Source organism: Arachis hypogaea, chromosome 3, assembly GCF_003086295.3.
Source record: "Arachis hypogaea cultivar Tifrunner chromosome 3, arahy.Tifrunner.gnm2.J5K5, whole genome shotgun sequence".
Taxonomy (NCBI): Eukaryota; Viridiplantae; Streptophyta; class Magnoliopsida; order Fabales; family Fabaceae; genus Arachis; species Arachis hypogaea.
The window spans coordinates 103,408,371-103,470,368 of record NC_092038.1 but is presented as its reverse complement, the minus strand read 5'-3'; the positions used below and the strand labels follow the sequence as shown (position 1 = coordinate 103,470,368).

General features: G+C 37.9%; 1 protein-coding gene and 1 non-coding gene across 2 annotated transcripts; one reads left to right on the top strand and one right to left on the bottom strand.

Annotated features, from left to right (window-relative positions):
- Nucleotides 1–3,434: 3,434 nt before the first annotated feature.
- LOC112790831 (uncharacterized) lies at nt 3,435–37,966 on the bottom strand. Its single transcript, XM_072231982.1, has 7 exons — nt 37,873–37,966; nt 6,234–6,415; nt 5,793–5,843; nt 5,585–5,688; nt 4,169–5,177; nt 3,958–4,029; nt 3,435–3,719 (listed from the first exon to the last, which is right to left on the bottom strand). The coding sequence occupies exons 1-5, from the start codon at nt 37,964–37,966 to the stop codon at nt 5,123–5,125; spliced, it is 486 nt and encodes a 161-aa protein (XP_072088083.1). The 3' UTR covers nt 3,435–3,719; nt 3,958–4,029; nt 4,169–5,122.
- LOC112793261 (small nucleolar RNA R71) lies at nt 10,788–10,895 on the top strand. The gene has a single exon (XR_003197963.1). It is a non-coding gene; the product is annotated as a small nucleolar RNA R71 (small nucleolar RNA).
- Nucleotides 37,967–61,998: the final 24,032 nt, after the last annotated feature.

Here is a 61,998-nt window from a genome sequence, read left to right as displayed (position 1 = left end):
CCAACATACTACCTTCCGAATGCGACGTCATCTTCGCCGAGGTTTGTTCGCTATAGGAACATTATCATTTGCAAATGACCCACCATTAGTATTAAAAACTTTGTCTTCCAAATGTACAATTCTTCCACTTCTAAGTTGCATACACTAGATCATTACAAAAACCTTTTGACATACTTGATTTCCAAAACTGTCCCACCGGGCGTGTTAATTTGTTATGAAGATTTTTTGCTAATCTAGTTTGGTTTGATATCTAATGATCTGGGAGTGAAACTTACTCATTTTGTTGGTACCGGTTTTTGAAAATGCATCAAAGGTAGTTATCTTTCTTTACATTTCAGATTTTCTTTTGTCATTTTAACCAAGTAAAAAGATCTTTGATGCACTTTTGAAAACTGGTACCGACAAGAGGAATAGGTTTCGTTCCCTGATCACTAGATATCGAACTAAACTAGATTTGTGAAAAATCTACATAACAAATTGACACGCTCGGTGGGACAGTTTTAAAAATGGCTGAAAACAAAAGAAGTGACTTTTGAATTAAAAAAAAAACAATAAACTACCTTTGACAAGATTGAAGGACTTTGAATTCAAATACAAAGTTTAGAAACTCTAAAGAAAATGAAAAGAACAACTTTGCTGAAAATATAAATTTGCAAAAAGAAAAAAATTACAAGAAATTTAAAAAAAAGTAAAAGACATGGAAGGAATTCTATAGAAAAGAAAGCTCTTGGCAGACTCAGAAATTTGCTGGAACGTGAGTGTGCGAGAGTATTTTTTAAAAACTGAATTCCAACCCTTTGTTCCTTCAAATCTTCAACTATTTATAAGACTCCTTAACCAATCAAATCCTAATGTATTTTTCATGTGCGTTAGTTCTTAGATAACCGTTCCCGCACTTTAGATTATGTTAATAACTGCCATCAATTGTCTTCACTTGTTGATTTTCACCCCTTTTTGATAACCTCTCTTCTTTCGATAAATTTTGTCGATCGAACCAATATCTCTCATCGATAAGTCCTTTTTTATGAGCCCTATGTCCTTCGAAGATACTAGTCAAGCTCTGGCCACAATACCTCAAAGCTTATTTTATTTTTATTAATAATTATGCTTTTTTCTATGTTTATATTAGTATTATTTACCTTGTTGTTTGGAGTAATAGGAATCTTTTTTAGCCAAGAAAGAACAAATTTGGATATATTATCCAAGTTGTTAATCCCTTCTATAAATCTGTTGCATCAAAATTTTTTAAATTTTTTCGATTAGTTTGAATTTTTAACAAATGCAACATTTTCGGTGAGTCTGTCTTTTCTCAAAATATTTATAGCATCTTTTATCTATAAGCCTGTTTATTTGGTTTTAGAAAATTTGAACTTAAAAAATATATTTAAAAAAATGTTCATAAAAAAAATTTTACAAAAAATAATCAATGCTATATATAATTGGTCATCTAATCGTGGTTATCTAGATGATTTTTATGGAAGTTTTTTCATTACAAATAAAAAAGAATTAGCTAAAATAAATCATTATATTGATAGACAAGTAATTGATGCTTTGGAATTGGTATCTTTAAGTTTTTTTTTTTTGTGGGAGAGTCTATAAAATATATTGGGAATGGAAGAATTTCTTCATATACATATATTATTATCTTTTTTATTCATTCTTTTAGTAATTTACTCTTTTTTTATTTGTTTACTAATCTAACTAATATGAAACTTGGTAAGACAAGGAGATTAAATAATTGAAAAATAAGATTAATAAAAAATATTCTTTAAATGCTACGTTTATGTATTGAATTCTTTTTCTTTTCCTCATAATTCAAAAAGTTTTTTTTATTATTGCCAAAGAAATGAAATAAAACATAGGATAGAGGTATGACAGTTATAATCATCTATGACAATTATCCATTTTATGATTCAAAATTAATAAATTTTTTGAGAAACTCGTAAGTTGAGTAAAATAATTCAAAAAAATTTAAATTATTTTTTTATTTCTAGTTTTTAAATATTTCTATTTTTTCGTTCTATTCTAAAATAGAATATTTATTTATTTCTATTTCAAAATATTTAATAATTTAAAAGAAAGAAATAAAAAATATTAATAAAATAATCAAAATTATAATAATAAAAAAGAACTTTGTTTTTTAATTTGATTCTTGAATTTTTATAAAATAAAATTAAAAAAATGGGTCTCCTTCTTTATTGTATGTAATTTGTTCGATTTTTTTTTTATTGAAGCAATAGAACTGAGAATTTATGAGATAATAATAATAATAATAATAATAATAATAATAATAATAATAATAATAATAATAATAATAATAATAATAATAATAATAATAATAATAATAATAATAATAATAATAATAATAATAATAATAACTGCTAGATTTTAGATAAAAAAAAGTAGTGCATGGCATAATAACTATGTGTATATACACGCGTAGAAATTATGTTTGACATACAAGAATATAAATTGTTTACTATATAAAATTTGTTGCATGAATAATATCATTCTAAAAAGTATAATTTTAAGAAAATTCAACTTGACAAAAAATAGTCATAAGTTTATATCTTATAATTTAAATATCACCAAACTATAATGAAAAAATAAAATATTAATTTTAAAATATATAAAATATAATAAAATAAAAAAATTTAGATAACATATTGTTTTCTTTCTTTAAGAAATAGTTTAGTTCTACACTTCTACTCTTATTTTTTCTATTTATAAAATATATATTCTTATTTTTATCTCTATTATTTACTTTTTTTTTTTGAATTCGAATGCAAAATTAACTTCTTAAGGTTCATAATGAAATTCATTTCTCTTTAACAAAATATATATAACGATTGTTTATAATTTAAAATTTAAAAATACACTACAACAAAACAGCATTTTGGCAACAGTTTTTTTCTAATGCTTGGCGACAGTTTTAACTGTCACTAATGATTTTGCGACGGTTAAAAAAAGCGTCACAGATTTGAGCGTTGCCAGCTGACATAGTGATGATTTTGGACCACCATTGGTAAGAAGTGTCGCTAAATTGTTTGTGACGGTTTTTGAAGTATAAAACCGTCACTAATTTGCAACACTTGTAAAGGTGTTTTTTATGATGTATTTTTGCGACGTTTTGAAACTGTCGTTAAATTACTAATTCGTGTGATAGTTTTTCTTATATTTCATAACTATTTTAAACCGTCACTAAATTACTATTTCTTATGACAGTTTTTAGGTATATTTAGTTATTATTTAAACTATCACAATATTTTTAGTGGCGGTTTTTTTTATTTAAAACCGTAACTAAATTACTAGTTTCTGTGACAGTTTTTTCCTTTATTTAGTGACTGTTTTAAACTGTCATAATCTCTCCAGCATCAATGCTTTCTTTTATTAATTATTGCAAAAATTATTTCTATTATAAATAATAATTTATATGTCTACCAACAAAATAATAGATGGCATTATATTTCAACAAATTTAAACTCAATCACACAAGTTTTACAAATTAGAAATAATATATTTTAAAAGTTGAATTCTACAAGTTTTACATAGTCGTACTCCATAAAATCTAAATTCAAAAAATCCTAACTTAATCCAAACATATAAAGCTAACAATTGTACTTGTAACTTAATCCTCAACTTTTCTCTGCAATTTCGTTTTACCTTCAACCTTAATAGTATCCAGCTTCAACAATTGCTTCACAAACAACTCTTGTCCTCTGCAAATGAGATAATGCAATGATTAGAATGCATTTGGAGAATATTGCTAATAACAATTTTATAAGAAATCATGAAATGCAGTAAATAAACATGCTAATAAAGATGAAATTAAACCATGCTAGAATACATTAGTTAAGAAGAATGATCAACATCAAAGCCCCTGGATCATTACTGACAGTGACAATAACAATTAATATTTAAAATCCTACTATGATCAGCATCTATAAAGAAAAACACCTTTCCAGTAGACATGGATAATTCTCCCAACTGCTTCCATTTAGACTCAATCTGTACTTCCGTGGCAATTCTCTGATCAAAGAGGAGAAAAAAGGATAAGCAGTTCTCATAATCTAAAGTGAAACAAGAAAGTAATCAGTAAGTTACATTATAAAACTTTTATAAGTCAAAGGCTATCTTATTTCAGGCACATGAAAATTTTTTAACTTACCTTTGCAACCTCTAATCTCCCAGGCTGCATGGCTAGATCGAACCTATAGTCAGGGTCAGTAGCTACTTCCATTATTCCATGAAAAAAGGAACGCGAAAACTCACTATTCCCAAACAACTGCAGTTGATTTGCTTCATTGGTTTGATACTAAAATCGAGCCTCATCCAAGACATTTTTGCGCCCCAACATTATCCTTGGAAAAGCACTTGTGTATCTCGAACTATGTAGCTTTAGAAGAATGATATGGAGCTAGTAACAAATATCCACATGTAAGAAAAAAGATCAATTAACATCAAAGTTGCAAAATATGCAAAGCTAACATGATGAAACACACCATCATCAATAAAAGAAAAAGCATGGGCAATTAGTTTTAAATAAACCAACAAAAAACACGAAATAACTTGTAAAATTCAACTAGAAAAACAAACGACAACTTTTAAAAATTGACGATATTATTTCTTTAGAACAGAGTGGTAGTACAAATAAACCACTTTAAGAATGGCCACATTGGTAGTGGATTCACATTGGTAGTGGATTCGCATATTCTTAGCAAGGTTTAATTCACTATACAGTATTGAGCATGCACATAATTCTGTTGAAAAGAGTTAAAGCAATCTTACTAGTGGATAAAGATAGGTTATGACCAATAGAACGTGCAATTTGTCCCAATTTTTCTTTCAAGCTTTGAAAATTGAAAGATTCTAATTATTAGGCAATAAGTGGCACCTGTGGCTACTTAATTCAATTTGGATAACAATTTTGAATACAAGAGCAACAAGAACGTTACCTCAAATTCTACATTGCTTATAGCCTTGCAAGGAAGGTCAAATTCTTCCATGATGGCCCGATGTGCACTTATAAGCAATGTAAATGATAAGTAAATACCATACTTGAAATATAAAACCATGACGTGTAGGTAGATACTACCTGAGCTTCAGCAGTTTGATTACAAAATCAGTGGTGAAAGAGTGCAGATTCCAAAGAAAGAAACCATTTCCTCAATTCCTCCCTAGACATACAGGCAACAATTTAGTAATTTAGTTTACATGGAATTTTTTTGAACAAAAAAGAGGCACTTAGGATTTTATGTAAGTAGAAGGTTTTTATTTCTAATTTTAAACCCACTACTTTGATCTCAGTAAATCAACATTCAGGATCAATAATATGAGTTTGAAATACTGGGATGAGTAGTCAACTTCATTCTCCATAGACCAAATTCAAGAGTGTTAATGGTTTGTGCCTCATTTTACCAATTTATCCAATTCTAGCAATTTCCAATCAGTATTGGTAAAATGTTATTTATAGTATGATTCATTATTATTATGGTTAGCATCAAAGAAAAAGTGGAATGCATTTAAATGGCATGCAGGAAACAACAGTAAAAAAATGCAGAAAAGAGAGATAGAGAACTCCTACATTCTGCAATACACAAGACAGGGAACAAAATGATATATAATATCTTTGTTCAGAACCTGAGACGAATCTTGATGTCTCATATTTGTTTTCCACAGCTTATTTACCTGCACAAAAGAGTTTTACTTTCAAATAAAAATGCTCCAAATACTAAATGACATAATCAAATCAAATAGTAACCGATTAACGACGATTTACCCACTGTTTTTACCAATTTTTCCATTTTGTCCAGTTTCTTTCCCCTTGACAAGCCATCAGAGATCTATAACCAGCAACAAAAGCAAATTGAAACACTTCAAAAGCATGACAATGACGCAGTAACAGAAACTCAGTACAACTACACACAAATTTGATGCTAATCTAATACTTTAAAAAGAAAATAAAATAAACAATACAAGATTTCAGATCTTTAGTTGAACACAACACTCAAAGTAACTCAAACCTAGACAACCAGATCTTGCTCTCTTTTCTTTTTCTGTTTGCCTATAGTTTCTTATGTACGTCAGATTATCCAAACCCTAGGTAACAGAAGAGTAGGCGTTTTGAAACATTAATTGAACATGCACAGATCTTTCGAAATGGAAGAAGAGTAATAGAGGAAAGATTGACCTCGGAGCGATGGCAAAAGATTCGAAATCTTCTAGCCACTAACCTTCGGTGGAGACACGAACGGCGACCGGCGACCGGCGACACGGTGGCAAGCTACTCCAACCTCGAACAGAGAAGCCAGGGAGAACGGGGACAGCGGGAAGGAGGACGCCGAGCTACAAGAGAGGGCCTGGGCTACAAGAGAGGACACGGAGGCGTCGACAGCACGGACGGGGGCGGCACTGTCTCAGAATCGTTGCAGGGAGAACCTAGGGTTTTGGTTTAGTGATTTTGAACTTTGCTTGAGTTCAGAGATAGTGATTCACGAACAGTGCCGTTTAACAAGCACCGATTCAATTTCATTTTGAAAAATAGAAATGGTTCTCAGAAATAGAAAATAAAAAAGAAAAAAAAGTGAAAAACGAATAAATTGCTATGTTTCTTATTACTAGAACACTTAAATTTTTAGTGACGCTAAAAAAATTATATAAATAAGTGTCACTATTTTATTTAATAACGATTATTTAAATAAGAGTCATAAAATAAGTGTGCTATTCATTTAATTTAGTGTAGTGATAAATCTTAAACTATATCATAATAAAATTTTCGGTGATATTATATGATTAAATTATTTTAGTAATAATCAAGTTCAACTAATTAAGTTGATCCAACAATTTAAGGATTAATAATTAAAAATTTTAGCTAAAGAAAGAGAAAGAAAAAAGACGCATAAAAAAACCTAAATAAATTTAGTTACAAAAATAATTTGTTCACTACTCAATATTTCTCTAAAACTTTATTGGCTTTTGTATGCTTGGTATAAAGGTCATGAAGTAATAAAAGCCCATTTATTTTTTAACTTAAATAAAACTACATCTTTTATTTAAAAAAAAAACAATATATCTTTTATTTTAAATATAAAAATAACTAAACAGATACGGATAATAAAACTTAAACTTAAACTCAACACCATTGATTAAAAAAGCAAAGCGCTTATCATCTTGGTGATCTTATAGTATAGTTTTTTAAAAATAAAATCAAGACATTATTTAAATTTGTCTGAACATTTTAGAAAGAATATATGATTGACGAAAATAATATTAATTTAATATCAACTGAATTTCTTTTGTGAATTAATTTAGTTTCAAATTATACTATAATATGCACTAATTGATGAATGGATTTTTGCGTGATCTAAAAATTTACAATAAATTCTCGTTGTAAGTATAGTTTTTAAACCAAGAATAATTCTTTCATACAAAAATTTAGTTATCACAAGTAACAAACCCCTAAAAATATAAACCGAAGTATTCAAACCTTGGGTCATTCTCCTTAGGAATTGCAATAAAATGTTCTTGTTAATGGTTATGAAGTATGTTTGGGGTTTTTGAGATAATAGACAAGAATTATAAATGGCAAAGGAAATAGACTAACAACTAACAAAGCTCTTGGCAAGGTATGAGAACTAGAAGTTCTATCCTAGCTATCCTTATCAATTGTGATGAGAATTCTTCATTGCTACCACTTGGTTAACCTCTAACCATTGAGAAAAGTCAAGTGGATGAATTAACTTGATTCCCCAAGTCCTAGCCAATTCCTAAGGAAAGACTTGTTTAGTGGCATTCAAGTAAATTAGCAATCTCTAATTATCAATCAACAAGAGAGTTTGATAACTCAAGTGTCATCAATTACTTTACTTAAGCCAAGATGAGAAAATTATATTCTAACATCTTTTCAAGCATTTAATCAAACACTTGGAAGGTATCAAAGGAAAGCAAGATAAAATTGGAAGAAAAGTAAATCTATAATTACTAATAGCAAGAAATTAACAATCAACAAATCAAATCAACAATAAAGGAACATAAATCATAAATTGCATTAAAAGAGAAATAGAAGAAACAAGAGTGCATCAACATAAAAGTAAAGAATTACAAGGAGTAAAGTATAAAATTAGAGAGAGGAGAAGTAGAGGAACAAGAAATTGTAAAGAAAAAGTAAATCAAAGCATGAATTAAACCTAGATCTAGAGAAGAATTAAACCTAATCCTAATCCTAATTCTAGAGAGAAGAGAGAACTTCTCTCACTAGAAACTAACTAAAGCCTAATAAAACTCAACTAAAACTAACTATCTAACTAATTGCCTCATCTCTCTTCAATTCTCAGGTTAAATAGCATCAGAAATGAGTTAGATTGGGCCCAAAATGTTTCAGAAATCACTGGCCACGAGTTGCCTTTAGTGAGTCATATTCGAGCATCGATGTGTATGCGTACATCACGTGTACGCATCCTTAAATGCCAGGAAACAATAACAAATCTTATATCTTTTCAAAGCCCCAAATGTTAGCTTTCCAACGCAACTAGAACCGCTTTATTTGGACTTATGTAGCTGAAGTTATGATCGATTAAGTGTGAAGAGGTGTTGAGGTGATTGGTGAATGAATGAAAAAGAGAGAGAGTGGTGGGGTAGGTGGGGATGCTGTGGGGTCCACAGATCCTGAGGTGTCAAAGAAAATTCATCCATGCACCAAGTGGCGAGCAAAAATGCTCCTTCTGCCAATTCTGGCGTTAAACGTCGGGCTGGTGCCCATTTCTGGCATTTAACGCCAGCTTCTTGCCCCTTCCTGGCGTTTAACGCCAGTCTGGTGCCCCTTTCTGGCGTTAAACGCCCAGAATGGTGCCAGACTGGGCGTTAAACGCCCATTTGCTGCCCTTACTGGCGTTTAAACGCCAGCAAGTTTTTCCTCCAGGGTGTGCTATTTTTCTTTCTGTTTTTCATGCTGTTTTTTCTTTTTCAATTGATTTTGTTACTTCCCATGATCATCAACCTATATAAAATAACAAAGGAAAATAGATAAATATAACATTGGGTTGCCTCCCAACAAGCGCTTCTTTAATGTTAGTAGCTTGATAGTTGGCTCTCATGGAGCCTCACAGATACTCAGAGCAATGTTGGAACCTCCCAACCCCAAACTTAGAGTTTGAATGTGGGGGTTCAACACCAAACTTAGAATTTGGTTGTGGCCTCCCAACACCAAACTTATAGTTTGACTGTGGGGGCTCTGTTTGACTCTGTTTTGAGAGAAGTTTTTCATGCTTCCTCTCCATGGTTACAGAGGGATATCCTCGAGCCTTAAACACAAGGGATTCTTCATTCACTTGAATGATCAATTCTCCTCTGTCAACATCAATCACAGCCTTTGCTGTGACTAGAAAGGGTCTACCAAGGATGATGGATTCATCCATGCACTTCCCAGTCTCTAGGACTATGAAATCAGCAGGGATGTAATGGTCTTCAACCTTTACCAGAACATCCTCTACAAGTCCATAAGCTTGTTTTCTTGAATTGTCTGCCATCTCTAGTGAGATTCTTGCAGCTTGCACCTCAAAGATCCCTAACTTCTCCATTACAGAGAGAGGCATGAGGTTTATGCTTGACCCTAGGTCACACAGAGCCTTCTTGAAGGTCATGGTGCCTACTGTACAAGGTATTGAGAACTTCCCAGGGTCCTGTCTCTTTTGAGGTAATTCCTGCCTAGTCAAGTTATCTAGTTCTTTGGTTAGAAAAGGGGGTTCATCCTCCCAAGTCTCATTACCAAATAACTTGTCATTTAGCTTCATGATTGCTCCATGGTATTTAGCAACTTGCTCTTTAGTGACATCTTCATCCTCTTCAGAGGAAGAATACTCATCAGAGCTCATGAATGGCAGAAGTAAATCCAATGGAATCTCTATGGTCTCAGTGTGAGCCTCAGATTCCCATGGTTCCTCATTAGGGAACTCATTAGAGCCCAGTGGATGTCCATTGAAGTCTTCCTCAGTGGCACTCACTGCCTCTTTCTCCTCTCCAAATTTGGCCATGTTGATGGCCTTGCACTCTCCTTTTGGATTCTCTTCTGTATTGCTTGGAAGAGTACTAGGAGGGAGTTCATTAACTTTCTTACTCAGCTGACCCACTTGTGCCTCCAAGTTTCTAATGGAGGACCTTGTTTCAGTCATGAAACTTTGAGTGGTTTTGATTAGATCAGAGACCATGGTTGCTAAGTCAGAGTGGCTCTGCTTAGAATTCTCTGTCTGTTGCTGAGAAGATGATGGAAAAGGCTTGCCATTGCTAAACCTGTTTCTTCCACCATTATTGTTGTTGAAACCTTGTTGAGGTCTCTGTTGATCCTTCTATGAGAGATTTGGGTGATTTCTCCATGAAGGATTATAGGTGTTTTCATAGGGTTCTCCCATGTAATTCACCTCTTCCATTGAAGGGTTCTCAGGATCATAAGCTTCTTCTTCAGATGAAGCATCCTTAGTACTGCCTGGTACAGCTTGCATTCCTGACAGACTTTGAGAAATCATATTGACTTGCTGAGTCAATATTTTGTTCTGAGCCAATATGGCATTCAGAATATCAATCTTAAGAACTCCCTTCTTCTGATTCGTCCCATTGTTCACAGGATTCCTTTCAGAAGTGTACATGAATTGGTTATTTGCAACCATTTCAATGAGTTCTTGAGCATCTGAAGACGTCTTCTTCAGATGAAGAGATCCTCCAGCAGAGCTTTCCAATAACATCTTGGACAGTTCAGACAGACCATCATAGAAGATACCTATGATGCTCCATTCAGAAAGCATGTCAGAGGGACACTTTCTGATCAATTGTTTGTATCTTTCCCAAGCTTCATAGAGGGATTCACCATCCTTTTGTCTGAAGGTTTGGACTTCCACTCTAAGCTTACTCAATTTTTGAGGTGGAAAGAACTTTGCCAAGAAGGCATTGACTAGCTTTTCCCAAGAGTTCAGGCTTTCTTTAGGTTGTGAGTCCAACCAGATCCGAGCTCTGTCTCTTACAGCAAAAGGGAATAGCATAAGTCTGTAGACCTCAGGGTCAACCCCATTAGTCTTGACAGTATCACAGATTTGCAAGAACTCAGCTAAAAACTGATGAGGATCTTCCAATGAAAGTCTATGGAACTTGCAATTCGGTTGCATTAGAGAAACTAATTGAGGCTTAAGCTCAAAGTTGATTGCTCCAATGGCAGGGATAGAGATGCTTCTCCCATAGAAGTCGGGAGTAGGTGTAGTAAAGTCACCCAGCACCTTCCTTGCATTGTTGGCATTGTTGTTGTTTTCGGCTGCCATGTCTTCTTCTTGTTTGAAGATTTCTGTTAGGTCCTCTACAGAGAGTTGTGCTTTAGCTTCTCTTAGCTTTTGCTTCAAGGTCCTTTCAGGTTTAGGGTCAGCCTCAACAAGAATGCTTTTGTCTTTGCTCCTGCTCATATGAAAGAGAAGAGAACAAGAAAATATGGAATCCTCTATGTCATAGTATAGAGATTCCTTGAGGTGTCAGAGGAAAAGAATAATAGAAGGAAGAGGTAGAAGAATTTGAACTTAGAAAGATAGAGTTCGAATTGTGCATTGAGGAGAAGTGTTAGTCCATAAATAGAAGGATGTGAGAAGAGGGGAAGAAATTTTCGAAAATTAAAGTGAATTAATTAAAAGAAATTTTGAAAAAAATGGTAATTGATTTTCGAATACTAAGATTTGAGAAAGAAATAAAGTGATTTTGAAAAAGATTTTGAAATTGGAAATCAAAGAGATATGATTGAAAACTATTTTGAAAAAGATGTGATTAAAAAGATATGATTGAAAAGTTATGGTTTTAAAGAGATATGATTGAAAAGATATGATTGAAAAACAATTAAAAAAAAGATTTGATTTTTAAAATTAATGACTTGGCTAACAAGAAAAGATATGATTCAAATATTAAACCTTTCTCAACAGAAAAGGCAACACACTTGAAATGTTGAATCAAATCATTAATTGTTAGCAAGTATTTTTGAAAATAGAAAGAAATTGATTTTGAAAATATATGATTGAAAATATATGATTTGAAAAAGATTTGATTTTGAAAAATTTTGAAAACTTGAAAAAAAATTTGAATTAAAAAAACAAAATCTTCCCTCTTGTGCCATCCTGGCGTTAAATGCCCAGAATGGTATCCATTATGGCGTTTAACACCCAAAATGCTACCCTTTTGGGCATTAAAGGCCCAGCCAGGCTGGCGTTTAAACGCCAGTTTTCCTTCTTCACTGGGCATTTTGAACGCCCAGCTTTTTCTGTGTAATTCCTCTGCTGTATGTTCTGAATCTTCAATTCTCTGTATTATTGACTTGAAAAGACACAAATTAAAATTTTTTTTTGGATTTTTAATGACGAGGAATAATGAAAATGCAACTAAAATCAAATAAACAATGCATGCAATACACAAAACTTAGAAGTTTGTATACTACTGACACTAACAAATTGAGAATGCATATGAGAAACAACAAAACACTCAGGACAAGAGAATTTAAAGATCAGAGCAATGAAATCATCAAGAACAACTTGAAGATCAATGAAGACACATGTTTGAATTCAAAGAATGCATGCAATTGACACCAAACTTAAAATGAGACACTAGACTCAATAAGAAACATAAAATATTTTTTTTGATTTTTATGACTTTGTAATTTTTTGGATTTTTCAAAAATTATATGGAGAAGAAAATAAAAAGATTCAAAATTTTTAATAAGAATTCCAGGAATCATGCAATGTTAGTCTAAAGCTTTAGTCTAAAGGAATTAGACATGGCTAGCCAAGCTTCAGCAGGACATTGCATTCAAGAGCCAAATTGATGAGAATCAATCAGCTTTAGTGATGATGAAAACATCACCTTGAAACACTAGAATTCATTCTTAAAAATTCTTAAAAATACCTAATCTAAGCAACAAGATGAACCGTCAGTTGTCCAAACTCAAACAATCCCCGGCAACGGCGCCAAAAACTTGGTGCACGAAATTGTGATCATCAATGGCGCCATCAACATGGTACGCTCAATTGCAATCTCAACTCTTTATCACAACTTCGCACAACTAACCAGCAAGTGCACTGGGTCGTCCAAGTAATAAACCTTACGCGAGTAAGGATCGATCCCATGGAGATTGTTGGTATGAAGCAAGCTATGGTCATCTTGTAAATCTCAGTCAGGCAGATTCAAATTGTTATAGATGATTTATGAATAAAAGATAAATAAAACATAAAGTAAAGATAGAGATACTTATGCAATTCATTGGTGAGAATTTCAGATAAGCGTGTGGAGATGCTTTGTCCCTTCCGTTTCTCTGCTTTCCTACTGTCTTCATCCAATCCTTCTTACTCCTTTCCATGGCAAGCTGTATGTTGGGCATCACTGTTGTCAATGGCTACAGTCTCATCCTCTCAGTGAAAATGTTCAACGCGCTCTATCATAGCACGACTATTCAGCTGTGGGTTCTCGATCATGTCGGAATAGAATCCAGTGATTCTTTTGCGTCTGTCACTAACGCCCCACAATCGCGAGTTTGAAGCTCGTCACAGTCATTCAATCCTTGAATCCTACTCAGAATACCACAGACAAGGTTTAGACCTTCCGGATTCTCTTGAATGCCGCCATCAATTCTATCTTATACCACGAAGATTCCGATTAAGGGATCCAAGAGATATCCACTCAATCTAAGGTAGAACGGAGGTGGTTGTCAGGCACACGTTCATAGGTGAGAATGATGATGAGTGTCACGGATCATCACATTCATCAAGTTGAGGAACAAGTGATATCTTAGAACAAGAATAAGCTGAATTGAATAGAAGAACAATAGTAATTACATTAATACTTGAGGTACAGCAGAGCTCCACACCTTAATCTATGGTGTGTAGAACTCCACCGTTGAAAATACATAAGAACAAGGTCTAGGCATGGCTGAATGGCCAGCCTCCCATAATCTAAGAACTAGACATCCAAAGATGATCTAGAGATCTAAAGTGATCAAAAGATCCCCCCCAAAATACAATAGCAAAAGGTCCAATTTATAGAGAACTAGTAGCTTAGGGTTTACAAAGATGAGTAAATGACATAAAAATCCACTTCCGGGTCCACTTGGTGTGTGCTTGGGCTGAGCATTGAAGCATTTTCGTGTAGAGACTTTTCTTGGAGTTAAACGCTAGCTTTTGTGCCAGTTTGGGCGTTTAACTCCCATTCTTGTGCCAGTTCCGGCGTTTTACGCCAGAATTCTTGAGTTGACTTGGAACGCCTGTTTGGGCCATCAAAGCTCAGGCAAAGTTTGGACTATTATACATTGCTGGAAAGTCCAGGATGTATATTTTCCAACTCAATTAAGAGCGTGCCAATTGAGCTTTTGTAGCTCCACAAAATCCACTTCGAGTGCAGGGAGGTCAGAATCCAACAGCATCTGCAGTCCTTTTCAGCCTCTGAATCGGATTTTTGCTCAGGTCCCTCAATTTTAGCCAGAAAATACCTGAAATCACAGAAAAACATACAAACTCATAGTAAAGTCTAGAAAACTGAATTTTAACTAAAAACTAATAAAAATATAATAAAAACTAACTAAAACATACTAAAAACATACTAAAAATAATGTCAAAAAGTGTATAAATTATCCGCTCATCACATACGTTCATCATGAGGTCTTTCATTTAGGTTTTAATGGGGTTAGGGTCAAGGTAGGATCATTTATGGTTAAGTGGACTAAAGTTTAGATCTTTGATTAGCATAGACATTCCCACCTAACCTATATAATGACCTATATGAGTTCAAACTATTCTAACTACCCATTCTTCACTTTTTCTTACATATTCACGCATTCTATTCCTTGATTCATAATACTTATGCATTGATTCCCTTTTATTGTGCTTCACTTCGGGGCGTTTTGTCCCCTTTGGTTGCTTTCTTTTCATTTTCTTCTTTCTTTTTCTTCTCTTTTTTTTCTATATTTCTTTTTTTCTTTCATTTTATTTTTTCTCTTCTTTTTTTTTCTTTTTTTTTATACTTTGTACAGGGATATCAATTGCATAAGGTCTTATACATTCAATCAATACATGAATATATTCCCAATTCCTAAATATGAAAGTGTACTACCCCTTTTTTATCCCATCCAATGTTCCCAAGCCTTACCAACTTTGAATAATAAACACACTCACTAGCCTAGGCTAATTAAAGATCCAAGCAAGAGACTTTCATTGGTTTTCCGCCTTGGGCTGTAATGTGCTAAAATGAGAACAAGTTAGTTAAGCATTGGCTCAAAATTGGCTAACAATGGAGAGTAAAAGGTAGGCTATTTGGGTACGTGGGCTAATGAAATAATGGCCTCAATCATACAAATGCATGAATACAAGAAATAAATGAACATATAGAATCAAGCAAATCAAGGATCACAATCATAAAAAGAGAACAATTGCACACAAGAATGGAAAATAAGTGGTTATAAGATGTAACCACATCAATAGGCTCAAATCTCACAAGCTTGTGTTCTTAGCTCAATACATGCTTCATAAAGTATGAATTCAAGCAAGTTACAAAATTTTTTTTCAATCAATTGGGTTGTGCTCTCTAGATGGGTTCTGTTCCGAGGGTTACTGGTGCGCGAAATTGTGAACTATACTTTTTCACAACTCTCATAATCCCCGGTAATGGCTCCAAGAACTTGGTGGCTCAATACCATGGCATTACACAACTTCGCACAACTAACCAGCAAGTGCACTGGGTCGTCCAAGTAATAAACCTTACGCGAGTAAGGGTCGATCCCACGGAGATTGTTAGTATTGAAGCAAGCTATGGTCATCTTGTACATCTTAGTCAGGCAAACTCAAATGGTAATGATGGTGATAAACGAAAATAACATAAAGGTAAAGATAGAGATACTTATGTAATTCATTGGTAGGAACTTCAGATAAGCGTATGAAGATGCCTTCCCTTCCGTCTCTCTGCTTTCCTACTGCCTTCATCCAATTCTTCTTACTCCTTTCCATGGCAAGCTCGTGTAGGGTTTCACTGTTGTCAGCAGCTACCTCCCATCCTCGCAGTGAAAGCTAATGCACACACTCTGTCACAGTGCTGCCAATCACCGGTGTGGTTCCCTCCCCTACCGGAATAGAATCCAGTGATTCTTTTGCGTCTGTCACTAACGCCCGGTAGGTTACAGGTTTGAAGCACGTCACAGTCATTCAGTCATTGAATCCTACTCAGAATACCACAGACAAGGTTTAGACCTTCCGGATTCTCTTGAATGCCGCCATCAGGTCCTGCCTATACCACGAAGACTCTGATCTCACGGAATGGTTGGCTCGTTTGTCAGGCGAGCACTCGGTTGTCAGGCGATCAACCATGCATCGTGCAATCAGGAATCCAAGAGATATTCACTAAGCCTCAAATGCTTGTAGAACAAGAGTGGTTGTCAGTCACTTTGTTCATGGGTGAGAATAGTGATGGGCGTCAATCATCACCTTCATCAAGTTGAAGAACAAGTGATATCTTGGAACAAGAACAAGAGGAATTGAATGGAAGAACAATAGTAATTGCATTAATACTCGAGGTACAGCAGAGCTCCACACCTTAATCTATGGTGTGTAGAAGCTCCACCGTTGAAAATACATAAGCATAAGGTCTAGGCATGGCTGAATGGCCAGCCTCCCAATGATCTAAGATCTAAAGTGATCAAAAGATATATAGATCCAAAGACTCTTAATACAATAGTCAAAGGTCCTACTTATAGAAAACTAGTAACCTAAGGTGTACAGAAATGAGTAAATGACATAAAAATCCACTTCCGGGCCCACTTGGTGTGTGCTTGGGCTGAGAAATGAAGCAAATTTCGTGCAGAGACTCCTCTTGGAGTTAAACGCCAGCTTTAGTGCCAGTTTGGGCGTTTAACTCCCATTTGGGTGCCAGTTCCAGCGTTTAACGCTGGGATTTCCTGAGGTGACTTTGAACGCCGGTTTGGGCCATCAAATCTTGGGCAAAGTATGGACTATCATATATTGCTGGAAAGCCCAGGATGTCTACTTTCCAAAGCCGTTGAGAGCGCGCCAATTGGGCTTCTGTAGCTCCAGAAAATCCACTTTGAGTGCAGGGAGGTCAGAATCCAACAGCATCTGCAGTCCTTTTTGGTCTCAGAATCAGATTTTTGCTCAGGTCCCTCAATTTTAGCCAGAAAATACCTGAAATCACAGAAAAACACACAAACTCATAGTAAAGTCCAGAAAAGTGAATTTTAACTAAAAACTAATAAAAATATACCAAAACCTAACTATATCATATCAAAAACATACTAAAAACAATGCCAAAAAGTATACAAATTATCCGCTCATCACAACACCAAACTTAAATTGTTGCTTGTCCCCAAGCAACTGAAAATCAAATAAGATAAAAAGAAGAGAATATGCAATGAATTCCAAAAACATCTATGAAGATCAGTATTAATTAGATGAGCGGGGCTTTTAACTTTTTGCCTCTGAACAGTTTTGGCATCTCACTCTCTCCTTTGAGATTCAGAATGATTGGCTTCTTTAGGAACTCAGAATCCAGATAGTGTTAATGATTCTCCTAGTAAAGTATGATGATTCTTGAACATATCTACTTATTGAGTCTTGGCTGTGGCCCAAAGCACTCTGTCTTCCAGTATTACCACCGGATACATACATGCCACAGACACATAATTGGGTGAACCTTTTCAGATTGTGACTCAGCTTTGCTAAAGTCCCCAATTAGAGGTGTCCAGGGTTCTTAAGCACACTCTTATTTGCCTTGGATCACAACTCTTATTTCTCTATTTCTTTTCGTTTTCTTTCTCTTTTTTTCTTTTTTTTTTCGATTTTTCTCTTTTTTTTTTTTGAATAGCTTTTTCTTGCTTCAAGAATCATTTTTATGATTTTTCAGATCCTCAGTAACATGTCTCCTTTTTCATCATTCTTTCAAGAGCCAACATTCATGAACCACAAATTCAAGATACACATGCACTGTTTAAGCATACATTCAGAGAACAAAATTATTGCCACCACATCAAAATAATTAAACTGTTATAAAATTCAAAATTCATGCACTTCTTTTTCTTTTTCAATTAAGCACATTTTTATTCAAGAAAGGTGATGGATTCATAGGACATTCATAACTTTAAGGCATAGACACTAAGACACTAATGATCACAAGACACAAACATGGATAAACATAAGCATAAAATTCGAAAAACAGAAGAATAAATAACAAGGAAATCAAGGAACGGGTCCACCTTAGTGATGGCGGCTCTTCCTTGCTCTTGAAGATCCTATGGAGTGCTTGAGCTCCTCAATGTCTCTTCCTTGTCTTTGTTGCTCCTCCCTCATGATTCTTTGATCTTCTCTAATCTCATGAAGGATGATGGAGTGTTCTTGATGCTCCACCCTTAGTTGTCCCATGTTGGAACTTAACTCTCCTAGGGAGGTGTTTAGTTGCTCCCAATAGTTTTGTGGAGGAAAATTCATCCCTTGAGAGGAATCTATCCATCTCCCATGACTCGGAGGTGGAAGCCTTTGCCTTCCCTTTTCTCTTTCTAGAGGTTTCTCCGGCCTTGGATGCCATAATGGTTATGGAAAAACGAAAAAGCAACGCTTTTACCACACCAAACTTAAAATGTTTGCTCGTCCTCGAGCAAAAGAAGAAAGAAGAGAGTAGAAGAAGAAGAAAGGAGGAAGAGGGAGATGGTGGTGTGTTCGGCCAAAGAGGGGGAGAAGAGGTGTTTAGGTTGTGTGAAAATGAAGGGTTGAAGAAGGGTATATATAGGAGAGAGGGGTGTAATGGTTCGGCCATTATGGGTGGGGGTTTATGAAGGATGGATGTGAGTGGTGAAGAGAAAGATGGGATTTGATAGGTGAGGGGTTTTTGGGGAAGAGGTGTTGAGGTGATTGGTGAATGGGGGAAGAAGAGAGAGAGTGATGGTAGGGTCCTGTGGGGTCCACAGATCCTGTAGTGTCAAGGAAAAGGCATCCCTGCACCAAATGGCATCAAAATCCACGTTTTGAGCCATTTCTGGCGTTAAACGCCGGGCTGGTGCCCATTCCTGGCGTTTAACGCCAGGTTCTTGCCCTTTACTGGCGTTTAACGCCAGTCTGGTGCCCCTTTCTGGCGTTAAACGCCCAGATGGGTGCCAGACTGGGCGTTAAACGCCCAACTGCTAGGCTGACTGGCGTTTAAACGCCAGCAGCATCTTCCTCCAGGGTGTGCTGTTTTTCTTCCTGTTTTTCATTCTGTTTTTGCTTTTTTCATTGTTTTTGTGACTTCTTATGATCATCAACCTACAAAAAAGATAAAATAACAAAAGAAAATAATTAATTATAAAACATTGGGTTGCCTCCCAACAAGCGCTTCTTTAATGTCATTAGCTTGACAGAGGACTCTCATGGAGCCTCAGAAGTGCTCAGAACCGTGTTGGAACCTCCCAACACCAAACTTAGAGTTTGAATGTGGGGGTTCAACACCAAACTTAGAGTTTGGTTGTGGCCTCCCAACACCAAACTTAGAGTTTGATTGTGGGGGCTCTGTTTGGCTCTGTTTTGAGAGAAGCCCTTCATGCTTCCTCTCCATGATGACAGAGGTATATCCTTGGGCCTTAAACACCAAGGATTCTTCATTCACTTGAATGATCAACTCTCCTCTATCAACATCAATCACAGCCTTTGCTGTGGCCAGGAAGGGTCTGCCAAGGATGATGGATTCATCCATGCACTTCCCAGTCTCTAGGACTATGAAATCAGTAGGGATGTAATGGTCTTCAACTTTAACAAGAACATCCTCTACAAGTCCATAGGCTTGTTTTCTTGAGTTGTCTGCCATCTCTAGTGAGATTTTTTGCAGCTTGCACCTCTAAAATTCCTAACTTCTCCATTACAGAGAAGGGCATGAGGTTTACACTTGACCCTAAGTCACACAAGGCCTTTTTGAAGGTCATGGTGCCTATGGTACAAGGTATAGAAAACTTCCCAGGATCTTGCCTCTTTTGAGGTAATTGCTGCCTAGACAAGTTATCCAGTTCTTTGGTGAGCAAAGGGGGTTCATCCTCCCAAGTCTCATTTCCAAATAACTTGTCATTTAGCTTCATGATTGCTCCAAGGTATTTAGCAACTTGCTCTTCAGTGACATACTCATCCTCTTCAGAAGAAGAATACTCATCAGAGCTCATGAATGGCAGAAGTAAGTCCAATGGAATCTCTATGGTCTCATCTTGAGCCTCAGATTCCCAAGGTTCCTCATTGGGGAACTCATTGGAGGTCAGTGGACGTTCAGTGAGGTCTTCCTCAGTGGCGTTCACTGCCTCTTCTTCCTCCCAGAATTCGGCCATGTTAATGGCTTTGCACTCTCCTTTTGGATTTTCTTCTGTATTGCTTGGAAGAGTACTTGGAGGGAGTTCAGTAATTTTCTTGCTCAGCTGACCCACTTGTCCTTCCAGATTTCTGATGGAGGACCTAGTTTCAGTCATGAAACTTTGAGTGGTTTTGATCAGATCAGAGACCATAGTTGCTAAGTCAGAGGTATTCTGCTTAGAACTCTCTGTCTGTTGCTGAGAAGATGATGGAAAAGGCTTGCTATTGCTAAACCTGTTCCTTCCACCATTATTATTGTTGAAACCTTGTTGAGGTCTCTGTTGATCCTTCCATGAAAGATTTGGATGATTCCTCCATGAAGGATTGTAGGTGTTTCCATAGGGTTCTCCCATGTAATTCACCTCTTCTATTGAAGGGTTCTCAGGATCATAAGCTTCTTCTTCAGATGAAGCTTCCTTAGTACTGCTTGGTGCATTTTGCATTCCAGACAGACTTTGAGAAATCATATTGACTTGTTGAGTCAATATTTTATTCTGAGCCAAAATGGCATTCAGAGTGTCAATCTCAAGAACTCCTTTCTTCTGACTAGTCCCATTGTTCACAGGATTTCTTTCAGAAGTGTACATGAATTGGTTATTTGCAACCATTTCAATCAGTTCTTGAGCTTCAGTAGGCGTCTTCTTCAGATGAAGAGATCCTCCAGAAGAGCTATCCAAAGACATCTTGGACAGTTCAGAGAGACCATCATAGAAAATACCTATGATACTCCATTCAGAAAGCATATCAGTGGGACACTTTCTGATCAATTGTTTGTATCTTTCCCAAGCTTCATAGAGGGATTCTCCTTCCTTTTGTCTGAAGGTTTGGACTTCCACTCTAAGCTTACTCAATTTTTGAGGTGGAAAGAACTTTGCCAAGAAGGCATTGACTAGCTTTTCCCAAGAGTCCAGGCTTTCTTTAGGTTGAGAATCCAACCATGTTCTAGCTCTGTCTCTTACAGCAAAAGGGAATAGCATCAGTCTATAGACCTCAGGGTCTACCCCATTAGTCTTGACTGTGTCACAGATTTGCAAGAATTCAGCTAAGAACTGATGAGGATCTTCCAATGGAAGTCCATGGAACTTGCAATTCTGTTGCATTAGAGAAACTAATTGAGGCTTAAGCTCAAAGTTGTTTGCTCCAATGGCAGGGATAGAGATGCTTCTCCCATAGAAATCGGGAGTAGGTGTAGTAAAGTCACCCAGCACCTTCCTTGCATTGTTGGCATTGTTGTTGTTTTCGGCTGCCATGTGTTCTTCTTCTTTGAAGAATTCGGTTAGGTGCTCTAAAGAGAGTTGTGCTTTGGCTTCTCTGAGCTTCCTCTTCAAGGTCCTTTCAGGTTCAGGATCAGTTTCAACAAGAATGCCTTTGTCCTTGCTTCTGCTCATAAGAAAGAGAAGAGAACAAGAAAATGTGGAATCCTCTATGTCACAGTATAGAGATTCCTTGAGGTGTCAGAGGAAGAAAAATGGAAGACAGAGGTAGAAAATTCGAACTTATCAAAGAAGATGGAGTTCGAATTTTGCATTAAGGGATAGTGTTAGTCCATAATTAGAAGGATGTGAGAAGAAAGGAAGTAATTTTCGAAAATTTGGTAAAAGATTTTGAAAACATTTTGAAAAACACTAATTGATTCTCAAAAACTAAGAATAGAAAAAGAATCAATTGATTTTTGAAAAAGATTTTGAAATTAGAAATTAAAAAGATTTGATTGAAAACTTATTTTGAAAAAGATGTGATTAAAAAGATATGATTTGAAAACAATTTTAAAAGATATGATTTGAAAACAATTTGAAAAGATATGATTTTAAAAATTAATGACTTGCCTAACAAGAAAAGATATGATTCAAACATAAAACCATCCTCAACAGAAAAGGCAAAAAATGTTCAATCAAATCATTAATTGTTAGTAAGTATCTTTGAAAAAGGAAAGAAATTGATTTTGAAAACATTTGATTGAAAAGATATGATTTGAAAAAGATTTGATTTTGAAAAACTTTGAAAACTTGAAAAAAATTGATTTTGAAAACAAAATCTTCCCCCTTTGCCATCCTGGCGTTAAACGCCCAGAATGGTGCACATTCTGGCGTTTAACGCCCAAAACTACACCCTTTTGGGCGTTAAACGCCCAGCCAGGCACCCTGGCTGGCGTTTAAACGCCAGTCTGTCTTCTTCACTGGGCATTTTTGAATGCCCAGCTTTTTCTGTGTGATTCCTCTGCAGTATGTTCTGAATCTTCAATTCTCTGTATTATTGACTTGAAAAGGCACAAATAAAAAATATTTTTGGATTTTTAATAATAAGGAATAATTAAAATGCAACTAAAATCAAATAATAATGCATGCAAGACACCAAACTTAGCAGTTTGTATACCATTGACACTAACAAGATGAGAATGCATATAACAAAACACTCAAGTCAATAGAATTCAAAGATCAAAACAAAGAAATCATCAAGAACAACTTGAAGATCAATGAGGACACATGCATGAATGCAATAAGAATAGAAACATGCAATTGATACTAAACTTAAGATGAGACTCTAGACTCAAACAAGACATATTTTTGGATTTTATGATTTTGTAAATTTTTTTGTGCTTTTTCGAAAATTAAGTGTAAAAGAAAATAAAGATATCAAAATTCTTAATGAGAATTCCAGGAATCATGCAATGTTAGTCTAAAGCTTTAGTCTAAAGGAATTAGACATAGCTAGCTAAGCTTCAGCAGGACATTGCATTCAAGAGCTAAATTGATGATGATCAATCAGCTTTGGTGATGATAAGAACATCACCTTGAAACACTAGAATTCATTCTTAAGAACTCTGAAGAAAAATAATACCTAATCTAAGCAACAAGATGAACCGTCAGTTGTCCATACACAAGAACAATCCCGGGCAATAACACCAAAAACTTGATGTTGTTGCCGGATCTTGGCACTGATGTTACCAAAAGCTTGCTCAAAACTTGAACAATCCCCGGCAACGGCGCCAAAAACTTGGTGCGCGAAATTGTGAACTATACTTTTTCACAACTCTCATAATCCCCGGTAATGGCTCCAAGAACTTGGTGGCTCAATACCATGGCATTACACAACTTCGCACAACTAACCAGCAAGTGCACTGGGTCGTCCAAGTAATAAACCTTACGCGAGTAAGGGTCGATCCCACGGAGATTGTTAGTATTGAAGCAAGCTATGGTCATCTTGTAAATCTTAGTCAGGCAAACTCAAATGGTAATGATGGTGATAAACGAAAATAACATAAAGGTAAAGATAGAGATACTTATGTAATTCATTGGTAGGAACTTCAGATAAGCGTATGAAGATGCCTTCCCTTCCGTCTCTCTGCTTTCCTACTGCCTTCATCCAATTCTTCTTACTCCTTTCCATGGCAAGCTCGTGTAGGGTTTCACTGTTGTCAGCAGCTACCTCCCATCCTCGCAGTGAAAGCTAATGCACACACTCTGTCACAGTGCTGCCAATCACCGGTGTGGTTCCCTCCCCTACCGGAATAGAATCCAGTGATTCTTTTGCGTCTGTCACTAACGCCCGGTAGGTTACAGGTTTGAAGCACGTCACAGTCATTCAGTCATTGAATCCTACTCAGAATACCACAGACAAGGTTTAGACCTTCCGGATTCTCTTGAATGCCGCCATCAGGTCCTGCCTATACCACGAAGACTCTGATCTCACGGAATGGTTGGCTCGTTTGTCAGGCGAGCACTCGGTTGTCAGGCGATCAACCATGCATCGTGCAATCAGGAATCCAAGAGATATTCACTAAGCCTCAAATGCTTGTAGAACAAGAGTGGTTGTCAGTCACTTTGTTCATGGGTGAGAATAGTGATGGGCGTCAATCATCACCTTCATCAAGTTGAAGAACAAGTGATATCTTGGAACAAGAACAAGAGGAATTGAATGGAAGAACAATAGTAATTGCATTAATACTCGAGGTACAGCAGAGCTCCACACCTTAATCTATGGTGTGTAGAAGCTCCACCGTTGAAAATACATAAGCATAAGGTCTAGGCATGGCCGAATGGCCAGCCTCCCAATGATCTAAGATCTAAAGTGATCAAAAGATATATAGATCCAAAGACTCTTAATACAATAGTCAAAGGTCCTACTTATAGAAAACTAGTAACCTAAGGTGTACAGAAATGAGTAAATGACATAAAAATCCACTTCCGGGCCCACTTGGTGTGTGCTTGAGCTGAGCAATGAAGCAAATTTCGTGCAGAGACTCCTCTTGGAGTTAAACGCCAGCTTTAGTGCCAGTTTGGGCGTTTAACTCCCATTTGGGTGCCAGTTCCAGCGTTTAACGCTGGGATTTCCTGAGGTGACTTTGAACGCCGGTTTGGGCCATCAAATCTTGGGCAAAGTATGGACTATCATATATTGCTGGAAAGCCCAGGATGTCTACTTTCCAAAGCCGTTGAGAGCGCGCCAATTGGGCTTCTGTAGCTCCAGAAAATCCACTTCGAGTGCAGGGAGGTCAGAATCCAACAGCATCTGCAGTCCTTTTTGGTCTCAGAATCAGATTTTTGCTCAGGTCCCTCAATTTCAGCCAGAAAATACCTGAAATCACAGAAAAACACACAAACTCATAGTAAAGTCCAGAAAAGTGAATTTTAACTAAAAACTAATAAAAATATACCAAAAACTAACTATATCATATCAAAAACATACTAAAAACAATGCCAAAAAGTATACAAATTATCCGCTCATCAGTTACCTGAAACTGGAGGTCGATCTCGGATGAGATCTTCTGTGCTGGTCGATGCTAACGTGTCCGGCTGGAGGGAGACAGCCGGAGCTGTTGTGTCTGACTTGTTGGACTTGGTGGTGGTGCTGATTCCTTTGTCCCCGGAGGGTGCGGGGTACCTGCAAGGGACTCCGATGCTTAAGTTAGCAAGGGTATTAAGCAGGTATTGAGTAGAATCAGAGTATGAGTTATACCTGGGTGCTCCAGTGTATTTATAATGGTGAGAAGTGACCTTTCTAGATAAGATAAGTTAGTTATCTTATCTTATCTTATCTTATCTTTTGGGTGAGGTTAGCTTATCTTCAACGGAACCGCCTTTATCTCTGTAGGCTGGGATTGCCTCTAGATTTAGGTCGAGTTCCTCTATTTGGACCCTTTATTGGGCTTTCCTGTCGATTTGGCCGAGCTCTTTGAGAATAGGTCGGATAGTCTGACCTGAAGAGGTCGGTCGCCTTGTTGCTGAACATCCCAGGTCGGTCAGCTCGACCCAGGGTATGAACAGTGCCCCTGCTTGAGCTCGGTTCTTCCTTTGGAGGTCAAGTCTTTGACTTCGGTCCTTCTTAAGTGAAGTCGAACTCAAGCATTTTGTCGATTCTTTTTCTTTGTAGAGTCTTTTTTGAATGTAGAACGTTTTCCTCTAAAAGCGCGCGCTTTTGTATTAGCGCTTTTTTGGGAACGCAAGCAGTTTTAACATCCGCATTTAATTGGCATTTAATTGCCCCATTCTCTTTTGGCTTTTATTTTGAATCCTCAATCAAAAAAAATGGTTTCTCTTCTTCACTTCTTCTCCGTAACTCCTCCCTTTACTCTCTCGTTTTTTTGTTTCTCTCATCTGCTCTCTGTCTTTCGCTTGCTCCTCCACTTTCTTGTATTTGTGGCATCGCTTGGCGTTCTTCTGGGCAGCCTTTATCTCTACGCTTCCGCTCTTCCTCGAAGCTTTTTTAGTCTCCAGGTTAGTCCCATTTCGTATTTTATTTTTAGCTTTTAGGATGAAGTTTTCCCTTTGATCTTCTTTTTTGGAGAAAGTTTGGATTTTTCTATTTTTATCGTGCTTGACTTTGTTTGCATGCTCTGGAATTTTTTGGTGTGAACCTTTTTCTTGTTGCTTGAATCTTTTTCTTCTACATGTTGCCGCCGTTTCTGTTTGTGCCTTGGCTGATGATTTTTTGCTTGATTTTGAAAAGTTTGTGCCTTTGCTGTTTTTCGTTTGGTCTTTTTGGTGTTCTAATAAACTGTAGCAGTAGTGTTGGTAAACTGTAGGAGGGTGGACCCTTTGCGTTCTTTGCTTCCCTTGCTTTCTTTTCTTGATTTTATTTTAATGAGTGCCGAGATGTAGACTGTAGAAATGTTCTCGAAGACCCTTCTTATTTACTACCTCCAAGGGATTCTCCAAGACTTCTTCTCTTGAGTCTTGGGGTTTTTCCCTTTTTGGTATATCCTTCCGTCGAGATGATTTGACCCATGTCCGAGATGTTTTTAAGTAATCCACTATTCTTTTCTTTTGTAGGATTTAGTTGGCCTTATGTCTTCCCGAAATAACGTTGTAGAGATGCCTTCCCAGGTTCCTGCGGGTATGGCCGATTGGGTGGACTCCATGGTTCTCCTGTGTGTCTCGCTGGCTGATTCTGAGTTTTGTGCTCAGCTTAGGCAGTTTCATAGTGTCTGTAGCAATTCTGGTGATGAGAAGAACTATGAACTTGTCCCTCCTTCTTCTGACGAGAGACTCTGTTTTTCAACTCGGGTTGTTGATGGTCGCTGGTGGACGAAATTGTGATCAACAATAATTCCAGGCACTGTTAGAGAAGCTTTTTCTTTCCACAACTCCGTTCAACTTTACCAGCAAGTGTACTGGGTCATCCAAGTAATACCTTACGTAAGTAAGGGTCGATCCCACAGAGATTGTTGGTATGAAGCAAGCTATGGTCACCTTGTAAATCTCAGTTAGGCAGATTTAAATTGGTTTATGATGAGTTTCGAAAATTAATAATAAATAGAAAATGAAAGGGATAGAAATACTTATGTAAAGCAATAGTGGGAATTTCAGATATGTGTGTGAAGATGCTGAGCTCCTCTCGTACCTCTATTTTCTTATTACATTCATCCAATCCTTCCTACTCTTTTCCATGGCAAGCTGTATGTAGGGCATCACCGTTGTCAATGGCTACATCCCATCCTCTCAGTGAAAACGTTCCTATGCTCTGTCACAGCACGGCTAATCATCTGTCGGTTCTCAATCAGGTTGGAATAGAATCCCTTGATTCTTTTGCGCTTGTCATCACGCCCAGCCTTCAGGAGTTTGAAGCTCGTCACAGTCATTCAATCCCAGAATCCTACTCGGAATACCATAGACAAGGTTTAGACTTTCCGGATCCTCATGAATGCTGCCATCTATCTAGCTTATACCATGAAGATTCTGTTGGGGAATCTAAGAGATATGCGCCCGGCCTAGAGTAGAACGGAAGTGGTTGTCAGTCACGCGCGTTCATAGGTGAGAATGATGATGAGTGTCACGGATCATCACATTCATCAAAGTTAAGTGTAACGTATATCTTGGAATAAGAATAGAAGAGAATTGAATAGAAAGTAATAATAATTGTATTGAAACTTGAGGTACAGTAGAGCTCCACACCCTTAATCTATGGTGTGCAGAAACTCCACTGTTGAAAATACATAAGTAAAAGGTTCAGGCATGGCCGAATGGCTAGCCCCCTAAAACGTGATCAATAGCCTCTTAAGATGAAGAATAATACAAAACTAAGACCAAAGATGAAACGTGGTCAAAAGATGACTAATACACTAGTAAAAAGTCTTATTTATACTAAACTAGCTACTAGGGTTTACATAAGTAAGTAATTGATGCATAAATTCACTTCCGGGGCCCACTTGGTGTATGCTTGGGCTGAGCTTGATCTATCCACGAGCTGAGACTTCTCTTGGAGTTGAACTCCAAGTTATAACGTGTTTTGGGCGTTCAAATCCGGATCATGACGTTTTTCTGGCGTTTAACTCCAGACAGCAGCATGTACTTGGCGTTCAACGCCAAGTTACGTCATCAATTTCCAAATAATGTATGGATTATTATATATGGCTGGAAAGCTCTGGATGTCTACTTTCCAACACCGTTCCGAGCGTGCCATTTGGAGTTTTGTAGCTCCAGAAAATCCATTTTGAGTGCAGGGAGGTCAGATTCCAACAGCATCAGCAGTCCTTTTGTTAGCCTTTTTCAGAGTTTTGCTCAAATCCCTTAATTTCAGCCAGAAATTATCTGAAATCACAGAAAAACACACAAACTCATAGTAAAGTCCAGAAATGTGAATTTAACATAAAAACTAATGAAAACATCCCTAAAAGTAGCTTGAACTTACTAAAAACTACCTAAAAACAATGCCAAAAAGCGTATAAATTATCCGCTCATCACAACACCAAACTTAAATTGTTGCTTGTCCCCAAGCAACTGAAAATCAATTAGGATAAAAAGAAGAGAATATACTATAAATTCCAGAATATCAATGAATATTAATTATAATTAGAGGAGCGGGACTTGTAGCTTTTTGCTTCTGAATAGTTTTGGCATCTCACTTTTTCCTTTTTGTCGGATAGTGTTATTGACTTTCCTAGTTAAGCATGTTGATTCTTGAACACAGCTACTTATGAGTCTTGGCCGTGGCCTTAAGCATTTTGTTTTCCAGTATTACCACCGGATACATAAATGCCACAGACACATGACTGGGTAAACCTTTTCAGATTGTGACTCAGATTTGCTAGAGTCCCCAGTTAGAGGTGTCCAGAGCTCTTAAGCACACTCTTTTTGCTTTGGATCATGACTTTAACCACTCAGTCTCAAGCTTTTCACTTGGACCTTCATGACACAAGCACATGGTTAGGGACAGCTTGATTTAGCCGCTTAGGCCTAGATTTAATTTCCTTGAGCCCTCCTATCCATTGATGCTCAAAGCCTTGGATCCTTTTTACCCTTGCCTTTTGGTTTTAAGGGCTATTGGCTTTTTCTGCTTGCTTTTTCTTTTTCTTTCTATTTTTTCGCCATTTTTTTTCGCAAGCCTTCTTTTTCACTGCTTTTTCTTGCTTCAAGAATCAATTTCATGATTTTTCAGATCATCAATAACATTTCTCTTTGTTCATCATTCTTTCAAGAGCCAACAGTTTTAACATTCATAAACAACAAGATCAAAAATATGCACTGTTCAATCATTCATTTAGAAAACAAAAAGTATTGTCACCACATCAATATAATTTAAATTAAATTCAAGGATAAATTCGAAATTCATGTACTTCTTGTTCTTTTGAATTAAAACATTTTTCATTTAAGAGAGGTGAAGGATTAATGGATTTTATTCATAGCTTTAAGACATGGTTACTACATACTAATGATCATGAAGTAGAGACAGAAAACATAGATAAACACAACATAAAAACCGAAAAACAAAAAGAAATAAGGACAAGGAATGAATCCACCTTAGTGGCGTCTTCTTCTTGAAGGACCAACAATGTCCTTAAGCTCTTCTATGTCCCTTCCTTGCCTTTGTTGTTCCTCCCTCATTGCTCTTTGATCTTCTCTTATTTCATGGAGAATGATGGAGTGCTCATGATGTTCCACCCTTAATTGTTCCACATTGTGGCTCAAATCTTCTAAGGAGGTGTTGAGTTGCTCCCAATAGTTGTTAGGAGGAAAGTGCATCCCTTGAGGCGTCTCAGGAATTTCTTGATGATGAGCTTCCTCATGCATCTCTTGAGAACCGTGAGGGATCTCTCTTGCTTGCTCCATCTTCTTCTTGGTGATGGGCTTATCCTCTTCAATGGAGATGTCTCCTTCTATGATAACTCCAGCTGAGTAACATAGATGGCAAATAAGGTGAGGAAAAGCTAGCCTTGCCATGGTGGAGGACTTGTCGGCTATTTTATAGATTTCATTGGAGATGACCTCATGAACTTCTACTTCCTCTCCAATCATGATGCTATGAATCATGATGGCCCGATCCACAGTAACTTCAGATCGGTTGCTAGTAGGAGTGATGGAGCGTTGAATGAACTCCAACCATCCTCTAGCCACAGGCTTGAGGTCCAGTCTTCTTAGTTGAACTGGCTTGCCTTTGGAGTCTATTCTCTATTGAGCTCCTTCCACACATATGTCCATTAGGACTTGGTCCAACCTTTGATTAAAGTTGACCCTTCTAGTGTAGGGGCGTTCATCTCCTTGCATCATGGGCAAGTGAAACGCCAACCTCACATTTTCCGGACTAAAATCTAAGTATTTCCCCCGAACCATTGTGAGATAATTCTTTGGATTCGGGTTCATACTTTGATCATGGTTCCTTGTGATCCATGCATTGGCATATAACTCATGAACCATTAAGATTCCGACTTGTTGCATGGGGTTGGTTAAGACTTCCCAACCTCTTCTTCGGATCTCATGTCGGATCTCCGGATACTCATTCTTCTTGAGCTTGAAAGGGACCTCAAGGATCACCTTCTTCTTTGCCACAACATCATAGAAGTGGTCTTGATGGCTCTTGGAGATGAATCTTTCCATCTCCCATGACTCGGAGGTGGAAGCTTTTGTCTTTCCTTTTCCTTTTCTAGAGGATTCTCCGGCCTTAGGTGCCATTGATGGTAATGGAAAAACAAAAAGCTTATGCTTTTACCACACCAAACTTAAAATATTGCTCGCCCTCGAGCAAGAGAAGAAAGAAGAGAAGAAGAAGAAGAAGAAAATATGGATGAGAGGGAGAGATAGAGGTTCGGCCAAGGGGGAAGAAGAGGGGGTTGTGTTGTGTGAAAATGAAGTAGAATGGAAGGGTATATATAGGGAGAGGGGGAGTGTTTATTCGGCCATTTAGGGTGGGAATGGTTGGGAAAATGGTTTTGAATATTTGAAGGTAGGTGGGGTTTATAGGGAAGAGTGGATGGATGCGAGTGGTGAAGGGGGTGATTGGAAAGAGGAATTGAGGTGATTGGTGAAAAGTGTTGGGAAGTGTGACATGGGGAATACTTTTCACAAAAATAGGATTAGGAGGTAATGGTTGGAATATAGTAGGTGGGGATCCTGTGGGGTCCACAGATCCTAAGGTGATCCTGTGGGGTCCACAGATCTTGAGGTGTCAAGGAATTCCATCCCTACACCAAATAGGCATGTAAAATGCCTTTGCACACTATTCTGGCATTTAAACGCCGTGTGGTGCACATTTTGGGCGTTCAACGCTCATGTAAAGCATGTTTCTGGCGTTGAACGCCAGTTTCACGCTTGATACTGGCGTTCAGCGCCAGCTTTTCTTCTCTAGGCACATTCCTGGCGTGCAGCGCCAGAATGTTGCTTGTTTCTGGCGTTCAGCGCCAGAATGATGCTCTGTTCTGGCGTTGAACGCCGGCCAGATGCATCTTACTGGCGTTGAATGCCAGCCTGTGCTTCCTCCAGGGTGTGATTTTTTTTCTTCTGCTATTTTTGATTTTGTTTTTAATTTTTATGATTTTTTTCGTGACTCCTCATGATCATGTACCTAATAAAACATAAAATAACAATAAAATAAAAATTAGATAAATAAAATTGGGTTGCCTCCCAACAAGCGCTTCTTTAATGTCAATAGCTTGACAGTGGCTCTCATGGAGCCACAAGGTGATCAGGTCAATGTTGTATAGTCCCAACACCAAACTTAGAGTTTGGATATGGGATCTTAACACCAAACTTAGAGTTTGGTTGTGGCCTCCCAACACCAAACTTAGAGTTTGACTGTGGGGGTTCTTCTTGACTCTAAACTGAGAGAAGCTCTTCATGCTTACTCTCTTTTGTCACAGAGGGATGGCCTTGTGCCTTAAACACAAGGTAGTCCCCATTCAATTGAAGGACTAATTCACCTCTGTTGACATCTATCACAGCTTCTGCTGTGGCTAGGAAAGGTCTTCCAAGGATGATGCATTCATCCTCTTCCTTCCTAGTGTCTAAGATTATGAAATCAGCAGGGATGTAAAGGCTTTCAACCTTTACTAACACGTCCTCCACTATTCCATAAGCTTGTTTCTTTGACTTGTCTGCCAATTGTAATGAGAACAAGGTAGGTTGTACCTCAATGATCCTCAGCTTCTCCATTACAGAGAGTGGCATAAGATTTATCCCTAACCCTAGATAACATAGAGCTTTTTCAAAGGTCATGGTGCCTATGGTACAAGCTATTAAGAACTTGCCAGGATCTTGTTTCTTTTGAGGTAGAGTTTTCTGAATCCAGGTATCTAGTTCATTAATGAGCAAGGGAGGTTCACTTTCCCAAGTCTCATTACCAAACAGCTTGGCATTCAGCTTCATGACAGCTCCTAAATATTGAGCAACTTGCTCTCCAGTCACGTCTTCATCCTCTTCAGAGGAAGAATAGTCTTCAGAGCTCATGAATGGCAGAAGGAGATTTAATGGAATCTCTATGGTCTCTGTATGAGCCTCAGATTCCTCTGGATCCTTAATAGGAAACTCCTTCTTGTTTGAAGGACGTCCCAAGAGGTCTTCCTCACTAGGATTTTCGTCCTCCTCCTCCTTTATGCATTCGGCCACAGTGATCACATCAATGGCCTTGCACTTTCCTTTTGGATTCTCTTATGTATTGCTTGGGAGAATACTGGGAGGAGTTTCAATGACTTTCTTACTCAGCTGGCCCACTTATGCCTCCAGATTTCTGATGGAGGATCTTGTTTCATTCATGAAACTGAAAGTGGCCTTTGACAGATCAAAGACTAGATTAGCTAAATTAGAAGTGTTTTGTTCAGAATTCTCTGTCTGTTGCTGAGAAGATGATGGATATGGCTTGCTATTACTCAGCCTATTGCGTCCACCATTGTTAAAGCCTTGTTGAGGCTTTTGTTGATCCTTCCATGAGAAATTTGGATGATTTCTCCATGATGAGTTATAGGTGTTTCCAAAAGGTTCACCCATGTAATTAACCTCTGCCATGGCAGGGTTCTCAGGATCATAAGCTTCTTCAGAAGCTGCCTCTTTAGTACTGTTGGATGCATGTTGCCATCCATTCAGACTTTGAGAGATCATGTTGACTTGCTGAGTCAACACTTTGTTCTGAGCCAATATGGCATTCAGAGTATCAACTTCAAGAACTCCTTTCTTCTGAGGCGTCCCATTATTCACGGAATTCCTCTCAAAGGTGTACATGAATTGGTTGTTTGCAACCATGTCAATGAGTTCTTGAGCCTCTTCAGGCATTTTCTTTAGGTGAATAGATCCACCTGCAGAATGGTCCAATGACATTTTCGAAAATTCAGATAGACCATAATAGAATATATCTAATATGGTCCATTTTGAAAACATGTCAGATGGACATCTTTTGGTCAGCTGCTTGTATCTTTCCCAAGCTTCATAGAGGGATTCACCATCTTTTTGTTTGAAGGTTTGAACATCCACTCTTAGCTTGTTCAGCTTTTGAGGAGGAAAGAATTTATCCAAGAAGGCAGTGACCAGCTTATCCCAGGAGTCCAGGATATCCTTAGGTTGTGAATCCAACCATATTCTAGCTCTGTCTCTTACAGCAAAAGGGAAAAGCATGAGTCTGTAGACTTCAGGATCAACTCCATTCGTCTTTACAGTCTCACAGATCTGCAAGAACTCAGTTAAAAACTGGTAAGGATCTTCAGATGGAAGTCCATAAAACTTGCAGTTTTGTTGCATTAAGGCAACTAGCTGAGGTTTCAGCTCAAAATTATTGGCTCCAATGGCAGGAATGGAGATGCTTCTCCCATCAAACTTGGACGTTGGCTTTGTGAAGTCACCAAGCATTCTCCTTGCATTATTATTATTTTCGGCTGCCATCTCCTTCTCTTGTTCTAATATTTCTGAAAGGTTACCTTTAGATTGTTGTAACTTAGCTTCTCTTAATTTTCTCTTCAGAGTCCTTTCAGGTTCTGGATCAATTTCAACAAGAGTGCCTTTATCCTTGCTCCTGCTCATATGAAAGAGAAGAAAATAAGAAAAGAAAGAGGAATCCTCTATGTCACAGTATAGAGACTCCTTTATGTTAGTAGAAAAAGAAAGGGGGAAGAAAGTAGAAGAGGGGATTCGGATATTTAGGTGAAGAGGGGTGAAGAGAAGTGTTAGTAATTAAATAAATAAATAGAATAAGAAAAGAGAGGGAGAATTTCGAAAACAATTTTGAAAAAGGGGTTAGTAATTTTCGAAAAGTAGTTAGGTGGTTTTGAAAAAGATAAGAAACAAACAAAAAGTTAACTAGTTAAAAGATTTAAAAATCAAATTTGAAAAAGATAAGAAGATAAGAAGTTAGATAAGATATTTTGAAATCAAATATTGAAAAAGATAAAGTTTTTTTTTTGAAAAAGAGAAGATAAGAGATAAAAAAGATTTAATTTAAAAATTTGAAATTACTTACTTCACTAACAAGAAACTACAAGATAAGATTCTAGAACTTAAAGATTGAACCTTTCTTAATAAGAAAGTAACAAACTTCAAATTTTTGAATCAATCACATTAATTATTAGTGAATTTTCGAAAATTTGATATAAAGATAAGAAAAAGATTTTAAAAATATTTTGAAAAAGATTTTTGAAATTTTCGAAAAATAGAAAAAATGAAAAATATATAATTTTTTGAAAAAGATTTTGAAAAGATAAGATTTTTTTTTTAAATTGAAAATTTGACTTGACTTGTAAGAAACAACTAATTTTTGAAAATTTTTGACTAAGTCAACTCAAATTTTCGAAAATTTGGAGGGAAATAAGGAAAAGATATTTTTTTGATTTTTGAAAATTAATTATGAGAGAGAAAAACACAATTATGACCTAAAACTTAAAAATTTTGGATCAAAACACATGATGCATGCAAGAACACTATGAATGTCAAGATGAACACCAAGAACACTTTGAAGATCATGATGAACATCAACAACATATTTTTGAAAAATTTTTAATGCAAGGAAAACATGCAAGACACCAAACTTAGAAATCTTTAATGCATGGACTCTAACAAACGAAAAATGCACATGAAAAACAACAACCAACACAAAACAAGAAAACATCAAGATCAAACAAGAAGACTTACCAAGAACAACTTGAAGATCATGAAGAACACTATGAATGCATGGAGTTTTCGAAAAATGCAAGAAAAATTTTTAAAAGCATGCAATTGACACCAAACTTAAAAATTAACACAAGACTCAAACAAGAAACACAAAATATTTTTTATTTTTATGATTTTCTAATTTTTTTGTATTTTTATTTTAATTTTTTCGAAAAAAATGGTTAGAAAAACGAAAAAGAAAAGAAAAATTTTGAAAAAGATTTTTGAAAAGAAAATTACCTAATCTGAGCAACAAGATGAACCGTCAGTTGTCCATACTCGAACAATCCCCGGCAACGGCGCCAAAAACTTGGTGGACAAAATTGTGATCAACAATAATTCCAGGCACTGTTAGAGAAGCTTTTTCTTTCCACAACTCCATTCAAATTCACCAACAAGTGTACTGGGTCATCCAAGTAATACCTTACGTGAGTAAGGGTCGATCCCACAGAGATTGTTGGTATGAAGCAAGCTATGGTCACCTTGTAAATCTCAGTTAGGCAGATTTAAATTGGTTTATGATGAGTTTCGAAAATTAATAATAAATAGAAAATGAAAGGGATAGAAATACTTATGTAAAGCAATAGTGGGAATTTCAGATAAGTGTGTGAAGATGCTGAGCTCCTCTCGTATCTCTATTTTCTTATTACATTCATCCAATCCTTCCTACTCTTTTCCATGGCAAGCTGTATGTAGGGCATCACCGTTGTCAGTGGCTACATCCCATCCTCTCAGTGAAAACATTCCTATGCTCTGTTACAGCACGGCTAATCATCTGTCGGTTCTCAATCAGGTTGGAATAGAATCCCTTGATTCTTTTGCGCTTGTCATCACGCCCAGCCTTCAGGAGTTTGAAGCTCGTCACAGTCATTCAATCCCAGAATCCTACTCGAAATACCATAGACAAGGTTTAGACTTTCCGGATCCTCATGAATACCGCCATCTATCTAGCTTATGCCACGAAGATTCTGTTGGGGAATCTAAGAGATATGCGCCCGGTCTAGAGTAGAACGGAAGTGGTTGTCAGTCACGCGCGTTCATAGGTGAGAATGATGATGAGTGTCACGGATCATCACATTCATCAAAGTTAAGTGTAACGTATATCTTGGAATAAGAATAGAAGAGAATTGAATAGAAAGTAATAATAATTGTATTGAAACTTGAGGTACAGCAGAGCTCCACACCCTTAATCTATGGTGTGCAGAAACTCCACTGTTGAAAATACATAAGTAAAAGGTTCAGGCATGGCCGAATAGCCAGCCCCCTAAAACGTGATCAATAGCCTCTTAAGATGAAGAATAATACAAAACTGAGACCAAAGATGAAACGTGGTCAAAAGACGACTAATACACTAGTAAAAAGTCTTATTTATACTAAACTAGCTACTAGGGTTTACATAAGTAAGTAATTGATGCATAAATTCACTTCCGGGGCCCACTTGGTGTATGCTTGGGCTGAGCTTGATCTATCCACGAGCTGAGGCTTCTCTTGGAGTTGAACTCCAAGTTATAACGTGTTTTGGGCGTTCAACTCCGTATCATGACGTTTTTCTGGCGTTTAACTCCAGACAGCAGCATGTACTTGGCATTTAACGCCAAGTTACATCGCCAATTTCCGAATAAAGTATAGACTATTATATATTTCTGGAAAGCTCTGGATGTCTACTTTCCAGCACCGTTGAGAACGTGTCTTTTGGAGTTCTGTAGCTCCAGAAAATCCATTTCGAGTGCAGGGAGGTCAGATTCCAACAACATCAGCAGTCCTTTTGTCAGCCTTTTTTAGAGTTTTGCTCAAATCCCTCAATTTCAGCCAGAAATTACCTGAAATCACAGAAAAACACACAAACTCATAGTAAAGTCCAGAAATGTGAATTTAACATAAAAACTAATGAAAACATCCCTAAAAGTAGCTTGAACTTACTAAAAACTACCTAAAAACAATGCCAAAAACCATATAAATTATCCGCTCATCAGTCGCCCTTTCTTTTATGCTTACGACTTTTCTTCGGTCAGCTGGGTATCACCCTTCCTTTTACTCAATTTGAAATCGACCTGTTATGGTGTTGTAATGTTGCCCCTTCTCAACTTCACCCCAACTCCTGGGGTTTTATAAAAATTTTCCAATTGTTGTGTAACGGCTTTGGTATTCCTGCTTCCCAATCTCTCTTCTTCTACTTGTTTGTCTTGACTAAGCCTGGAGTGGTGAAAAAGAAAGCAGCTTGGGTCTCCTTTCGTTCCACCTAGGGAAAGAAGGTTTTTTTCGTGTTTGACGAGTCATTCTGCGATTTTTAAAAACTACTTTTTCAAGGTCCGAGCTGTTAAAGGAACTTGGCCCTTTTTTCTGGACGAAAATGATGAGCCTGCCTTTCTCCTGGAATGGCAAAAAGATGTGAGGGTCTCCAGGTATTCTTGGGACATGTTGGACGAGGCTGAGCGAGCCTTTGTGACTGTTTTGGAAGAACGCTGAGGTCAACCTCCCCATCTTGATACAAAGAAAATTTCTAACCAATCCTTCTCTTCTTCAAACTGAATTGGGTATCTTGTGTTTTCTTTGCTGTTTGTTTATGTTACTTGTAGCTGTATTTCCGACTTGTTCGATTTGTAGCTTGACTTCTGTTTTATTTGCAGAGGCAATGAAGAACAATGAATCTATGAAAGCTTTTAAGAGGGCACAGAAGGCGACTGCTGCCAGGAATATTGCCGCCAAGGTGGCTGCGGAGGGGTCCTCCCAAGTGCGCGAGAAGCCATAAGTGCCGAGTTCCCCCATGGTGAAGAAAGTGATTCCGACACCTCGGGTCCGCTTGGTGGATCCTCACCCTACTTCTGCCGTTCCATCTGCTGCCCCTCCAAGTAAGAAGCAAAAGACGGTTGAGCCTTTCGACCTTAATGCCCCTGACTTCAATGCCATCGAGTTCATAGATCAACAAATTGGGCCCTATGGTACCCTCTCGATGGACGATGTGTCCATCCTCCACCATTTGGAATTTATGGCCCGGAATCACGTGCAGATGGCATTTATGGCGGCCGCTATACACCGGACTGCTCAAAGTCTCCCTCTTCATGCCACCAAGGCATTTATGGAGGAGGCAAAGCAAGAGTTTGACCGGATAAAGTGGCTGAAGGAGGAGCTCGAATTAAAGGTGACCAAGTTAGAGAAGGATCTAGAAAATGAGAAGGCGAGTTCCCTTTCATTGGCGGCTTCTTTGCGGTTGGCCGAGGACACAGCCCTGATACATAAAGATAGTTATGTTACAACTTATCGGGAGGTGATGCATCTGAGGGGGGAGTTGGACAGTGCTCGGGAGGATTATTCTGAGCTCCAAGGTCATCTTGTCGGCAGCGTGACTGCTACTTACGAGAACTTGAAGGAGCAAGTTCGGGTCATTGCTTCCGAGGCCGACCTCACCCTTTTCAGTTTAGACAATGTTGTCAGAGATGGCAAGATTGTCCCTGATGACGAGGGTGATGATGATGCTGATCCTCCTCCTGTGTCCTCTGCCAAAGTGTCGACCTCTTCTGTTCTTCCGGTTGCACCTGATTCGGATTGCCAAGTTCTGAACCGGGAGGACGGAACTATAGATGTCGTGCCTATTCAGACTCGTCCGCCTTCTCCTTGTCCTGATGATGCCACGAAAGTTCCTGAAGCTTGTTGATCTGTAGTTGGCCCGGCTTGTGGGCTTTTGAAACTTTTTTATTCAATTGCTGACTCTTCTTAGTTGCTTTATCTAGAAACTTTTATATTTTGAACAATAGCTTACGGTCTTTTTGATAGTAGGTTTTGGTGGCATTTCACGGCCTTTAAAAAAAAGTAGTCTTTTGACTTGGCATCTTCTTGCTGATGTTTGAAATCTTGAAGCTTGACCTCCTTGGATTTTTTTATTTTATCGTTTATAGCTTTGATCCTTTGAGGTTGTGACTCAGGGGTCCAACTTGTTTCTTGATGGGTCTTTTGCGCTGGTCCCTCTTTTAGTTATTTCTGTAATCCTCTTTTTTGGACCTTTGTTAGGTCTCTTTTCAGGGATTACTTTGATAACTTTGAAGTGGTAGGAGTCTGACTTGGTTTACGTCGGTCTCCTTTAAGTTATTTTTTGTAGTCCTCTTTCTTGGATCTTTGTCAGATCTCTTTCAGGGACTACTTCGCATAACTTTTAGTGGTAAGAGTCCGACTTGGTTATGTCGGTCTCCTTTAAGTTATTTTTGTAGTCCTCTTTCTTGGATCTTTGTCAGATCTCTTTCAGGGACTACTTCGCATAACTTTTAGTGGTAGGAGTCCGACTTGGTTATGTCGGTCTCCTTTAAGTTATTTTTTGTAGTCCTCTTTCTTGGATCTTTGTCAAATCTCTTTCAGGGACTACTTGTATAACTTTTTAGTGATAGGAGTCCGACTTGGTTATGTCGGTCTCCTTTAAGTTATTTTTTGTAGTCCTCTTTCTTGGATCTTTGTCAGATCTCTTTTAGGGACTACATGTATAACTTTTTATTTTGGGCTGACTTTGTTATGTCAGGCCCTTCTAAGTTAAAGTAATCCTCTTTAATAGGGTTGGCCAGACCTCTTTCCAGGGTTTACTTATAACTTGGTTTGACTTGGTTCGTTCGACCAGTCCTTAAGTTATTATTTTAGCGATCCGTAAGACCTCGTCAGGTTCTGTTTTAGATCACTTTCGATAACTTCTTACATTATTCTGTGTTCATCTTTGCTGATTTGTAGAAAGTGGTTGGCATCTTTAGATCGTCCTTTGGGCGAATCGCATTTTCACCTTTATCGGACGATTTATCTTTATCGTGGTCGTGCAGTGAAATTGTTTTTCACTTTCTGCCGACCTGTCACTTTATAATCGGACGATGAATACTTCAGATTAATGCATCTTGGATTCTTTGTAGAATATCTAAATAGACTTTATTCAAAGAAAAAATGCAAATATATACATGCGGGAATTTTCTTATCCTTTTAAGTCGGGCATGACCTAGATCTTCAACATAGTGCCTCATTAAAAAACCTTTTCAGGAAAAAGAGTGCATCAAATGATGAGATCTTTTGTCTTAGCTGTAGTACCTTCTTAGGTTGTAGGCATGCCATGACCTAGGAAGCTCTCGTCTATCGAGTTCAGACAGTCTGTAGTAGCCCTTTCTAAGTACCTTTACAACTAAGTAGGGTCCTTTCCAGTTTGCTGCCAGCTTTTCTTCTCCTGGTCGAGTTGTTCCAATATCATTTCGGATTAGGATGAGATCATTGATGAGCGGATAATTTATACGCTTTTTGGCATTGTTTTCATATAGTTTTTAGTAAGTTTAAGCTACTTTTAGGGATGTTTTCATTAGTTTTTATGTTAAATTCACATTTCTGGACTTTACTATGAGTTTGTGTGTTTTTCTGTGATTTCAGGTAAATTCTGACTGAAATTGAGGGATTTGAGCAAAACTCTGAAGAAGGCTGACAAAAGGACTGTTGATGCTGTTGGAATCTGACCTCCCTGCACTCGAAATGGATTTTCTGGAGCTACAGAACTCCAATTGGCGCGCTCTCAACGGCGTTGGAAAGTAGACATCCAGGGCTTTCCAGCAATATATAATAGTCCATACTTTATTCGACGAATGACGACGTAACTTGGCGTTAAACGCCAAGTACACGCTGCTGTCTGGAGTTAAACGCCAGAAAAACGTCATGATCCGGAGTTAAACGCCCAAAACACGTCATAACTCAAAGTTTAATGCCAAGAAATGCCTTAGCTCGTGGAATGATCAAGCTCAGCCCAAGCATACACCAAGTGGGCCCCGGAAGTGGATTTATGCATCAATTACTTACTCATGTAAACCCTAGTAGCTAGTCTAGTATATATAGGACATTTATCTATTGTATTAGGCATCTTTGGTCTCAGTTTTGTTTTATTCTTCATCTTAGGAGATCAGTGATCACGTTAGAGGGCTGGCCATTCGGCCATGCCTGAACTCTTTGCTTATGCATTTTTAACGGTGGAGTTTCTGCACACCATAGATTAAGGGTGTGGAGCTCTGCTGTACCTCAAGTATTAATGAAATTCTATTATCTTTTATTCAATTCTCTATCTTATTCTTATTCCAAGATATTCATTCGTACCCAAGAACATGATGAATGTGATGAGTCAGATTACCCTCATTATCATTCTCACTTATGAATGTACGTGATTGACAACCACTTCCGTTCTACATGCAACAGAGCTTGAATGCGTATCTCTTAGATTCCTCAACAGAATCTTCGTGGTATAAGCTAGATAGATGGCGGCATTTATGAGGATCCGAAAAGTCTCACCTTGTCTGTGGTATTCCGAGTAGGATCCTGGGAATCCGGAAAGTCCAACCTTGTCTGTGGTGTTCCGAGTAGGATTCCGGTAATGAATGACCGTGACGTGCTTCAAACTTTAACCTGCTGGGCGTTAGTGACAGACGCAAAAGAGGGATTCTATTCCAGTAGGAGCGGGAACCAATTGGTGATTAGCCGTACTGTGACAGAGTGCGTTAGCATAGTTTTCACTGCGAGGATGGGATGTAGCCATCAGCCATGGGTGATGCCTCCAGACTGGTTAGCTGTGCGAGTGACAGCCGCACAGGATATTTCCCCATGAGGAATGAAAGTAGCCACTGTTGATGGTGAACCCCTATACAAAGCTTGCCATGGAAAGGAGTAAGAAGGATTGAGTAGAAGCAGTAGGAGAGCAGGCATCCAAGAGCTCTACGGCATCTCCATCCGCTTATCTGAAATTCCTACCAATGAATCTGCATAAGTCTTCTATCCCTTTATTTTACATATAATCTATTTTCTTATTTTTATTTTCTAAACCCATAAACCATTTTAATCTGCCTAACTGAGATTTACAAGGTGACCATAGCTTGCTTCATACCAACAATCTCTGTGGGATCGACCCTTACTCACGTAAGGTTTATTACTTGGACGACCCAGTACACTTGCTGGTTAGTTGAACGGAGTTGTGAACTTCTCTACCAATGCTTGAAACTCTTTAATCACAATTTCGTCCACCAAGTTTTTGGCGCCGTTGCCGGGGATTGTTCGAGTATGGACAACTGACGGTTCATCTTGTTGCTCAGATTAGGTAATTTTCTTTTCAAAAATCTTTTTCAAAAATTTTTTTCTTTTTATTTTTCGTTTTTCTAAACTTTATTTTCGAAAAAAAAAATCAATAAAAATACAAAAAAAATTAGAAAATCATAAAAAATCAAAAATATTTTGTGTTTCTTGTTTGAGTCTTGTGTTAATTTTTAAGTTTGGTGTCAATTGCATGCTTTTAAAAATTTTTCTTGCATTTTTCGAAAATCTCATGCATTCATAGTGTTCTTCATGATCTTCAAGTTGTTCTTGACAAGTCTTCTTGTTTGATCTTGATGATTTCTTGTTTTGTGTCTTTTGTTGTTTTTCATGTGCATTTTTGCATTCATATTTTCCATGCATTAAAAATTTTTAAGTTTGGTGTCTTTCATGTTTTCTTTGCATTAAAAATTTTTTTAAAATTATGTTCTTGATGTTCATCATGATCTTCAAAGTGTTCTTGGTGTTCATCTTGACATTCATAGCATTCTTGCATGCATTCATTGTTTTGATCTAAAAATTTCATGCATTAAATATTTTTGTTGTTTTTCTCTCTCATAATTAAAAATTCAAAAAAATCAAAAAAATATCTTTTCCTTATTTCCCTCCAAAATTTCGAAATTTTGGGATTGACTTGGTCAAAATTTTTTTAAAATTAGTTGTTTCTCACAAGTCAAGTCAAAATTTCAATTTTAAAAATCTTATCTTTTCAAAATCTTTTTCAAAAAATCATATCTTTTTCATTTTTTTTAACTTTCGAAAATTTCAAAATTATTTTTCAAAATATTTTCAAAATCTTTGTCTTATCTTTTTCTTATCTTTTCAAAAAAATTAGCTAACAATTAATGTGATTGGTTCAAAAATTTGAAGTTTGTTACTTTCTTGTTAAGAAAGGTTCAATCTTTAAGTTCTAGAATCTTATCTTGTAGTTTCTTGTTAGTTAAGTAATTTTAAAATTAAATCTTTTTCAAATATCCTTTTTCAAATATATCTTTTTATCTTTTATCTTATCTTTTTCAAAAATTTTATCTTTTTCAAAATTTGATTTCAAAATATCTTATCTTTTTCTTATCTTCTTATCTTTTTCAAAATTTGATTTCAAATCTTTTTCAATCAACTAACTAACTTTTTGTTTGTTTCTTATCTTTTTCAAAACCACCTAACTACTTTTCCCTCTCTTATTTTCGAAAATTCTCCCTCTCTTTTTCAAAAATTCTTTTTAATTGTTTTAAATTTTAATTTTAATTATCTATTAACTTTAATTTTCGAAAATCACTAACTCTTTTTCAAAAATTAATTTCGAATTTCTCTTCTCTTTTCTTCTTTTATTTAATTAATTAATTACTAACACTTCTCTTCACTTCTCTTCATCCAAATCCGAATCCATCCTTCTTCTTTCTTATACCCCTATCTTCTTCTACTAACATAAAGGAATCTCTATACTGTGACATAGAAGATTCCTTTTTCTTTTCTTGTTTTCTTCTCTTTCTTATGAGCAGGAACAAGGATAAAGGCACTCTTGTTGAAGCTGATCCAGAACCTGAAAGGACTCTGAAGAGAAAATTAAGAGAAGCTAAATTACAACAATCCAGAAATAACCTTTCAGAAATTTTCGAACAAGAGAAGGAGATGGCAGCCGAAAATAATAATAATAATAATGCAAGGAGAATGCTTGGTGACTTCACAAAGCCAACGTCCAAGTTTGATGGAAGAAGCATCTCCATTCCTGCCATTGGAGCCAATAACTTTGAGCTTAAGCCTCAACTAGTTGCATTAATGCAACAAAACTGCAAGTTTTATGGACTTCCATCTGAAGATCCTTATCAGTTCTTAACTGAGTTCTTGCAGGTCTGTGATACTGTAAAGACTAATGGAGTTAATCCTGAAGTCTACAGACTCATGCTTTTCCCTTTTGCTGTAAGAGACAGAGCTAGAATATGGTTGGATTCACAACCTAAGGATAGCCTGGACTCCTGGGATAAGCTGGTCACTGCCTTCTTGGATAAATTCTTTCCTCCTCAAAAGCTGAGCAAGCTGAGAGTGGATGTTCAAACCTTCAAACAAAAAGATGGTGAATCCCTCTATGAAGCTTGGGAAAGATACAAGCAGCTGACCAAGAGATGTCCATCTGACATGTTTTCTGAATGGACCCTACTAGATATATTCTATTATGGTCTCTCTGAATTTTCGAAAATGTCACTGGACCATTCTGCAGGTGGATCTATTCACCTGAAGAAAACGCCTGAAGAGGCTCAAGAACTCATTGACATGGTTGCTAACAACCAGTTCATGTATACCTCTGAGAGGAATTCTGTGAATAATGGGGTCCCTCAGAAGAAAGGAGTTCTTGAAATTGATGCTCTGAATGCCATATTGGCTCAGAACAAAATGTTTACCCAACAGGTCAACATAATCTCTCAAAATCTGAATGGATTGCAACATGCAGCCAACAGTACTAGAGAGGCAGCTTCTGAAGAAGCTTATGATCTTGAGAACCCTGCCATGGCAGAGGTTAATTATCTGGGTGAACCTTATGGAAACACTTATAACCCATCATGGAGAAATCATCCAAATTTCTCATGGAAGGATCAACAAAAGCCTCAACAAGGCTTTAACAATGGTGGACGCAATAGGCTAGGCAATAGCAAGCCATATCCATCATCTTCTCAGCAACAGACAGAGAACTCTGAACAAAATAATTCTAATTTAGCTAATATAGTCTCTGATCTGTCAAAAGCCACTTTCAGTTTCATGAATGAAACAAGATCCTCCATTAGAAATTTGGAAGCACAAGTAGGCTAGCTGAGTAAGAAAGTTATTGAAACTCCTCCCAGTATTCTCCCAAGTAATACAGAAGAGAATCCAAAAGGAGAGTGCAAAGCCATTGACTTAGTCAACATGGCCGAATGCACAAAGGAGGAGGAGGACGAAAATCCCAGTGAGGAAGACCTCCTGGGACGTCCTCCAAGCAAGAAGGAGCTTCCTAATAAGGATCCTGAGGAATCTGAGGCTCATACAGAGACCAAAGAGATTCCACTAAATCTCCTTCTGCCATTCATGAGCTCTGACTATTATTCATCCTCTGAAGAGGATGAAGATGTGACTGGAGAGCAAGTTGCTCAATACTTAGGAGCTATCATGAAGCTGAATGCCAAGTTATTTGGTAATGAGACTTGGGAGAGTGAACCTCCCTTGCTCATTAGTGACTTAGATACTTGGATTCAGGAAACTCTGCCTCAAAAGAAACAAGATCCTGGCAAGTTCTTAATACCTTGCACCATTGGCACCATGAGCTTTGAAAAAGCTCTATGTGACCTTGGGTCAGGAATAAATCTGATGCCACTCTCTGTGATGGAGAAGCTAAGGATCATTGAGGTACAACCTGCATTGTTCTCATTACAATTGGCAGACAAGTCAATGAGACAAGCTTATGGAATAGTAGAGGACGTGCTAGTAAAAGTTGAAGGCTTTTACATCCCTACTGATTTCATAATCCTAGATACTAGGAAGGAAGATGATGAATGCATCATCCTAGGAAGACCTTTCCTAGCCACAGCAGAAGCTGTGATAGATGTCAACAGAGGAGAGTTAGTCCTTCAACTGAATGGGGAATACCTTGTGTTTCAAGCACATGGCCATCCCTCTGTGACAAAAGAGAGTAAGCATGAAGAGCTTCTCTCAGTTCAAGGTCAAGAAGAGCCCACACACTCAAACTCTAAGTTTGGTGTTGTGAGGCCACAACCAAACTCTAAGTTTGGTGTGGAGACAACACACTAAATTGACCTGATCATCTTGTGGCTCCATGAGAGCCACTGTCAAGCTATTGACATTAAAGAAGCGCTTGTTGGGAGGCAACCCAATTTTATTTATCTAATTTTATTTTATTTTGTTTCTTTGTTATTTTTGTGTTTAATTAGGTACATGATCATGATGAGTCACGAAAAAATCAAAAAAATTAAAAACAGAGTCAAAAACAGAAGAAAAAAATTTTCACCCTGGAGGACGCACGGGCTGGCGTTCAACGCCCAGAAGATGCATCTGGCTGGCGTTCAACGCCAGAACAGAGCATCTTTCTGGCGCTGAACGCCCAAAACAAGCTACATCCTGGCGTTTAACGCCAGGATGCGCACACAGAGGGCAATCTGGCGCTGAACGCCAGAAACAAGCTTGAAACTGGCGTTCAACGCCAGAAACAAACATCACATGGGCGTTTAACGCCCAGAACATGCACCAATGGGCGTTTGAACGCCAGAATGGTGCATGAAGGCAATTTACACGCCTATATGGTGAAGGAATGGTATTTCTTTTCACCTCAGGATCTGTGGACCCCACAGGATCCCCACCTACCTTTTCTTCCTAATCACACTCTCCTAATCCAAATCTCATTTTCAATGTCACACCTCCCAAAAACCTTCACCAATCACCTCAACCCCTCTTCCCAATTTCCCCATGCACCATTCACATCAACCTCCTCTTCCCCATAAACCCCACCTACCCTCATCAAATCCAAATTCAATTTCCCACCCTTTCCCACCCAAATTGGCCGAAACCTAACCCTCCCCCCTCCCTATAAATACCTCTCCTTTCTTCTTCATTTTCACACAACACTACCCATTCTTCTCTCATATAGCCGAACCCACTTCTCTCCCCCTCTTCCACATTCTTTTCTTCTTCTTCTACTCTTCTTTTCTTTTTTGCTCGAGGACGAGCAAATCTTAAGTTTGGTGTGGTAAAAAGCCTAAGCTTTTTATTTTTCATTCACCATCAATGGCACCCAAGACCGGAGTTTCCTCAAGAAAAGGAAAAGGGAAGGCAAAAGCTTCCACTTCCGAGTCATGGGAGAAAGAGTGATTCATCTCCAAGAGCCACCAAGACCACTTCTATGATGTTGTGGCAAAGAAAAAGGTGATCCCCGAGGTCCCTTTCAAGCTCAAAAAGAATGAGTATCCGGAAATCCGACATGAAATTCAAAGAAGAGGATGGGAAGTCATAACCAACCCCATGCAACAAGTCGGATTATTGATGGTTCAAGAGTTCTATGCTAATGCATGGATCACTAGGAACCATGATCAAAGTATGAACCCGAATCCAAAGAACTATCTCACAATGGTTTGGGGGAAATACTTAGATTTCAGTCCGGAAAATGTGAGGTTGGCGTTTCATCTACCCATGATGCAAGGTGATGAACGCCCCTATACAAGAAGGGTCAACTTCAATCAAAGGTTGGACCAAGTCCTAATGGACATTTATGTGGAAGGCGCCCAATGGAGAGTAGACTCCAAAGGCAAACCAGTCCAACTAAGAAGACTGGACCTCAAGCCTGTAGCTAGAGGATGGTTGGAGTTCATCCAAAGATCCATCATCCCTACAAGCAACCGATCTGAAGTTACTGTGGATCGGGCCATCATGATTCATAGCATCATGATTGGAGAGGAAGTAGAGGTTCATGAAGTCATCTCTAATGAACTCTACAAAATAGCTGATAAGCCTTCATACATGGCACGGCTAGCCTTCCCCCACCTCATATGCCATCTATGTTATTCAGCCGGAGTCATCATAGATGGAGATGTCTCCATTGAAGAAGACAAACCCATCACCAAGAAAAAGATGGAGCAAACAAGAGAAGTTCCTCACGGCCCTCAAGAAGAACATGAGGAAGTTCATCATCAACAAATGCCTCAAGGAATGCACTTTCCTCCCAACAACTATTGGGAGCAACTTAGTACCTCTTTGGAAGACTTGAGTCATAATGTTGAACAACTAAGGGTGGAACACCATGAACACGCCCTCACTCTCCAAGAAATAAGAGAAGATCAAAGAGCAATGAGGGAGGAGCAACAAAGGCAGGGAAGGGACATAGAAGAGTTGAAGAACATCATTGGTCCTTCAAGAAGAAGACGCCACTAAAGGTGGATTCATTCCTTGTTCTTTATTTTCTTTCTGTTCTCGGTTTTTAATACTATGATTATTTATGTTTTGTGTCTTTACTTCATGATCATTAGTATGTAACCATGCCTTAAAGATTATGAATAATTCCATGAATCCTTCACCTCTCTTAAAAGAAAAATGTTTTAATTCAAAAGAACAAGAAGTACATAATTTTCGAAATTATTAGTGAATTTAATTTAATTATATTGATGTGGTGGCAATAATTTTTGTTTTCTGAATGAATGCTTGAACAGTGCATATTTTTGATCTTGTTGTTTATGAGTGTTAAAATTGTTGGCTCTTGAAAGAATGATGAACAAAGAGAAATGTTATTGATGAACTGAAAAATTCATGAATTGATTCTTGAAGCAAGAAAAAGCAGTGAAAAAGCAAAAGCTTGTGCGAAAAAAAATGGCGAAAAAAAAAATAGAAAGAAAAAGCAAGCAGAAAAAGCCAATAGCCCTTAAAACCAAAAGGCAAGGGTAGCAAGGATCCAAGGCTTTGAGCATCAATGGATAGGAGGGCCCAAGGAAATAAAATCCAGACCTAAGCGGCTAAATCAAGCTGTCCCTAACCAGGTGCTTGTGTCATGAAGGTCCAAGTGAAAAGCTTGAGACTGAGTGGTTAAAGTCGTGATCCAAAGCTAAAGAGTGTGCTTAAGAGCTCTGGACACCACTAACTGGGGACTTTAGCAAAGCTGAGTCACAATCTGAAAAGGTTCACCCAGTTATGCGTCTGTGGCATTTGTGTATCCGGTGGTAATACTGGAAGACAAAGTGCTTAGGGCTACAGCCAAGACTCATAAGTAGCTGTGTTCAAGAATCAACATGCCTAAACTAGGAAAGTCAATAACACTATCTGAAATTCTAAGTTCCTAGAGAAGCCAATCACTCTGAACTACAAAGGAAAAAGTGAGATGCCAAAACTGCTCAGAAGCAAAAAGCTACAAGTCCCGCTCATGTAATTAAATTAATATTCATTGATATTTTGGACTTTATAGTATATTCTCTTCTTTTTATCCTATTTGATTTTCAGTTGCTTGGGGACAAGCAACAATTTAAGTTTGGTGTTGTGATGAGCGGATAATTTATACGCTTTTTGGCATTGTTTTCATATAGTTTTTAGTAAGTTTAAGCTACTTTTAGGGATGTTTTCATTAGTTTTTATGTTAAATTCACATTTCTGGACTTTACTATGAGTTTGTGTGTTTTTCTGTGATTTCAGGTAAATTCTGACTGAAATTGAGGGATTTGAGCAAAACTCTGAAAAAGGCTGACAAAAGGACTGCTGATGCTGTTGGAATCTGACCTCCCTTCACTCGAAATGGACTTTCTGGAGCTACAGAACTCCAATTGGCGCGCTCTCAACGGCGTTGGAAAGTAGACATCCAGGGCTTTCCAGCAATATATAATAGTCCATACTTTATTCGAAGAATGACGACGTAACTTGGCGTTAAACGCCAAGTACACGCTGCTGTCTGGAGTTAAACGCCAGAAAAACGTCATGATCCGGAGTTAAACGCCCAAAACACGTCATAACTCAAAGTTTAACGCCAAGAAATGCCTTAGCTCGTGGAATGATCAAGCTCAGCCCAAGCATACACCAAGTGGGCCCCGGAAGTGGATTTATGCATCAATTACTTACTCATGTAAACCCTAGTAGCTAGTCTAGTATATATAGGACATTTATTTATTGTATTAGGCATCTTTGGTCTCAGTTTTGTTTTATTCTTCATCTTAGGAGATCAGTGATCACGTTAGAGGGCTGGCCATTCGGCCATGCCTGAACTCTTTGCTTATGCATTTTTAACGGTGGAGTTTCTGCACACCATAGATTAAGGGTGTGGAGTTCTGCTGTACCTCAAGTATTAATGAAATTCTATTATCTTTTATTCAATTCTCTATCTTATTCTTATTCCAAGATATTCATTCGTACCCAAGAACATGATGAATGTGATGAGTCAGATTACCCTCATTATCATTCTCACTTATGAATGTACGTGATTGACAACCACTTCCGTTCTACATGCAACAGAGCTTGAATGCGTATCTCTTAGATTCCTCAACAGAATCTTCGTGTATAAGCTAGATAGATGGCGGCATTTATGAGGATCCGGAAAGTCTCACCTTGTCTGTGGTATTCCGAGTAGGATCCTGGGAATCCGGAAAGTCCAACCTTGTCTGTGGTGTTCCGAGTAGGATTCCGGTAATGAATGACCGTGACGTGCTTCAAACTTTAACCTGCTGGGCGTTAGTGACAGACGCAAAACGAAAAATGCACATGAAAAACAACAACCAACACAAAACAAGAAAACATCAAGATCAAACAAGAAGACTTACCAAGAACAACTTGAAGATCATGAAGAACACTATGAATGCATGGAGTTTTCGAAAAATGCAAGAAAAATTTTTAAAAGCATGCAATTGACACCAAACTTAAAAATTAACACAAGACTCAAACAAGAAACACAAAATATTTTTGATTTTTATGATTTTCTAATTTTTTTGTATTTTTATTTTAATTTTTTCGAAAAAAATGGTTAGAAAAACGAAAAAGAAAAGAAAAATTTTGAAAAAGATTTTTGAAAAGAAAATTACCTAATCTGAGCAACAAGATGAACCGTCAGTTGTCCATACTCGAACAATCCCCGGCAACGGCGCCAAAAACTTGGTGGACAAAATTGTGATCAACAATAATTCCAGGCACTGTTAGAGAAGCTTTTTCTTTCCACAACTCCATTCAAATTCACCAGCAAGTGTACTGGGTCATCCAAGTAATACCTTACGTGAGTAAGGGTCGATCCCACAGAGATTGTTGGTATGAAGCAAGCTATGGTCACCTTGTAAATCTCAGTTAGGCAGATTTAAATTGGTTTATGATGAGTTTCGAAAATTAATAATAAATAGAAAATAAAAGGGATAGAAATACTTATGTAAAGCAATAGTGGGAATTTCAGATAAGTGTGTGAAGATGCTGAGCTCCTCTCGTATCTCTATTTTCTTATTACATTCATCCAATCCTTCCTACTCTTTTCCATGGCAAGCTGTATGTAGGGCATCACCGTTGTCAGTGGCTACATCCCATCCTCTCAGTGAAAACATTCCTATGCTCTGTTACAGCACGGCTAATCATCTGTCGGTTCTCAATCAGGTTGGAATAGAATCCCTTGATTCTTTTGCGCTTGTCATCACGCCCAGCCTTCAGGAGTTTGAAGCTCGTCACAGTCATTCAATCCCAGAATCCTACTCGAAATACCATAGACAAGGTTTAGACTTTCCGGATCCTCATGAATACCGCCATCTATCTAGCTTATGCCACGAAGATTCTGTTGGGGAATCTAAGAGATATGCGCCCGGTCTAGAGTAGAACGGAAGTGGTTGTCAGTCACGCGCGTTCATAGGTGAGAATGATGATGAGTGTCACGGATCATCGCATTCATCAAAGTTAAGTGTAACGTATATCTTGGAATAAGAATAGAAGAGAATTGAATAGAAAGTAATAATAATTGTATTGAAACTTGAGGTACAGCAGAGCTCCACACCCTTAATCTATGGTGTGCAGAAACTCCACTGTTGAAAATACATAAGTAAAAGGTTCAGGCATGGCCGAATAGCCAGCCCCCTAAAACGTGATCAATAGCCTCTTAAGATGAAGAATAATACAAAACTGAGACCAAAGATGAAACGTGGTCAAAAGACGACTAATACACTAGTAAAAAGTCTTATTTATACTAAACTAGCTACTAGGGTTTACATAAGTAAGTAATTGATGCATAAATTCACTTCCGGGGCCCACTTGGTGTATGCTTGGGCTGAGCTTGATCTATCCACGAGCTGAGGCTTCTCTTGGAGTTGAACTCCAAGTTATAACGTGTTTTGGGCGTTCAACTCCGTATCATGACGTTTTTCTGGCGTTTAACTCCAGACAGCAGCATGTACTTGGCGTTTAACGCCAAGTTACATCGCCAATTTCCGAATAAAGTATAGACTATTATATATTTCTGGAAAGCTCTGGATGTCTACTTTCCAGCACCGTTGAGAACGTGTCTTTTGGAGTTCTGTAGCTCCAGAAAATCCATTTCGAGTGCAGGGAGGTCAGATTCCAACAACATCAGCAGTCCTTTTGTCAGCCTTTTTTAGAGTTTTGCTCAAATCCCTCAATTTCAGCCAGAAATTACCTGAAATCACAGAAAAACACACAAACTCATAGTAAAGTCCAGAAATGTGAATTTAACATAAAAACTAATGAAAACATCCCTAAAAGTAGCTTGAACTTACTAAAAACTACCTAAAAACAATGCCAAAAACCATATAAATTATCCGCTCATCAGTCGCCCTTTCTTTTATGCTTACGACTTTTCTTCGGTCAGCTGGGTATCACCCTTCCTTTTACTCAATTTGAAATCGACCTGTTATGGTGTTGTAATGTTGCCCCTTCTCAACTTCACCCCAACTCCTGGGGTTTTATAAAAATTTTCCAATTGTTGTGTAACGGCTTTGGTATTCCTGCTTCCCAATCTCTCTTCTTCTACTTGTTTGTCTTGACTAAGCCTGGAGTGGTGAAAAAGAAAGCAGCTTGGGTCTCCTTTCGTTCCACCTAGGGAAAGAAGGTTTTTTTCGTGTTTGACGAGTCATTCTGCGATTTTTAAAAACTACTTTTTCAAGGTCCGAGCTGTTAAAGGAACTTGGCCCTTTTTTCTGGACGAAAATGATGAGCCTGCCTTTCTCCTGGAATGGCAAAAAGATGTGAGGGTCTCCAGATATTCTTGGGACATGTTGGACGAGGCTGAGCGAGCCTTTGTGACTGTTTTGGAAGAACGCTGAGGTCAACCTCCCCATCTTGATACAAAGAAAATTTCTAACCAATCCTTCTCTTCTTCAAACTGAATTGGGTATCTTGTGTTTTCTTTGCTGTTTGTTTATGTTACTTGTAGCTGTATTTCCGACTTGTTCGATTTGTAGCTTGACTTCTGTTTTATTTGCAGAGGCAATGAAGAACAATGAATCTATGAAAGCTTTTAAGAGGGCACAGAAGGCGACTGCTGCCAGGAATATTGCCGCCAAGGTGGCTGCGGAGGGGTCCTCCCAAGTGCGCGAGAAGCCATAAGTGCCGAGTTCCCCCATGGTGAAGAAAGTGATTCCGACACCTCGGGTCCGCTTGGTGGATCCTCACCCTACTTCTGCCGTTCCATCTGCTGCCCCTCCAAGTAAGAAGCAAAAGACGGTTGAGCCTTTCGACCTTAATGCCCCTGACTTCAATGCCATCGAGTTCATAGATCAACAAATTGGGCCCTATGGTACCCTCTCGATGGACGATGTGTCCATCCTCCACCATTTGGAATTTATGGCCCGGAATCACGTGCAGATGGCATTTATGGCGGCCGCTATACACCGGACTGCTCAAAGTCTCCCTCTTCATGCCACCAAGGCATTTATGGAGGAGGCAAAGCAAGAGTTTGACCGGATAAAGTGGCTGAAGGAGGAGCTCGAATTAAAGGTGACCAAGTTAGAGAAGGATCTAGAAAATGAGAAGGCGAGTTCCCTTTCATTGGCGGCTTCTTTGCGGTTGGCCGAGGACACAGCCCTGATACATAAAGATAGTTATGTTACAACTTATCGGGAGGTGATGCATCTGAGGGGGGAGTTGGACAGTGCTCGGGAGGATTATTCTGAGCTCCAAGGTCATCTTGTCGGCAGCGTGACTGCTACTTACGAGAACTTGAAGGAGCAAGTTCGGGTCATTGCTTCCGAGGCCGACCTCACCCTTTTCAGTTTAGACAATGTTGTCAGAGATGGCAAGATTGTCCCTGATGACGAGGGTGATGATGATGCTGATCCTCCTCCTGTGTCCTCTGCCAAAGTGTCGACCTCTTCTGTTCTTCCGGTTGCACCTGATTCGGATTGCCAAGTTCTGAACCGGGAGGACGGAACTATAGATGTCGTGCCTATTCAGACTCGTCCGCCTTCTCCTTGTCCTGATGATGCCACGAAAGTTCCTGAAGCTTGTTGATCTGTAGCTGGCCCGGCTTGTGGGCTTTTGAAACTTTTTTATTCAATTGCTGACTCTTCTTAGTTGCTTTATCTAGAAACTTTTATATTTTGAACAATAGCTTACGGTCTTTTTGATAGTAGGTTTTGGTGGCATTTCACGGCCTTTAAAAAAAAGTAGTCTTTTGACTTGGCATCTTCTTGCTGATGTTTGAAATCTTGAAGCTTGACCTCCTTGGATTTTTTTATTTTATCGTTTATAGCTTTGATCCTTTGAGGTTGTGACTCAGGGGTCCAACTTGTTTCTTGATGGGTCTTTTGCGCTGGTCCCTCTTTTAGTTATTTCTGTAATCCTCTTTTTTGGACCTTTGTTAGGTCTCTTTTCAGGGATTACTTTGATAACTTTGAAGTGGTAGGAGTCTGACTTGGTTTACGTCGGTCTCCTTTAAGTTATTTTTTGTAGTCCTCTTTCTTGGATCTTTGTCAGATCTCTTTCAGGGACTACTTCGCATAACTTTTAGTGGTAAGAGTCCGACTTGGTTATGTCGGTCTCCTTTAAGTTATTTTTGTAGTCCTCTTTCTTGGATCTTTGTCAGATCTCTTTCAGGGACTACTTCGCATAACTTTTAGTGGTAGGAGTCCGACTTGGTTATGTCGGTCTCCTTTAAGTTATTTTTTGTAGTCCTCTTTCTTGGATCTTTGTCAAATCTCTTTCAGGGACTACTTGTATAACTTTTTAGTGATAGGAGTCCGACTTGGTTATGTCGGTCTCCTTTAAGTTATTTTTTGTAGTCCTCTTTCTTGGATCTTTGTCAGATCTCTTTTAGGGACTACATGTATAACTTTTTATTTTGGGCTGACTTTGTTATGTCAGGCCCTTCTAAGTTAAAGTAATCCTCTTTAATAGGGTTGGCCAGACCTCTTTCCAGGGTTTACTTATAACTTGGTTTGACTTGGTTCGTTCGACCAGTCCTTAAGTTATTATTTTAGCGATCCGTAAGACCTCGTCAGGTTCTGTTTTAGATCACTTTCGATAACTTCTTACATTATTCTGTGTTCATCTTTGCTGATTTGTAGAAAGTGGTTGGCATCTTTAGATCGTCCTTTGGGCGAATCGCATTTTCACCTTTATCGGACGATTTATCTTTATCGTGGTCGTGCAGTGAAATTGTTTTTCACTTTCTGCCGACCTGTCACTTTATAATCGGACGATGAATACTTCAGATTAATGCATCTTGGATTCTTTGTAGAATATCTAAATAGACTTTATTCAAAGAAAAAATGCAAATATATACATGCGGGAATTTTCTTATCCTTTTAAGTCGGGCATGACCTAGATCTTCAACATAGTGCCTCATTAAAAAACCTTTTCAGGAAAAAGAGTGCATCAAATGATGAGATCTTTTGTCTTAGCTGTAGTACCTTCTTAGGTTGTAGGCATGCCATGACCTAGGAAGCTCTCGTCTATCGAGTTCAGACAGTCTGTAGTAGCCCTTTCTAAGTACCTTTACAACTCAGTAGGGTCCTTTCCAGTTTGCTGCCAGCTTTTCTTCTCCTGGTCGAGTTGTTCCAATATCATTTCGGATTAGGATGAGATCATTGATGAGCAGATAATTTATACGCTTTTTGGCATTGTTTTCATATAGTTTTTAGTAAGTTTAAGCTACTTTTAGGGATGTTTTCATTAGTTTTTATGTTAAATTCACATTTCTGGACTTTACTATGAGTTTGTGTGTTTTTCTGTGATTTCAGGTAAATTCTGACTGAAATTGAGGGATTTGAGCAAAACTCTGAAAAAGGCTGACAAAAGGACTGCTGATGCTGTTGGAATCTGACCTCCCTTCACTCGAAATGGATTTTCTGGAGCTACAGAACTCCAATTGGCGCGCTCTCAACGGCGTTGGAAAGTAGACATCCAGGGCTTTCCAGCAATATATAATAGTCCATACTTTATTCGAAGAATGACGACGTAACTTGGCGTTAAACGCCAAGTACACGCTGCTGTCTGGAGTTAAACGCCAGAAAAACGTCATGATCCGGAGTTAAACGCCCAAAACACGTCATAACTCAAAGTTTAATGCCAAGAAATGCCTTATCTCGTGGAATGATCAAGCTCAGCCCAAGCATACACCAAGTGGGCCCCGGAAGTGGATTTATGCATCAATTACTTACTCATGTAAACCCTAGTAGCTAGTCTAGTATATATAGGACATTTATCTATTGTATTAGGCATCTTTGGTCTCAGTTTTGTTTTATTCTTCATCTTAGGAGATCAGTGATCACGTTAGAGGGCTGGCCATTCGGCCATGCCTGAACTCTTTGCTTATGCATTTTTAACGGTGGAGTTTCTGCACACCATAGATTAAGGGTGTGGAGCTCTGCTGTACCTCAAGTATTAATGAAATTCTATTATCTTTTATTCAATTCTCTATCTTATTCTTATTCCAAGATATTCATTCGTACCCAAGAACATGATGAATGTGATGAGTCAGATTACCCTCATTATCATTCTCACTTATGAATGTACGTGATTGACAACCACTTCCGTTCTACATGCAACAGAGCTTGAATGCGTATCTCTTAGATTCCTCAACAGAATCTTCGTGGTATAAGCTAGATAGATGGCGGCATTTATGAGGATCCGAAAAGTCTCACCTTGTCTGTGGTATTCCGAGTAGGATCCTGGGAATCCGGAAAGTCCAACCTTGTCTGTGGTGTTCCGAGTAGGATTCCGGTAATGAATGACCGTGACGTGCTTCAAACTTTAACCTGCTGGGCGTTAGTGACAGACGCAAAAGAGGGATTCTATTCCAGTAGGAGCGGGAACCAATTGGTGATTAGCCGTACTGTGACAGAGTGCGTTAGCATAGTTTTCACTGCGAGGATGGGATGTAGCCATCAGCCATGGGTGATGCCTCCAGACTGGTTAGCTGTGCGAGTGACAGCCGCACAGGATATTTCCCCGTGAGGAATGAAAGTAGCCACAGTTGATGGTGAACCCCTATACAAAGCTTGCCATGGAAAGGAGTAAGAAGGATTGAGTAGAAGCAGTAGGAGAGCAGGCATCCAAGAGCTCTACGGCATCTCCATCCGCTTATCTGAAATTCCTACCAATGAATCTGCATAAGTCTTCTATCCCTTTATTTTACATATAATCTATTTTCTTATTTTTATTTTCTAAACCCATAAACCATTTTAATCTGCCTAACTGAGATTTACAAGGTGACCATAGCTTGCTTCATACCAACAATCTCTGTGGGATCGACCCTTACTCACGTAAGGTTTATTACTTGGACGACCCAGTACACTTGCTGGTTAGTTGAACGGAGTTGTGAACTTCTCTACCAATGCTTGAAACTCTTTAATCACAATTTCGTCCACCAAGTTTTTGGCGCCGTTGCCGGGGATTGTTCGAGTATGGACAACTGACGGTTCATCTTGTTGCTCAGATTAGGTAATTTTCTTTTCAAAAATCTTTTTCAAAAATTTTTTTCTTTTTATTTTTCGTTTTTCTAAACTTTATTTTCGAAAAAAAAATCAATAAAAATACAAAAAAAATTAGAAAATCATAAAAAATCAAAAATATTTTGTGTTTCTTGTTTGAGTCTTGTGTTAATTTTTAAGTTTGGTGTCAATTGCATGCTTTTAAAAATTTTTCTTGCATTTTTCGAAAATCTCATGCATTCATAGTGTTCTTCATGATCTTCAAGTTGTTCTTGACAAGTCTTCTTGTTTGATCTTGATGATTTCTTGTTTTGTGTCTTTTGTTGTTTTTCATGTGCATTTTTGCATTCATATTTTCCATGCATTAAAAATTTTTAAGTTTGGTGTCTTTCATGTTTTCTTTGCATTAAAAATTTTTTTAAAATTATGTTCTTGATGTTCATCATGATCTTCAAAGTGTTCTTGGTGTTCATCTTGACATTCATAGCATTCTTGCATGCATTCATTGTTTTGATCTAAAAATTTCATGCATTAAATATTTTTGTTGTTTTTCTCTCTCATAATTAAAAATTCAAAAAAATCAAAAAAATATCTTTTCCTTATTTCCCTCCAAAATTTCGAAATTTTGGGATTGACTTGGTCAAAATTTTTTTAAAATTAGTTGTTTCTCACAAGTCAAGTCAAAATTTCAATTTTAAAAATCTTATCTTTTCAAAATCTTTTTCAAAAAATCATATCTTTTTCATTTTTTTTAACTTTCGAAAATTTCAAAATTATTTTTCAAAATATTTTCAAAATCTTTGTCTTATCTTTTTCTTATCTTTTCAAAAAAATTAGCTAACAATTAATGTGATTGGTTCAAAAATTTGAAGTTTGTTACTTTCTTGTTAAGAAAGGTTCAATCTTTAAGTTCTAGAATCTTATCTTGTAGTTTCTTGTTAGTTAAGTAATTTTAAAATTAAATCTTTTTCAAATATCCTTTTTCAAATATATCTTTTTATCTTTTATCTTATCTTTTTCAAAAATTTTATCTTTTTCAAAATTTGATTTCAAAATATCTTATCTTTTTCTTATCTTCTTATCTTTTTCAAAATTTGATTTCAAATCTTTTTCAATCAACTAACTAACTTTTTGTTTGTTTCTTATCTTTTTCAAAACCACCTAACTACTTTTCCCTCTCTTATTTTCGAAAATTCTCCCTCTCTTTTTCAAAATTCTTTTTAATTGTTTTAAATTTTAATTTTAATTATCTATTAACTTTAATTTTCGAAAATCACTAACTCTTTTTCAAAAATTAATTTCGAATTTCTCTTCTCTTTTCTTCTTTTATTTAATTAATTAATTACTAACACTTCTCTTCACTTCTCTTCATCCAAATCCGAATCCATCCTTCTTCTTTCTTATACCCCTATCTTCTTCTACTAACATAAAGGAATCTCTATACTGTGACATAGAAGATTCCTTTTTCTTTTCTTGTTTTCTTCTCTTTCTTATGAGCAGGAACAAGGATAAAGGCACTCTTGTTGAAGCTGATCCAGAACCTGAAAGGACTCTGAAGAGAAAATTAAGAGAAGCTAAATTACAACAATCCAGAAATAACCTTTCAGAAATTTTCGAACAAGAGAAGGAGATGGCAGCCGAAAATAATAATAATAATAATGCAAGGAGAATGCTTGGTGACTTCACAAAGCCAACGTCCAAGTTTGATGGAAGAAGCATCTCCATTCCTGCCATTGGAGCCAATAACTTTGAGCTTAAGCCTCAACTAGTTGCATTAATGCAACAAAACTGCAAGTTTTATGGACTTCCATCTGAAGATCCTTATCAGTTCTTAACTGAGTTCTTGCAGGTCTGTGATACTGTAAAGACTAATGGAGTTAATCCTGAAGTCTACAGACTCATGCTTTTCCCTTTTGCTGTAAGAGACAGAGCTAGAATATGGTTGGATTCACAACCTAAGGATAGCCTGGACTCCTGGGATAAGCTGGTCACTGCCTTCTTGGATAAATTCTTTCCTCCTCAAAAGCTGAGCAAGCTGAGAGTGGATGTTCAAACCTTCAAACAAAAAGATGGTGAATCCCTCTATGAAGCTTGGGAAAGATACAAGCAGCTGACCAAGAGATGTCCATCTGACATGTTTTCTGAATGGACCCTACTAGATATATTCTATTATGGTCTCTCTGAATTTTCGAAAATGTCACTGGACCATTCTGCAGGTGGATCTATTCACCTGAAGAAAACGCCTGAAGAGGCTCAAGAACTCATTGACATGGTTGCTAACAACCAGTTCATGTATACCTCTGAGAGGAATTCTGTGAATAATGGGGTCCCTCAGAAGAAAGGAGTTCTTGAAATTGATGCTCTGAATGCCATATTGGCTCAGAACAAAATGTTTACCCAACAGGTCAACATAATCTCTCAAAATCTGAATGGATTGCAACATGCAGCCAACAGTACTAGAGAGGCAGCTTCTGAAGAAGCTTATGATCTTGAGAACCCTGCCATGGCAGAGGTTAATTATCTGGGTGAACCTTATGGAAACACTTATAACCCATCATGGAGAAATCATCCAAATTTCTCATGGAAGGATCAACAAAAGCCTCAACAAGGCTTTAACAATGGTGGACGCAATAGGCTAGGCAATAGCAAGCCATATCCATCATCTTCTCAGCAACAGACAGAGAACTCTGAACAAAATAATTCTAATTTAGCTAATATAGTCTCTGATCTGTCAAAAGCCACTTTCAGTTTCATGAATGAAACAAGATCCTCCATTAGAAATTTGGAGGCACAAGTAGGCTAGCTGAGTAAGAAAGTTATTGAAACTCCTCCCAGTATTCTCCCAAGTAATACAGAAGAGAATCCAAAAGGAGAGTGCAAAGCCATTGACTTAGTCAACATGGCCGAATGCACAAAGGAGGAGGAGGACGAAAATCCCAGTGAGGAAGACCTCCTGGGACGTCCTCCAAGCAAGAAGGAGCTTCCTAATAAGGATCCTGAGGAATCTGAGGCTCATACAGAGACCAAAGAGATTCCACTAAATCTCCTTCTGCCATTCATGAGCTCTGACTATTATTCATCCTCTGAAGAGGATGAAGATGTGACTGGAGAGCAAGTTGCTCAATACTTAGGAGCTATCATGAAGCTGAATGCCAAGTTATTTGGTAATGAGACTTGGGAGAGTGAACCTCCCTTGCTCATTAGTGACTTAGATACTTGGATTCAGGAAACTCTGCCTCAAAAGAAACAAGATCCTGGCAAGTTCTTAATACCTTGCACCATTGGCACCATGAGCTTTGAAAAAGCTCTATGTGACCTTGGGTCAGGAATAAATCTGATGCCACTCTCTGTGATGGAGAAGCTAAGGATCATTGAGGTACAACCTGCATTGTTCTCATTACAATTGGCAGACAAGTCAATGAGACAAGCTTATGGAATAGTAGAGGACGTGCTAGTAAAAGTTGAAGGCTTTTACATCCCTACTGATTTCATAATCCTAGATACTAGGAAGGAAGATGATGAATGCATCATCCTAGGAAGACCTTTCCTAGCCACAGCAGAAGCTGTGATAGATGTCAACAGAGGAGAGTTAGTCCTTCAACTGAATGGGGAATACCTTGTGTTTCAAGCACATGGCCATCCCTCTGTGACAAAAGAGAGTAAGCATGAAGAGCTTCTCTCAGTTCAAGGTCAAGAAGAGCCCACACACTCAAACTCTAAGTTTGGTGTTGTGAGGCCACAACCAAACTCTAAGTTTGGTGTGGAGACAACACACTAAATTGACCTGATCATCTTGTGGCTCCATGAGAGCCACTGTCAAGCTATTGACATTAAAGAAGCGCTTGTTGGGAGGCAACCCAATTTTATTTATCTAATTTTATTTTATTTTGTTTCTTTGTTATTTTTGTGTTTAATTAGGTACATGATCATGATGAGTCACGAAAAAATCAAAAAAATTAAAAACAGTCAAAAACAGAAGAAAAAAATTTTCACCCTGGAGGACGCACGGGCTGGCGTTCAACGCCCAGAAGATGCATCTGGCTGGCGTTCAACGCCAGAACAGAGCATCTTTCTGGCGCTGAACGCCCAAAACAAGCTACATCCTGGCGTTTAACGCCAGGATGCGCACACAGAGGGCAATCTGGCGCTGAACGCCAGAAACAAGCTTGAAACTGGCGTTCAACGCCAGAAACAAACATCACATGGGCGTTTAACGCCCAGAACATGCACCAATGGGCGTTTGAACGCCAGAATGGTGCATGAAGGCAATTTACACGCCTATATGGTGAAGGAATGGTATTTCTTTTCACCTCAGGATCTGTGGACCCCACAGGATCCCCACCTACCTTTTCTTCCTAATCA

What these genes read in the sequence shown, in the direction of transcription:
- LOC112790831 (XM_072231982.1), bottom strand. Translation starts at nt 37,966, where the DNA reads ATGGGGGAACTCGGCACTTATGGCTTCTCGCGCACTTGGGAGGACCCC. An exon ending in TGGACAAAATGGAAAAATTG is followed by an intron (nt 5,689 to 5,792) that starts GTAAAAACAGTG and finishes TCTTTTGTGCAG; the next exon opens with GTAAATAAGCTGTGGAAAAC. An exon ending in TGTCTTGTGTATTGCAGAAT is followed by an intron (nt 5,178 to 5,584) that starts GTAGGAGTTCTC and finishes CTGTATGTCTAG; the next exon opens with GGAGGAATTGAGGAAATGGT.